General features: G+C 42.3%; 1 protein-coding gene and 1 long non-coding RNA gene across 2 annotated transcripts; one reads left to right on the top strand and one right to left on the bottom strand.

The window, feature by feature from the left end:
- Nucleotides 1-39904: 39904 nt before the first annotated feature.
- LOC309528666 lies at nt 39905-44604 on the bottom strand. Its single transcript, XR_014217873.1, has 2 exons — nt 43390-44604; nt 39905-42593 (listed from the first exon to the last, which is right to left on the bottom strand). It is a non-coding gene; the product is annotated as an uncharacterized lncRNA (long non-coding RNA).
- A 2618-nt stretch (nt 44605-47222) lies between these two features.
- Nucleotides 47223-58759, top strand: ZC3H15 (zinc finger CCCH-type containing 15). Its single transcript, XM_082201117.1, has 10 exons — nt 47223-47652; nt 50152-50253; nt 51217-51328; nt 51431-51583; nt 52676-52767; nt 54602-54784; nt 55466-55612; nt 55750-55851; nt 56088-56214; nt 58013-58759. The coding sequence occupies exons 1-10, from the start codon at nt 47569-47571 to the stop codon at nt 58204-58206; spliced, it is 1296 nt and encodes a 431-aa protein (XP_082057243.1). The 5' UTR covers nt 47223-47568; the 3' UTR covers nt 58207-58759.
- Nucleotides 58760-72089: the final 13330 nt, after the last annotated feature.

Below are 72089 nucleotides of genomic sequence, written 5' to 3'. Positions count from 1 at the left end.
CATCATCCAATAATAAAAAGGTAACCCAAGAAGACTGCCCTCAGCTTTCAAGGGAGCATTCCCTTGCAGAGCAAAAGCTGGGGAGAGCCTTCTTGACTGTAGTCAGAAAAGTGTTAGGACACTTCCCATGGCACCTGCTGCATAATTGGTGGTTTTAATGACTCTCACCTGGTTTCTTTTAAAAAAATTAATCAGTGCCTTGATTGATTTTTGTATATATCTTATTTGGGAACTTCCTTTGCACAAGGTGCTATGAACAAATTCTTTTGACCTGCCTCCAACACAATATATTAGATTGAATTCTGACCCTGCCCACCTTTAGCAAACATACTAAACTATTAATTAACTACTAAATGTGATTTGTCTCCCTTTGGGTTTCAAGTCGCTTGGCAGATTGGAGAACCTTTTTGTTGACTGTGGATTGTGGAACTAACTGTGGGTTAATTGCATGCCTGTCTTTCTGAATTAAATGCAACGAAACACAGGGATAGCACTCTGATCACAGAAAATGCTTGATGGTGGCCTCCCCACCGCACACATACCTTTAAGCTAAAAGATTTAAAGCAGGGTTCAGAAGCACATGCAATACTATGAATCAAGTTTGTCAACAGTAATTATTCCTCTGAGAGGGCTGTTGTAAAGCAGCCTGTTGGATTATCATGCAACCCGTAAGAGAACCACTGCTCAATCTTCTCCCAAGTGAGAATTCATTGAACAATTTAGCAGCAATGCTACATGATGCAGGCAGCTGTTTCCCAGGCAATATCACCATCTCTCTGATACCAATTGCCTGATCAATCTGACCCCCAGCTCAACAGGTTAGTTGTCATCTTGATTTATTTTTGTTGTGCTTTTGTTGCAAGCTGCTCTATGTCTACTTTGGGTGGAAAGTGGTATAGAAATGGCTAAATACAGTAATTAAAATATTGTGCCTAGTTTCACTGAATTATATTTCTGTGCTCCCTTACGGATATCAAGTAAAGTAAACTGCTGTTGCATCTCTCCCATCCATCCAATCTTTTCTGCTCAAGGTGTTTTTCTTCCACTTTTCTTCAGCTGTGCAGTTGATTAGCTGCTTGGCCAAGAGGCCACGAGCAACATACAATTACAGCCTTACAGGTACAAAAAGAAAAACAACTCACAGTCCTACAGCTCCATAAACCAGGAGTAAAACAAGGAAGGAAGGAACCTCCATGAACTTGGCAAGAGCCTTTGGATCAAACTATTTACTATATCTAAGATCAGGAATTGACTTTTTTTTTCTCCCAGTGAGATTTGGGCTGCAATCCTGGGTGGCTTGTTTTGCTTTTGGCCTTCTGAAACAGAATGTGACTTAGAACAATTGCTTACAGGACTCTCTGTTCTGTGTGTGGCAAACATAAGATTCTAACTATACACTTTTGTGTTGTGTTGTTGCACATTTTAATTCTGGATGTTTATTTTACTGTTTTGATGGAACACTTTTATTGTGTATTTTGATGAAATGTGTGTGGGTTTTCTGTTCGTTTTAAAGGTTTTATCCTTGTATACTGCTTGGAAGCCGCCTTGGCAATTAAGCTGTATATCAATTTAATGATGATGATGATGATGATGATGATGTGACAAGTAAGCAGGATCCAAGGTTAAGAATTCCGAAGGCTTCCTGCTGACAGGCAAAGAAAGTAAGAGTAAAGACAGACATGGCACCTAAAAGGAGCCCCTGCAGAACAGCTATCTCTTGCTGCTTCTCTTCTTTGCTTCCTCTGTTCGTCCTTCACCCAAGTGCTGGGCAGTGATGGGAAATGTGTGGCATTTGAACCAGCTCCCATTGGCCCCAGCCAGCATGGCTAATGATTAGGGATGGTGGAAGTTGGAGCCCAGCAACAGCTGGAATGCCACATGTTCCCCATCCTTGTGGTAGGGAAAATTAGCAGCAGAGAGAATAACAGGGAGGAAAAGAAGGAAAGGACACAGCCAGCATCCCAATCGATTTCAATCTCCTCCACCTTCAATCATCTTTGCTGTTGGCATGGAGACTTCAGAATCTTATCAAGTCCAGGCTCCTTTTCACGAGGTAAGCATTATTTAATCACTCCTCCACCCACCTCTTGTATTAAGTTGTGAGTTGACATAGCAGCCGGCACAGCGATTTCTTCAAGTAGCTCTTTTATTCTGGTAAGCTGGAAATAAACTGACTGCGAACAGCTCAGCCGGCCTGTATTTATAGTCAGCCGGCTGTCAACATTGTAACCATAACAGCTCAGAGTTCCCGCCTAAAATAACGGACGCGGACCTGAGTGAAAACTATCTACAGACCTGAGTGAAAACTATATACAATATCCCCCGTTGGCCCAGGGTGAACTACACTACATAACACCAGACCTGAGTGAAAACTATATACAATATCCCCCTGTTGGCCCAGGGTGAACTACACTACATAACACCCCTCCCCACCGAGATAAGGCGTTAGTTACAATCGTAATGGTTTCCTTATATACAGCACTACGCGTAATGGTTCAATTAGGCACAAAAGCATATCGGTTACATTTCCCCTACTTAGACCAACAGTGATACCTGTCCAACAACATAGTCCTTTAAATAAGTTGGGCGCTTGGAAACTCTGCCAGACCGCCGGGGACTGGTAGCCAAGTCCGGAGGGCCACACAGTTCTCGCTGAGGCTGTGGTGCGACCCTAGGTGGCGTTGGAACCAACTCCCCTGGATCCGCTGCTGTGGGTGGAGCCTCCGCAAGTGGAGTGGTCTGAGTCTGTTCTGAAACGGCTTGGTTCGGCTCCACGCTGGCAGTTTGCGAGGGAGGTGTAGGTGGGGCCTCGCCATCTGTACGTGTCTCTTCTGGAGCCGCAAGCGCAGTTGGGGGCACCTCGGTAGTGTCCACGTCCCCAACCCTGCGCCTAAGCTGGTCTATGTGCCGTCGCCACAAGCGTCCGTCTTCGAGTGCCACCTGGTATGAGCGAGGTCCAGTGACTCCCACTACTGTGGCTGGCACCCAAGGAATGTCCCCCACATAGTTCCGGGCAAAGACCTGGTTTCCTGGGACAAATGACCGTGGTGCGTTGGCACAGCCTGGGGGTTCAGCCACGGCAAAGTCTGGGTGTAGCCGGTCGAGCGGTGACCTGAGGCGGCGGCCCATAAGCAGTTCAGCAGGGCTCCTCCCTGTGGCCGCATGAGGGGTGATGTGTTGCATGAACAAGTATTCGGCGACCCGCTCATGCCAGTCTCCCCGGTCCAGGCGCGCCAGTGCCTCTTTTGTCGAGCGCACCATTCTTTCTGCTTGCCCGTTGCTGGATGGATGAAAAGGTGCCGTTAGGGCATGGCGGATGCCCAGTCCCAAAAGATACCGCTCAAACGTGCCTGACGTGAACTGTGGTCCGTTGTCAGAGACCAGGACATCAGGACACCCATGCGTTGCAAACAGGCCTCGCAGCACCCGGATGACAGCTTCGGTAGTGGTGGAGGGCATCAGGGCGACCTCCAGCCATTTGGAATAGGCGTCCACCACTACCATAAAGGTCCGGCCGTGAAAGGGGCCAGCCAGATCGATGTGCACCCTCGACCAGGGTGTCTTTGGCGTCTCCCAGGTGTGACCCTTAGCTGCCGGTGGTGCAGGCCTCGACTCTTGGCACGCTTGGCAGGCGGACACCCAGGCAGTGATGGCATCGTCCATATTAGGCCACCAGACGTAACACCGAGCCAACGCCTTCATTTTGACAATTCCCGGGTGGCCAACGTGCAGAGCCTCCAGGACGCGCTGACGGAGTCCCTGGGGAATCACGACGCGGTCTCCCCACAGCAGACAGCCGCGATGAGCTGAGAGTTCATGTTGTCTGGTTGCGAAGGGCTGGAACTCCGATGCAAAAGGCCCTTGTGGCCACCCCCTCCACACCCAGTTGAGCACCCGGCTGATGGTGCGATCCTGGGCAGACGCGGAGGCCACAGTGGCAGCCGATACAGGCGCTGTCGGAAGATCCTCAATCAGAAGGAGCGATGAAGCTGGAGCCGGGTCTTCCACAAATGCTGGAAGAGGGCAACGGCTGAGGGCGTCGGCATGGCCCATCGATTTCCCCGGGCGATGGATGAGCTGGTAGTGGTAGGCAGCCAGGAAAACAGTCCATCGCAGCATGCGTGGTGAGAGGACCGGTGGAGTTGGTCGATCACCGGCGAGGAGGCCCAGGAGTGGCTTGTGGTCAGTGATGAGGTCAAAAGTCCTGCCATAGAGGTATTCATGGAACCTCTTCACTCCAGCCACAAGTGCCAATGCCTCCTTGTCGAGCTGGCTGTAATTCCGTTCCGTCGGAGATAGTGTCCTGGAAAAGTAGGCGAGCGGTGCTTCTCTTCCATCTGGAAAACGGTGACTAAGGACAGCACCGATGCCAAAAGGTGAGGCGTCGCAGGCAAGGACCAGCGGCCTGGATTCACTGTACTGTACCAGCACACTGTCTGAAGAAAGGAGAGCCTTGACCGCGTTGAAGGCCGCCGTCTCCCGATGACCCCAGGACCAAGGCGTCTTAGTGCTAAGGAGTCGGTGAAGAGGCTCAGCCACTGTGGCTTTGTGGGGCAGGAACATGTTATAAAAGTTCAGCAGCCCCAGGAATGCCTGCAACTCCGTTTTGTTTTTTGGGGTGGGGGCCTGCTGGATAGCGCGGATCTTGGATGTGGTTGGATGAAGGCCGGAGGCATCGATAAGATAGCCCAGGAACTCCACCTGTGGAACGGCGATCTGGCACTTCTCCCTCTTTACCTTGAGCCCGGCCTCCTGGAACCTGGTCAGCACGGCACGGAGGCGCTCGAACAGCTGCTGGTGTGAGTCTGCAGACACCAAGACGTCATCAAAATATGGTACCACGCCCGGAAGCCCTTGCAGGAGACGCTCCATAAGGCTTTGGAAGATGCCAGGAGCCACACTCACCCCGAACTGCAACCGGCGGCAACGGAATGCCCCCCGGTGGGTGACGATCGTCTGGGCCTCAGCAGTGGCATCATCGACAGGCAGTTGTTGATAGGCTTGGGCAAGGTCCAGCTTAGCGAAGATCTTACCCTCACCCAGGGAATGCAGCAGGTGGTGGACAACAGGAACCGGATAAGCGTGCTGCTGAAGTGCCTTGTTAATCGTGCACTTGTAGTCAGCGCAGATTCTCACCGACCCATCTGGCTTGACAGGCGTGACGATGGGGGTTTCCCACTTTGCGTGGTCAACCGGCTCCAAAACTCCTTGGGCGATCAGTTTGTCCAGTTGTTCGTCCACCTTAGCCTTGAGAGCAAAGGGAACCCGGCGTGGTTTTAGCTTGATGGGGGCGACTTGTGGATCAAGGCTAAAGGAGATGGGCGTACCTGTATATTGCCCCAAGGTGCCGTCAAAAACCTCGGCAAAGTCTTTGACCAGACCCTCAGTCTCTGTGTTAGAGATGCAGTTGATGCCGGTGATTTCCAGGCCGAGGGCATCAAACCAGTCTAGCCCTAGGAGGCTTGGCCGCTGACCTTCGACCACCACCAACCGGAGCAGGCCCGAAAAATCCTTGAAGGCGATCCGGAACCGGCCAACGCCTACCACGGGAATGTCGTTTCCCTGGTAGTCTCTCAGGTGTACGCGGTGAGAGTCGAGTTGCCTTTTGGACACTCTGGGTACCAGTCTTTTGAGGGTGCTCCATGACACGATGGACAGGGCAGACCCGGTGTCGATCTCCATGTCACATGGAGCTCCTTCAATGAGCACCGTGACGTTCAGCTTGCGTCGCGTCGACGAGTCGGTTTGGCCAATCGTGGTTCCAGACGGGCAGCGGCAGTTGGTGAGAGCGAAACAACTTCCCTTGGCAGACGGGCGTGAAGACTTGGACTTGTGAGTCGATGAAGGGGGGGTGTCAGACGGAGCCGATCGGCAGACCTTAGCGATGTGGCCCCTTCTGGAACACTTCCTACAGATGGCGTCTCTGAATCGACACTTGGCACGGGAATGGTTGCCTCCGCAGCCAGCACATTCCGGTTGGCCCTTGGAGTTCTGTTGGAACTTCCTGCGCTCCCGCTTTGTCTGGTGCACATCATCGTCTTCACTGGAGGATGCCTCATCACTGCTGGCCTCTTCATGATGCACCGGAACTGGCTCCCTAGCAAGACGCGGGGTGCTGGACTTGCGGATCTCCTGAGCGGAGCGTTCAGCAGCTTCTGAGGCCACAGCCTCCTCAATGGCTTTCTGTAGCGTGAGGTCTGGCTTGGCTAGGAGACGCCGTTGCAGATGGATGTCCCGGACCCCGCAGACGATTCGATCCATCAGGGCATCGTCTAAGTCTCGGAACTCACAGTGCATTGCAGCCTGTCGCAGGGCGGTGGTGTAGTTGTTGATTGACTCCCCCTCTGCCTGGTTCCGGTGGTAGAACGCATGGCGGGCAGCAATCTTGGACGGCTTTGGTGCGTAGTGGCTGTGGAGCTTCTCTTGGATCGTGTCCCATGGTGTTTCCTGGACTGCTTCAGGCGCAACCAATGCTCGGGCCGTCTCAAACACCTCAGGCCCACAGAGGCTGAGGAATAGGCCCCGCTTCCGATCCTTTGATACTGCTGTCAGCTCGTTGGCTTGGAGGTAGCAGTCGAACCGAGCGAGGTAGGAGTCCCATGATTCAGATGCTGGCGCAAACGGCGGTAGAGGCACAAGTGAAGCCATGATTCCGATGCCGGCGTGAAAGGCGGTGGATGGAACACAGTGCTCCAGCCAGAACAGTCAGCTCTGAATTGGTTCTGCCCAGTGATTTCGCTCAGTGATTTCGCTCAGTGATTTCGCTCTGTGATTCAGCTCAGTTCAGAGGCTGGCCGCATCTGGCTGTGCTCTGATGTCCATCCATCCCATCCTCGTCGCCAGTATTAAGTTGTGAGTTGACATAGCAGCCGGCACAGCGATTTCTTCAAGTAGCTCTTTTATTCTGGTAAGCTGGAAATAAACTGACTGCGAACAGCTCAGCCGGCCTGTATTTATAGTCAGCCGGCTGTCAACATTGTAACCATAACAGCTCAGAGTTCCCGCCTAAAATAACGGACGCGGACCTGAGTGAAAACTATCTACAGACCTGAGTGAAAACTATATACAATATCCCCCTGTTGGCCCAGGGTGAACTACACTACATAACACCAGACCTGAGTGAAAACTATATACAATATCCCCCTGTTGGCCCAGGGTGAACTACACTACATAACATCTTGGTACAAAAGAATTTGGTTTGAATTGATCCCACAATTCTAATGAGTTGGGTAAAAAAAACCCAGCCCACCCATTTCTCAGAAGGCTGGTCAATTCTAAATTGTTCTTACAGGGCTTGGACTCAACAGGCTAGTCACAGATTCTCAGCCTCAGTTCTTCACCCATAAAAGGAGTGAACTTTTATCACAGTGGCAAATATGACAAAAGTATATGAGCTATGAGTTGCATAACACAGTTCATTACCTCTAATGGAATGCTTCTGCAAATATATTGATATATTCAGGGTTTACACAATATTTGAATTCTCTAAACCAGGGGCAGGGAACCTGTAGCCTTCCAGATGTTCCTGAACAACAACTCCTATCACCCCGGAAATGGCCATGTTGGCTGGGGCTGATGGGAATTGGAGTCCAACAACATGGAGGGCCGCAGGATCCCCCATCTGCCCACTCTAAATCTTATTAAAGATAAATCTCCAAATTAAGCCTCCAAATCTTGTGATGTATATAGCCCGCCTGCCTGCCCCATGTACACACATAAGCACACTGTGGGGATGATAAGTATATGGTTTTGTTGCCTGCCTGGGACTGCAAAAACAAGAGTGGGTGTTGCTGCAAACAAGAGTGGGTGTTGGTGCAAAAACAGGCTGGTGGGTTGAATGTGGCTTGGTGATTCACAAGTGCTACAGGCAAGCACTAAAGCAAAGGTGGGCATCCTATGGTCCTCAAGATGTCATCAGCCTCCAACTACCATCAGTCTCAGCTAGCATAGCCAATTGTCAGGAATAATTGGAGCTCAACCCAACATCAAGTGCACCACCTCTGCTCTAAATAAAGCTTGACTCACAGCCTTGCGAGTTAGTCCATATACATTTAGTTTTAAAGCACCCACTATATTTGCAGAGTAGCCGGTGTCACTGCAAACCCTTCCCGACATTTATTACAACTGCAACTTCTGCAATAGCATTTTATATGGACTTTGTTATATATATATAAGATATTTATTAAGATTTTCAAAATATTACATAATAAAAATAGAAAAAAGAAAAATACAAAATAAAAATAATTAAAAACAACTCAGTCTTTCCATTACTTATTTTTCATTAGCTTGTTTCCCGGACCTCCTCACGCCTCCCTTTTTTGTATTCCAATTCAGTTTGTTGGTTCAGCAAATCCTTCCCCTCTTTGTTTATCCTAATCTTTAATCTTAAAATATTGTAACATTAAATCTTTACCTATTAGTAATCCATTTTTCATATTCCCTTATAGTATTGCAGCTAAAAACCACTTAGTTTCTATCCAACATCATTCTAACATTCATTAATTTTACAATATTTCTGTAAATAGTCTTTAAATTTCTTCCAATCTTCTTCCACCAACTCTTCTCCCTCGTCTCAGATTCTGCCAGTCATTTCCACCAGTTCCATATAGTCAATCACCTTCATCTGCCATTCTTCCAGAGTGGGTAAATCTTGTGTCTTTCAATACTTTGCAATGAGTATTCTTGCTGCTGTTGTAGCATACATAAAAAAAGTTCTATCCTTCTTTGGCACCAATTGGCCGACTATGCCCAGGAGAAAGGCCTCTGGTTTCTTCAAGAAGGTATATTTAAATACTTTTTTCAATTCGTTATAGATCATCTCCCAGAAAGCCTTAATCCTTGGGCACGTCCACCAAAGGTGAAAGAATGTACCTTCAGTTACTTTACATTTCCAACATTTGTTATCGGGCAAATGATAGATTTTTGCAAGCTTGACTGGGGTCATGTACCACCTGTATACCATTTTCATAATATTCTCTCTTAAAGCATTACATGCCGTAAACTTCATACCTGTGGTCCATAACTGTTCCCAGTCAGCCATCATTATGTTATGTCCAACATCTTGTGCCCATTTAATCATAGCAGATTTCAACGTTTCATCCTGAGTATTCCATTTCAACAGCAAGTTATACAACTTTGACAAAATCTTAGTTTTGGGTTCTAACAGTTCTGTTTCTAATTTTGATTTTTCCACCTGGAAACCAATTTTCTTGTCCGAATTATATGCCTCCATTATCTGATAATAATGAAGCCAATCTCGCACTTAGTTTCTCAAAACTCTGCAATTTCAGTCTATCTCCCTCTTGTTCCAGAATTTCCCAATATTTCGGCCATTTGGCCTCCATATTGAGCTTTTTCTGTGCTTTAGCTTCCATCGGTGACAGCCACCTTGGGGTTTTATTTTCCAATAAATCCTTATATCTTATCCAAACATTAAACAATGCTTTCCTGACAATATGATTCTTAAATGCTTTATGTGCTTTAACCTTATTATACCACAGATATGCATGCCACCCAAATACGTTGTTAAAACCTTCTAAATCCAAAATGTCTGTGTTTTCAAGAAGCAGCCATTCTTTCAACCAGCAGAAAGTTGCTGATTAATAGTTTAAAGTCCGGCAGGGCAAATCCATCTCTTTCCTTTGCATCTGTTAGTATTTTAAATTTTATTCTAGGCTTCTTGCCCTGCCAGACAAATCTAGAAATATCTCTCTGCCACTTCTTGAAACAGTCCATTTTATCCACAATTTGTAATGTTTGAAACAAGAACAACATTCTAGGCAATACATTCATTTTTATCGCAGCAATATGACCCAGCAGTGAAAGCTTCAAATTTGACCAAATTTCTAAATATTTTTTCACTTCAGCCCAGCATTTTTCATAGTTATCTTTAAATAAATTCCCATTTTTTGCTGTCATGTTAATCCCCAGGTATTTCACTTTCTTAACCACTGTTAAGCCTGTCTCGTTCTGAAACCTCTCTCTCTCAATCGGTGTTAAATTTTTCTCTAAAACCTTGGTTTTTAACTTATTCAGTTTAAATCCTGCAACCTGACCAAATTCTTGAATCAGTTCTAAAACCCTTTTGGTACTAGATTCTGGCTCCTGTAATGTCAATACTAAGTCATCTGCAAATGCTCTCAATTTGTACTGTTTAGCTCCGACTTGTATACCTTTAACCAACTGGTAGCATTTTATATGGACTTAACCGACATCGCCGACAACTCATTAGCCTTTCATCTTCTGCGTGCACACACTCTCTCGTGCTCCTGTAACAGATGCATCTATTTTCCTTCTGTAATGACAGCATGCACCAATGTTCATAGGATGCTCCTCGATATCATGGGCATCGTTCATTGACATTTTCCTGCTCACCCTTTGACAAATGATGCAGTCCCCGGGATGCTAGAACAGGGTAATCTAGACAGATTGCAGCCAGTCGTGCTGAAAGATATGCATAGACATGCAATTGCATGAGCAAGCAAAGAGAGGCCTTGTTGAATAAGTGGGAAGAAAGCTTTAGCTGGATAGGCACTTCATCCTTAGCTCAAGGAGATTAAGCAAGGGATTTAGATGAAGGATGCAGGTAAGGCTGGCAGCAGATGATGGGACCACACATTGGTCCAATCCATATGTAACACTTGAATCCCAGGAACAGTGCAGAAATGACACTGCACATCCATACTGCAGAAATATTGCAATGAAATGGGATAATGCATTTCCCCTGCGAAATTGAGAGGCTTCTTCTTATGGTAAACTAGGAGTCTACAGTTTCCCATCAGGTATACACAGTTTTGACAACACACACTTGGATGGATATTAATGCCTACTTAAGGGCCAGCTCATACTAGCTGGCAGATTCTGACAACATATTATTTTTAAAATAATTCATGTGTAGCTGAACACACAACTCTCTTTTACTACTTAGTAAATTAATTGTTCAGTTCAGGTACTAGAAATGTTTATGCACAAACTATCACTCTTTGGGTCATTATCATTAAGTATATTATAAGTACATGGAAGTAAATATTAAGTTAATTAACAAATAATTCACTTAATTTTGAATATAATCATATTCAGTAATTCTAATAAAATTGCCTATGAGTTCTTTCCCTCTTTTTTCACAGCGCTCCATTTGGTAGTAACATGTATATTAACAAGTAGCAGAAGGCAAAGCTGACAACAGAATTAGCAGGAATTTCAGTCATACTATTCATACCATGCTGATCACTACAGCATTTTTTTCTTAACATGTTGAAGTCCACCCTCCACTTTTTTAAAACAACGGCGATTAAATAGTCTACAAATTGACTGGCTTTGCTGGCTGAAAACTGCAGTCAACAGCCTCCCACCTGGCAAGCCCCCACCCCACTCAGCCATCTCTGAACCAGAGAAGTAAACTACCTTGCACGCTGCTGCTTAAAGACACCCCAAGTGCTTTTGCATGGTAGCACCCAAGAGAGTCGAGATGCCCTTGTTTCAATTACTGTGTCACTGCTAAGATGAATCCCGCCTTCCTTTGCAGCTCCAGATGTGATAGAAAGGCTTGGCACTCATCACACTTGCCAGAGGGAGGCACCACACTTGCCATGGCAAGTGGAGTTGTTGAAGGCCACATATAACATCTGCCCCCTCTACCCTATCCATCTTTTGATTCCTTTGTACGCTAATGCTACCCTAGGCTCCTTTGAGGAGAAGTATGGCATATACATTTGATAAATAATAATATAGACAGTATGTAGTTGTCAAACACTAAAAAGCCAGGTGATGAGTTACATGGGCCCAAAGTACTCACACACTCTCTACACAAATATTTGAAAGAGAAAGCTAGAGTGAAATGCCTATAGATCAGGGATTGGCAGCATGGGGGCTGTGGGCTCCAGTGTGCCTGCCAATATGTCCTATGGCAACTGCAAAAAGATGGTGCAGGTGAAAGGTCTCAGTAAATATCCCTTCAATGCATGAGATACTGTTTTCTCTTCCTGCTCGATTCCTGCTTGCATTGGAACATAGGAAACTGCCTTCTACTGAGTTGCATCATTGATCCATTTAGCTCAGGATTTTCTACACTGACTGGCAGCAGCTTTCCAGGATTTCTGACAGGATTTACTTCCAGTCCTATCTAGAGATGCCAGGGATTGGATCCTCTTCTGCCTGCAAAGATGCTCTACCTCTAAGCTAAAGCCCTTCCCCAAGGCTCAGCCTTTTCTACACATGCCCTTTAACATGCCCACATTTCATAATTTATTATATAACATTTAGGATACATCTGAAGGCAGCCCTGTATAGGGAAGGTTTTTAACGTTTAATGTTTTACTATGTTTTTATATATGCTGGAAGCCGCCCAGAGTGGCTGGGGCAACAGAGTCAGATGGGTGGAGTACAAATAATAAATTATTTTATTATTATTACTGGCTGCCAAGGCTAGATACTCAGCCACTGAGCTTGTAAAACAGGTAAGTGGCCAGCAGGAGCTCACCATCACCATGATAATCACTGAGTGTCCAAAGATATATAGGAGACAAGGAAGCAGATCTATCTTGTTCAAGTTCCTACAAAATCTGGTGCCAGGAAATGTCTGCACCTCCAACTAAAAGAGCTGATGCCAGGAAATGTCTCTACATCCAACAATAAAAAGCAACTCAGTCAAACAAGATATTGCCATTACCTTACAATGGCTTGTGCTTCCAATTGGATCCTGTCTCCCACTGACTCAGCATTTACAGAATTGCAGCAGGAAATCATTAAACTTATTTACAGCCTAAGATGCACAACTCCTATCTGCATGTCATTTCAAGAGAGATATGCACCGAGAGACCATAATAGGTTTTTATATTTGCTTCCATTCTACCATACAAAAAAGGGAGGTGTCGCCCCTTACTATATGCAACTTCTTCACTTTTCCTAACAGCACAATCAAAATATTTTTATTTACCCAAAATTTGCTGCAGGGCCTAGTACATCTAAACTTTACATTTTAGATACATGTGTGTGAGCATACCTGTATAACATCTTTATTAACCCTGTGCTTAAATAATATCCATTCTAGCAGATATTTATAATAATGTGAGAGATTTATATCACTTTCACAGCTAAGGAAATCTGTACATATCAATATTTTTTCCCACTGAAGGACTCCAGCGCCTCTTCCTATTTAGAAAGAATAGCAAGAGCGCCCCCTGCTGAATCAATGTATTCATTTTCTCTGATACCAGCTTGTAAGGTACACCCCAAAACTTAAGAATAAAAGGACCTTCCCTTCCAAGAAAGGGGGGGAAATGGCTAAGTTCACGTGATCTGTTTAGCACAAGACTAGGCAATGCAAGGCCAAGGCTGTAACCATTCCATCAATGCTTTTCCTTTAGCCCAGTGTTAGCAAACATGATGCTCACAGAAGTTGTTGGGCTCCAATTCCCATCATCCCTTAACATTGGCTCTGCTGGCTGTGACTGATGGGATTTGGAGTTCAACATCATCTGGAAGGCACTATGTTGGGTACCCATAACTTAGTCCATGGGAAAGCACATAACTGCTATTTTGATACTGTTTGAGGGAAGACTCCCTTATCAAAACTGAACTCAGATCAGAGCTTCATAAACCAAACTTTTTGATCCCCTCCTCCCCCTCAATTAAAATTTGGAATGTTCAGATCACAGATTTTTCTAGAAGCAAAGAAGATTCAGAATGGAACACCAGGGGGGAACCAAAGCTAACCAACACCTGGGGCAGGGCAAACCGCCGGCTGTGCACGCATTGTGCCGCTACGTACGACGCATGTGTGGCATCACTACAGGGGGTGCATGTGCGGTGTCGCTACGTACAGCGCCTGCATGCGACACCGCGCATGCATTGTACATAGCGGTTTGCCGCTGGCACTGCTTGAACGCCATACGGATGGTGGCAGGATCCTCTGCTCGTGGTTGCAGCCGCAAACGGAGGATCCTCCACAAGCTTCAGTGGCATGATGGCTGCTTGCACCCAGGGTGGCAGAGCGAGCACCCGGCGGGGTGCCTTCTTGGCACACACACCCCCGACATGGCACCAGGGTTAACCCGCCCCCCCCCCTGCAATGCCACTGTGGAACACAAATACGTGTGCCAACTTCTCACAGTACACAAATCAATTCCACTGCAAGTTGGATCTGGTCCCTGTGAATTCTACTGTTCACACAAAAATAACTCCCAACTTATGTTAACCAAACTGCTAAAGAATATCATCAGTGAAAAGAACTGATGAATGTGAAGAATAAAAAGTAAAATGGAGTTTTCCCAATTGTTTTGAGATTACAGTGGATTAAATACACTGGTATTATATAGCCTTTTCACTGCTGAATAACACCACTACACATCATGGGTGTGCAGCCCAACTATTTCAAGTAGCATGCTAGGCAACACTCTGCTTGTATACAAGAGCTTCATGACCAATCATTCCTGGTCTGTCCTCTCCCCATTTTTCTCACCCAGGATGGCTGCACACAAAATACACTGTCCGCAAATGAGACTCATTGTGGTTTGGCCAAAGCAGAGGAAAAAATTAAAGTTCATGCCATCTTACTGGTAGCACCATGTGTCTCAGCCATTTCTCTGCTTGATTAAGAAACGATATGTCACTTTTTCAAAAACATGTCTTCAGAGAGCTCAAAAAACAAGGAGAAAGATTGTGCCTCCCATAATTAGCTAATATTCCCTTTGACATCAAAGACTTATTGCAAATATAGTTCATTGTGTCACAAAGTCAAAAGAAAGAAATGTGTCTGCCCCCAAGGGCACAGGAGCAGAGGGCATGATCAACAGAGTTCTAACTAAGGTTAAAAGTTCTTGCCATAAACTACTTGCATGGCAACGTATTCACATCTACAAGTTAAAAACAACTATGTAAGTAGCTTTTGAAATTTCCTAAATTACTTTTCCCATCCCCATCCGCAAGAGCCTGGCTTTTGCTTCATGCACCAACAAAACACTATTTTTCCTTAAGTAAGGAGATTGAGACAGACAAGCTCCACACATACCTCTGAACAGCCTATTGCATCCAGGTATGACAGCTTGCAATTACAATGCAGCAGTTGTCAGGGGGAAATTGTAATGCAACGAAATGCTTCCATGTAGCAATTACAGAGGCTCAAAAGGAAGCATAATTAACAGTCCTCTTACAAGTTTAATTTGCTACATCAGATACTGTTGTTGTTTCACCAACCTGAACATGAAATAGAGCTAATAGGCATCCTGCTCAATTGCCCTTTTGTTAGGACCCCATTTTCTTTAATGGTGAACATCTCTTCTGAAGTGTTGAAAAGTGTTGAGTCCCCAGCTCATTTTGAATGCATCAGTGCTGCGATTCTGACACTTAAATTCTGCATATTAGCTCTAAAGGTTTCCCATAATGCTACACAGAAACCTCCACTTATACCTTGCAAGTTACTCCAGAACACAACATATACTGTTTATATACAAGGCAGAAGTGGAGACAGATACCTGGTTATAGGACTCATAAAATGTGTCTGCTTGAAATAAGCATACATGTATGTGCACAGGGAATATATTCAAGGATGGTATTCAGTACTGACTTATCTGCTGACGGACTGATGCATAGAGAGAAACTATACACATATAAGACTACTGAATATGCAGGCAATAACCCTTTCACATTTGGATAGATGGTATGCATATACTACAATTTAGTCTCCAATCAGATGCACTTACCTCAGAGTAAGTCCCATTAAACTGGATGGGACTTGCCTTTGAGTGGATATACTTAAGGTTGGGTTGAAGAGCAACTCTAAAAAAAATGTTGTAATAATAGTTCTATAGTTGCCTAAATCATATCATGGCTGTAAGTGAGAAAACAGGTGCAGAAGTGAAGGTTCCTTGAACACACAGAACAAGTATTTGGTTTGCAGTAACTAGAAACTTCCACCTGAGTTAAAATTGCAGAATACAAGCACTTCTCCTAAACACACATGATCATATGGAAAATCACTGAAATCAGTTGAATGCATGTAATATGTAGACTCTCCAGAACTAGGACTCAAGGTATCCTCTTAGCTCCTTTACCAAATGACCTAGAGTTGGGTGAAGAGAAAATATTCATCCTGGATGGTGAGAATCTTTTGTAAATGATAACTGCAACTTTTAAATTAAAAAATCTGATAAACAAAATGGTAATTTTTGTTAACTGATGTTTGAAGAATGAATTTTAAATCAGGCAAGTTCCACATAAGTTTCATAAGAACTGGTGCATGCATAACTGGGGATAATAATAATAAAAATAACCCTTTATAGTAAAACTCCTCTCATGCAGCAGGGCTTTCCTACCTCCTTCTTCCTGCCTCAGCTCATTAAACTCATCACCCCAAAAGTTACTCATGGGGGTTGGGGTAATGGTTCCATCAGTTATTATCCGGATACAATCTGAAGCCTCTAGTGAATTGTTTGTTTTAAACTTTTGTATAGCTAAATATGTTCTTGACAGACAGGAAAATGTGGAGAAGTGGTGACATTTTCAAACAAATTGGATAACATTACAGAATCTGATTCTACTTTGTTACTTGTGAAGAGAACATAGCGCTGGAGCAATTGATTTCATACAATGAAAAAAGTGCTTTGAAGAAAACCAAACACAGCTTTTTATGGCTAGTAAATAGAAATAGATTCCTAGAGCTGACAACAGCCTTGACAAACTCCATCCACAAACTCCACAAGCTAAATATCAAGCAGGTCAAATAACTGAAATTCCCAAAACATGTAGCAAAATGACTCTTAATTTACCTGTGTTTGTATTCAAAGGAACTACGGTATTATTTTAGAGGATTCAAGCTCCTGGACTTTAATTCAATAGTTTCGTCAAGCCTATGCTTACACTGAAGACCCAACCAGTGTGGCTCCTGCTGCCATCATTGCCTTTCCAAATATCATTACTGCACTACCACCTCCAGAATATAGAAACAACCACCTCCTTGACAGTACATTGAAGTTTAGCAGTTCTTTGCAAGGTCTAGGCAGCTGACAGAAATTCATATTAAACAGGAAGATTAAAGAACTTGGACTCAAAATGTAATTTAATTCTGATTCCAGACCAGGTGGCTTTTGAAATCTTCCCATTACTGAATGGGGCAATGCCAAGTTGGTGGGAGGGGGAAAATAAATGGCATATAATTTGAATGAATTGTTGAATTCATCCACTAAATTGTAAAACTGTCCATACTCTCCCATCTTCTCCACATATAAAGAGATGTACTGTAACATTTGATTCACCAGCCTTGCAGCTAGATCCCAACTGGAATAACAAAATTTGGATCAGAAGGGTTTTAGAATATCATTCTTCTTTTTAAACATTAAGCTACTGAGAAGTCTATAAACTAACACCATCCAGCACTGAAATTGTCACACAATGTTCATGAATATTCTATTAAATGTTTACTCATTTTACTTCTCAAGACCTCAGGACTTCCAAACCCTCAATTCAAACCCCAAATACAAATTCCAGGATTTTGACTTAGCAAGAGATGAATCAAAAGACACCAAAAGAAGTCACAATCCTCCAAGCATGACCACTTTGTAGATCCTTCTGTCCCTTGTACAATTGATACTTTGATTAACTTTGGAGTTTGGAAAGTTTTCAGTCAAAATCACTGAAAAATCAAAGGACTGTGACTGTGGAAATTAACCCTGTTATAGCTCCACTAATTGAAACCTGCCAAGCCAATATTCCTTTTCAAGGACCAGTTCAAAGAGATGTTCTCCACTTAAATGGTGCAGTGTGTCTAGACTCTTCATTAGATCCAATCACCTTAGCTACCCAAAGTTTTGATAAGGAATTTGGATTGTGCACGATAAAATGGGTAATAAGCTAAGTCTTTTTGCTAAACATCAAGGGCCTGGGATATGTCATTAAGCACTCATGTATTGAACTGCTGATTTGTAAAGAGCACCCAGATGTCCTCCTTTTGCAGAAATCCCAACTGATTAATTGACTTAAATGCAAATGGATTAAGCATTATTCTTGTTATCCTGGATCTCAAAATCAAGGGGCCCTGCTGTTATCCTCACACAGAGATGCCCTTTCCGAACAATTGATAGATTAACAGTCTGTTGAGGTTGATACTAAAGGCACATTGGACCCAAATCACCTTACTATTGGCTCTATATATGCTCCAAATGTGGGACAACTGCAGTTTCTAACAATGGTGTTGAAAGTGAAGTGATTATGGGTGGCAACCTAAACATCATACCTGATACCCAATGGCATGTCTCTGGGTCCCATGCATCAAGGTATCCCCTTCCTCCAAGTTGTCCAACCATACTGCTAGTCACACATTCTGTTATATGTGGTAGGCTCTGCATTCTCACAACTGATGCTATCTGTTGTTGTTTTCAATATGCAAAAAGATTTAGTCTTGTATAGATCTAGTCCTCCCCTTCTCTTCACTGAAGAGCTGCTTTGAAACAGCAGAAACAGGGTGTATCACAACGTTAGCTCACATACCATTGTCTATGCCCTTGTCAATGATTGATCATGATAGAAGTGTTTTTTTCCTTTCACTTACACCCTGTGCTTTTGACTGATTGGCTAGTAAGGAACAACTAGAAAAGGGCCTAGATGAATTCTTTCAATTTAACCATCTTCCTGAGACATCGATTGAACTGTTGTGGGACTGTGATAAAGGGAGCTTGTATTAAAGAGTCTTCCAGACTGAAAAGATTGAGTAGCAGCCTGAGACTAGCCTTTGTTAGAAATTGCCATTTTAGAAGCTGAACATAAACACACTGGCAGCGTTAAAATTTACCAAAAACTATTGAGCAAGAGAAGTGAATTGGTTGCTGCAAACACTGGCGGAGGAAGAGGAGTGGGAGCGCACTGCCCCCAGCAGTGCGATCCCGGTGGGGTGCCATCACGGCAGCCCCCCCGCCCACTCTGGGTGGCACGCCCCCACAGGTGGCACGGCACGCCCACAGGACGCGTGCCATGCCCCCGGGATGCGCCTCAGCCCCGCCTGCTCTCCGCCCCCCCGGTGCCAGAGCTTGAAACTCCGCCATGGCTGCAGAGATTCATACAGTACACAAATCCATAGGCTAAGAAGTACTGTGAATTTGGCAATAAAAGCTCTAAGCTTTTAGCCAGAACATTATGTAAAAGCAAAATCACTAGAACCCATGTCACCAAGGTTCAGAATGCTAAAAGTGAGATGTGTTATAGAAATAAGGATATTTGACAAATGTTTGCAGGATATTATACAAACCTTGGTAAAGGGCCATATAAGCAAATAAGAAAGCTCCTGGCATTGATGGGCTTGGGGGAGAGTTTCCGAAGGTGTTTAGAACCAAGTTGATACCATTTTTGTTACACCTTTGGCATTTTTGAGGAAGTGGTGGTCCCAGAGACATTGTATCACTCTAGGCTGTTATCCAAGCTGCTATCACTCACTGGGCAGATAAGAGCACAGACAGCTTTCAGAATACACTTCGTTTTGGAACCATTTCATGCTGAGGTCGCCACAATCACAACCATGCAGAGAGTAGAACAAATATATCACAGCCGATGTGCATTCTGCTCAGCAAAGTGTTTAGACAAATGAAAGAGAAGGAGATACAGCAGCTACGTTCTATGTACTAAATTGTGCCAAGTCTTTGCTTTTCATCTATAATGATAAAAATCTCTCCAGGTGCAATCTGATATCTTTTTTTAATAAAAAAACACCATTAATTGAGTGTATCTAATTTCCAAATCACCAGAAATAAATAATCAATCTCCACAGAGGCTACCTCCCTTCTTCTATCATCAGAATAGAAACAGCTGCAAGTTGGCGTCGGTGTTGTGGGCCCAGAACCCATTGTGGAGTCAGAGTGGGCAAATTCTGAAGCTGTTTTGCCATCAGCTGAAGTGCTGTGCCACACTCCTGACAGTGAGCCTGAACTCACCAAAATGAAGAACGTCACAAGCACCTTCCCTTGAGACAGGAATAAAGTGTTTCTGGCACTGCCATCTGTGCCCAACAGACCAGAAAATGCATGCGGTACAAACAACTAAGCTCCAAAACATCTGAAAGACCACCTCCTGCCCTACAGACACCCTTGGGTGCGAATAGCAGCAGTGGGAGCCTTCTTAATGGTTCCATCTCCCCCAGAAGTTCAAGGGAGTGGCTTGGGAGACAGCTCTCTCTACGGCAGCCCCAAGTTGTGAAATTCCCTTCCCCACAAAGGCACAGCTGGCTTCTTCACATATAGCTTTGGGTGAATACTAAAAATGCACCTCTTTATCCTAGCCTTTTGACACTTGAGATGTGTATTATTAGGACCCACCCTATTCCTATGACTGTAACCTGTTGTTGTTTTTTTAATTGTTGCAACCTGCTTTGAGATCCGGTGGTGAAGCAGAAGTAATACTAACAACAACGTACCTGTCTTGAGGCCAAGCATTCTGCCCCTTATGAGCTTCCATTCTTTGATCAAGCGGATGGAGTTTGAGAAGGGCAGGCTGGCGACAGAGGCTCATAAAGCCCTTGCCAGAACAAGTTGCTCACTTTGAGCTATCCGTGGTACATTAATCAAACATGCATATAAAAATGTGTTTATCAGGGAAAACGCACACTAAAAGGCTGAAGGGTTTTCATGAGGCTTTTAAAAAAAACGTGAACGGCTGCAGAAAAGTGAAGAAACAGAACCTAAGCTTGACAGATCCTTCCTTTCCTACCGTGAAATAAACCCCACTGAACTCACTGAGGCTTACTTCTGAAGACCCTTCCAGATGGCTTGTTTACTGAGCATTCATCCTTTTTTTGCAGGGAGATTAAATGTCATTGGGTCAAAGGAAGCGTTGTCCCACACTTTCCAGTGTGTTTTCCTGCCACTTTTCTTTTTGCAAAAAGTTCTATCTCGTAGCAAAGGGGTTTGTTGCTCAAGAGCTCCCAGTCAACTATAATTATGTTACCTGAATTAGCCAGTATGTGAGTAAATCCCACCCAAAATTGTGACAGTCTGGAATTGCCCTGAGGAGAGAGGCATAAGACTGCACTGTGGGAAATCTGCATTAGCCGAATCGAAGGCCCATTCCAGACTGGCATTTTATCATGGGTGAATTTTGCAACATGTCATTGACACAGTAATAGCACATTAATAGCAGATTTATTCTGCTTTAGTTTGTTCTGCAATGGTTCCCCAACACTACCACATTTTTGCTGGCTGGAGGGGCTACAGAGCAACAAAAGTGGAACAAAAATAAACCAGAGTTGCGAGATTTTAGCAGGAAATTATGGGATATGCCCTGATTGGAAATGAAGCAGTGGGGCAACCCCAAAACCTTTGAAAATGGTATTGAAAGCAGCCCGTGACTGCCTCAATAGCATCTTGAGCACAACCCATCATGAATGTGCAATAAAAAAGATGTCTGGAGGGGTCCAAAGGTGAGTGTTGCCTATAGATGGCACAAACAACCATTTCCCCCATATAACTGCTGTGCAAACGCTCTCTTAAACTTGTAAATGATTGCAGGCTGAAGATAATACCATTCATACTAGAACTGACAGTTGAGCATAAGTTTTTCCTCTCCTTCCGAATTCTTGCGAGTTCAAATCATCTGATATTTTGTTCACAAAGAAATTCTATTGCCGAGTGCTCACATTTTTATCTTGACATTTGTCCCTTCAAGCTGCCGAGCATTTCCATTAAAATGGGATTGCTAGATTGCTAGGTAAACACATTTTTATGAAGCCACATTCTGTTGAAAATCAAATATGGCCTCAACAAGAGCACCGTTCTACATTGGATCAAACTGTTTCACAGGGAAATAGCTCAGGGGATGGGATGGAGAGAGAGACAGAAAGAAGAGTGGCCTTTCTATAAATAGATGTAACATTCTGGTGTATTTCCCAGTAGGAAACTTAATGTAATCCAGCCAGGATCAATTTGTTTAAAATGCCTTTAAAGTTAAGAGAGTAACATTTAAATCAGAAGCCTTATGCCAGAGGTAGACATCTGAAACAGCTTTAGCACATGAATATATCCTGGCTTTTTTTGTTGCTGAACCTTTTGGAGCGTAGTCCTTTGTGGAGGGAGCACATGCAGAATTCACTGAGCTCAAGTGCACTTATGCCTAGTGGTTTCAGTGAGACTACTTCACAAAATATGCTTCCTAAGACCCAAACCGCACAGGGTGCTAAACACATCATATGCAACTGTCAAGTTATTTGTTTATTTAATGGCATAAAGGGCAACGCTCATTGGGGCTGCAGCATGTAAGCAGGGGAGATTTAACCCTTTCCTCCCTGGTCTCAATCCATTACAATTCCACACAGAAATCAGATAGCGGTTCCCCGCCCCCGCCCCCCATTCTTTTTAGTGAATCCCATCAGGGGACAGAAGGAGCAATCAATCATGTCATTGCCACATCAGAGAAATAGAGACAAAAAATATAGTAAGGACTAGATAATGTATTTTTATTTCTCCTTAGCACTGCCTACTTTAATAATTACCTGAAAGAAAGCAAAATAGCTGGTGCTGGAACAAGCATATCTGGCTATGGAGTTCTTGCCTGTTGCTGAGTGGTACATCACCAGATTTGGTTAAATTATCCAAAATGGAGAGCAGCTACTACTCAGAATCATACCACTACCGATCATGGAGGCAGAGCCTAGCTGTCGTGACAAGTACTGTAGTAACAATTGGTAGCCTTATCCTCCAAGTGGAATGATGCCTGAAACAAGACAACAGAATTCTGCAGAGGCCAGTGTTGTGTAGTGGTTGGAGAGTAGGGCAAGGACTGAGAAAATCAAGGCTTAAATCTTCACTTGACTTTGAAGTTTACTGGGTGATCTTAGATCAGTCATCATCATGGGAAAGAGTGGTATTGCCTCTGTTTTGCATACAGAAGATAAATCCAATCCACAGCACCTCAAGGTAGAGATGGGAAAGATTCCCTGTAGACAGTACTGAGAAGACGGGCCAATGGCATGATTCAGTATAAAGCCGCTACCTAGATTCTACTCACAGGTTTGTTGCAAGGATCATATACACCAGGCATGTCCAACAGGTCAATCGCGATCTACCAGTCGATCGCAGGATCAAAGAGATCTCCATGGTGCTCCTGATCGATCCCTAAACAAAGCTCAACATCTCTGAGCAACCCTCCCCCAAAAAAGCTCACCAACTCTTGGCAATGACAATGGGTAGATCAGTGCCAGTATTTTTATAGTGGGAGTAGATCGCAGCCTCTTGGGAGTTGGATGTGCCTGATATACACCATCATGAACTCTCGGGATGCATACGCACCATACATTTTAAACCCATTCTCCAAAGAATCCTGGGAACTGTAATTTAACCCTCACAGAGCTACAATTCCCAGTAATCTTCACAAACTACAGTTCCAATTATTCTTTGAGGAGTGTTTTAAATGTATAATGTGTACATAGCCCTTAAGGGAAAGGTTGGGCATGAACATTAATAAACAAACATATGTAAAATGCTCAGGATGCTGCATTTCCCCAGTAAACATTAACAATTTTGAGGAGTGGAGACAAAATTCCAGACACAGGGTTTTATTTAGCACTGCCAGATAAAATGAAGCCAAGATATACCTTAGTCTTCTCCACTAATAAATGTACTTATGCAAACATTTATTCTGTGTTGTAACCTTACTAATGGGAGCTTTTACACTTAGATAAGACAGTCCTTAAGGAGGGGGGAAAGGCTCCGGTAATTTCCCACAACTCTAATCCAACATCTTAATTATGGTAGCCAAAGGGATGAGTTATATCAGAGAAAAATTGTTGTGTCTGTTGTCACGCCTGTCCTTATTCAGTCAACGTTCCCATTCCATCCATTATTTAACTGGACCATGATTGAGTTTCTATCATCATCATCATTATTAACAACACTGTATTATTTATTATTATTATTATTATTATTATTATTATTATTATTATTATACTGCACCGCCACCACCATGACTGAATTTTGAAGTTGCTCTTATAGTGACAAAAGACAGACATTGGTTAAAAGCCTCCATGTAATGAGATGTATGATCTGAGAAGTATGGAGGACCAGAGGGAGGATAATCCTGAACAGCAGTTTCTAGAATTGGAGACAGCATTAACTTAAGGCTGCCACCCTCCAGATACAAGATAATACAGTTGCCAAGTTGCATATACACATAAAACTATTGATTACTATTACAGCTCAGAAACTTTTCAGAGCAGTTTACAGTTTAAAAGCTTCTGGAGAACTTTTTAGCTTTCAAGTAGAGAAAGAGTACCTATTCACAACATAAAGACTAATGAGCATGCTTCTTACCTAAAATAAAGTTTGGCCAGATGCTGTAACACCTGCCAAGATTTCCAGTTTCCCACACACATGTGAGCGGGAGGAAATCCAAAGCTGTGTAATAGCTTCTGATTTTTGATTACCTAATTGCAGGGTTGTTAGCTTAAGGAGAAAGCCCATAAAAAGAGTGTCTAGGTGTTTTTAGCTGCACATCATTGCTAACAATCATTGGCGCCTTCCCAAATCACTGTTTCCATGTTGAGTGACAACCACTGTGCCACCCAGAAAATAACCTCTACTACTATTCAAACATCCACTTATTCTCAAGCTGCAAATAATAAATAAAATAAAATAATAATAACCAAAACTCTCCAATACTTTCCTCATTCAAACTCTTCACCCTGAACTCAGAGCAACCTCAAAGTTCCCTCTGAGACATGTTGACATAGTTCAAGCTTGAGCCAAGTTCAGAGGACTGAAATAGAGAAACAAAACTATGCAGTAAACATACCTCACACCTTCTCCCTTTTCTCTGTATATATATACCTCTTGCTTTGGAGTACAGACTTACATACTAGTCAGTGCATCTGACTTTTCCAAGCTTCTCAACATTCAGTATTATTTCACTAGCATGTTATAAGAGAAAGCTGGTTGGGTATTTCATGAATAGCCCCTCCTAAATAGTTATTTAAAGAAATCATGAGAAATTAAACTTTACTGAAATATATAGTCTTGAAAACTGTATAGTATTCCAGTTGGAATACGAATAATATGCTTGGGCCAAACATAGCTAACTATGAATTGATAGCTTGGGATGTCACCTATTTTATATTATTCAACATGCAATTGGATTTAATAAAGAAAGCTGCCAGACTTGTGCCTTCACTTCTAAGCGCACATCCACACGCACATCCATCACTCACATGAGAGCACAGTGCCAAAAATGTGTGTCTTTCGAGGTAACAATCTCACAGGAGCCAGGTGACTTGCACGAGACCACAGGCCCCCAAAACAGGGTGTTCTGCTTAAATCAGGACAGTTGAGAGGTATGTCATTAACCACAAAACATAGGTAGTTGATCTGATTAACTGGAAAATAACATAGCATTCACAAGCTGTTGGTTAAGCAGGTCAGTTAACTTTCTATTCCCTCTAAGAATGTCCCCAAAATTAGAATATTAATTTTCTCCCTCTCATTCACATTATTTTTTATGACATTTAAATATTCAAACTTGCTTTTAAGACCTAGATTAACTCCAGGTAAGGGCTGTCCCCATTAGCCATATTTCAGCGATGGGCAACGTCCACTGCAAATCATAACTCAGACCGGACACCTCAGCTAGGGAAAAAGAATCTCCAGCCAGCAATGCGTAATGAAGAAAGATTTGATTTAAATGCCCAAGAGTAAGAACAGATACAAGGACTTCAAATATCTGCTTCAATCCAAAATCATTCTTCAGAACTATGACTTTTCAAGTGAATCATTATAATACTGTCCCTGCTTTTTACCTGGTTACGTTAAAGCAGAGGGTTCTTGCATAACAAACAAATGTCACCTACTCTTTTATTTTCTTTCTATAGGAAGGAGCAGTTTGCAAATGAGAAAATGCCATTCCTGCACACAACAGTCTACTACTGCATTATTCCTTTCTCTCCCCTTGCAAGATGTCCCAAGGAAAAGATGTCAGACAGGTAATGATTTTTCTCCCTCTAGAGTCTGTGCCTTGTCAGATTCCTAAAGCATTTAAATTGGTGACTTAGAAGGCTCCTTCCACCCCCCCCCCAAAAAAAGAACCAGTCTGTGACATGCTTTTAAACTTCTGATAGCCAATCAAGGTTACTTTGTCAGAGGCAGCTCTTGCCCTTGATGCTAAGTGACTGTGCAATTTTATTCATTTGCAAGCAAGGCCCCACAGAAGAAATTGTTACATCTACCAACAAAATTGTGTAGGCCTGAAAATACGGTACTTGCATGAGTTAGTATTCACTGGAGCCTGAGATGAGAATGCTAAGAGGCCAAGTATGACATTGTGACATAAAGATGTAATGGGTTTATATTGTATATAAAATGTTAGAGCCTCCTTGACTGCAAAATAGCCTTCTTGGCAAAACAAACCTGCACCGGAGTAAAAAAAAAGTGAAGCTTTCCAAATTAAATTGACTTTTGTTCCAGCAATGCACATTGTGAAACAATTAACACTTATTCTATAGTTTCTGTTTTGAACTGAACTCAGTTTTGTTTTGTTTGCCAAGGACTAGCTAATTGTCTTAATCAGCTCTCAGCTGTTCTCTTTCCTTTCCCTCCCCCAACAAAAGCAACGTGAGAACATTTCACAGGGAATTTGGCCATTCTTGACTCAGAAAATTATTTATTTACAATTTTTGCACCCCAACTTTCATAAAATAGTAAGGTGGCTAGCAACAAAGTCAAGAAATGATTTAATCATTTAAAATATCAGTTATATTAAACATTAAAACAATAGTTTAAAAAAAGCCTATCAAATCAGTAGATTAAAGCTAATTTTAAAAGTTGTCTGCAAGCCAAAATCCTTCTTAAAAGGGGAAGGTGGTTTTTTTTGCCAGCTTCTGCAAGGACATCTAAGAGGGGCTGAGGCATGCCTCCTAGTCGAGATGGAAACCCAAAGTCTAGATGCAGCCACAGAAATGACTCTTCGGTTCTAACCATCTTAAGAGATGTTGGAACACAGAGGAGAACATCTTAGGATGATCTCAGTAGGTGGGCAGACTTGCACCAGTGCAAGTGATCTGTACTTTTCCACATGATATTTCAATATAACACTAGACTGAAGTTCTTGTTTCTGTTTAGGTGTGCTTAGCCAAGGTTGGAGTTCCATAATTTACATGCCAGGTTGACCATTTCTATGGACCACAGTAGGCACCTGATTTTGCGTATCTAGAGCATAGCCTATCACATGCAGGAGCCACATCCACTGGACCACACACTATTGCCTCTAGCCTTGCTCACTTTTGCCTCTGGTCATACCCACCATTGTCATGTGCCCCCCCCAAGTGGTTATGCATGACAGAATGTGACCCCCAGGCTATAAAAACCTGGGAAGTAGGCACAGCAGCTCTTTATTTTCTCAGCTCCACAGCTGCTGTGCCTTGCTTTCCTTTGGTCAGTGCTTCTCCTCCATCTATGATGGGACATACCTAAAGTTTTGCATGCTATAGCAGGCAGAAAAGGGGTAAGAAAATCTAGGGAGCATAGAGCTTCATATTCTTTCTTCGTGCCCCAGAACTTTTAAAGAGACATGCACCATCTCCGGGTGAAGACCTGGCAGTCTGAATTTGTGCTAAGATGATTGAAGGTATCCGATACAAATCCATTAACAATAGTTAATGTCTTGCAGTGATTAATTTGAAGCCCTGTGCCCCTTTTTGCCATAATTCTATCTCCCAGCTACATTTGTGCCTCCTTTGTGATTAATGAACACAGAACAGAGAGATGCAGTACATCGTGCAAATTTTGCCGCCTTCTGCCAGTTTCATCTCTACTTAGCCATTCTCATTTATTATCTCTAAATACAGGATGCAACTCAATGTGAGCCAGGACACATGCATGATATAATTAATAGTATTGATCAGCATTTCATTAAATCAAGGCCTCTCATTCTTCCTAGGAAATGAAACACATTTTCTGGAGATCCAAAACCACTAGCGGCAGTACTTTAAGAAAACAGACCAAATGAAACGGGCAAACTAGATTTGTGTCATATTTATGGATGAGCATAACATTAACAGGCAATATTTGTAACTTATCGCAGTCCAGATTACAGTAAACAGAGGATCTAATCATCATAGCCTTAGGGAGAAAGAGAAGAAAATATATGCTAGCTGACGAACATATACTATAACAGATTTGCAAAGCTCCAATAAATTGGATTAGGTTAGGAATAGCAGTGGCCACACTCTAACTTTAGGAAGTCCAAAGACACCTTCCTGAGAAAGAGGCTTATGGCAGCAGAAAGTTGTGCCTATTGGGCCTGTATTTCCTTATTACACCTGCTGCTTCTCGATTTTTACAACAGTCATTCTTCTTGTTGCTTTGCTGATCAGTCACCATTACGCCTTTTGCCCAGGGAAGCAAGGATGTAGTGCAGGATATTTCTGAGAAATCTGAGAAATGTTCCCAGGCAAGGGATAAGAAGGGAATGAGCTGACAGCAATTAATTTAGAGGAGTTACAGAAGGATTGGACCAAGCTTCTCCAACCTAGTGCCCTCCATATGCTTTTGAAGTAAAACTCCCATCAGCCCCAACCACCATTGGTCAATAGCCATGGATGAAGAGTCCAACAATAAATGGAGGGCACCAGCTTGAAAAAGGCTGGGTTAAATAAATTCATGGTGGAATAAATTCACAAATCCCACCCCTTCTTTCTGTCTCCTCCGCCACCTTTGGGAACTTGAGCTTCTCCTATGTCTCTATGCAACCTAATCAAATTATGGCTTTCAGAACCACATATATGCTGATGACACCCAACTGTACCACTCTACGCTCTACCTACCTGATATTTCTGTTTGGGTGCTTCATCATCCTTATCACAAGTACAATACATCCAAGACAATGTCACAGTCCAGCCTGCTGAAGAGTCACAAAGACTGTATTTGTCTCCTCTCTTTCATTTGCTCCCCATATTCAGACTGTTGCCAAGTGAAGACACCCCTTCCCCTGCCCCTTCAGCAAAAACTTTCATTTGCATCCTGGCCATCAGTCTCCTTGATTAGCATGACCTTCTCATTTCACTCCCCTCATCTCTAACCCAAACTGCTACTGAAATCGCCACTCTGACCATGTGACACCCCTCCTTAAATCCCTATACTGGCTTCCAAAACACAATCTCTTCATCCGTACCTTCAAGGACCTCCCTTTATCTCTCTGTGCCCACATTCTGATACACAAACACAGTTGTGTTGTGGTCTTATATCATTCTTTGGAAATTTTATTGAACATTGTATTTTATTTTATTTTATTTTATTTTACTCTTATATAAAATTGCTTAGATACCGTTATTACATTAGGCAGTATTATTTTTGTATTAAAAAATAAATATCTGCTATCAAACATTGCTCCTGCAGCTCAATCAGCCACAACTCTCCACAGCATTCCTGCTTCCTTGAGTTGCAAAATACTGGAAGAAATCAAACATTTCCACTGGCTTGGCAAACCTTGGTTATGATATTTTTTAAAAATATGAAAGATTCTGGGGAAATAAGCTATACTCACAGATAGTTTGAGACCCTTCTTGATAAACTGGAACAAAATTAAACCATAGGCAGTTGTTTGCTGAGATATATTAAATATTGTATAATACTTTTTTCCAATATAATCTTTTTTTCTGGAATAATAATACATATGGAGAAACACTACAAGCTCAAATGCTGAGTTATGAAAGCTACTGAGAAACTACAAAGAGGCTTTGTGGGGACAGGAACTTAATGGGGAAACAACAACACCCCAAAATCCAATGACCATTGAACATACTCAGTGGTCACAGAATGATAATGACAGAAGCAAACCAGCAGTAAATCATACTGTGCATGTTGGAGTTAACTCTTTACTAGCAAGAACAGGATCTTGGCAGTCTTGGCAGAGTGCCCGGCCTACTGAGCACAAGAACTCGTGCCTGGTAGGCCTTTAGTTGCTGAGAGTACACAGCTGTCTATGTCTTCTTCTCTCCGGGGTTTTACCAAGCAATCAGAGATAGCTCTTGCATGCTTGTTTTGCTCCTTCCACTTCATACATCTTCTGGTTCTCGGAGGCCAAGGGGGAGGGGAGCTTATTACAGCAGAAGAGGGAGACACATGTGACTCTTCACCAGCCTGACTCCTCTCTGCCTCTTAGCCCCTCTCCTCCCACCCTCCTGCTTCAAGCTTCTGCTTCTGGACATTTCTCTCCCAGAGTGTCCCAGCTCACTAAGCCCTGTTACCTCTTCAGCTTCCGACACTTCCTCTTCCCAGTTTTCTCCCTCTTCTCCCTGTGATCACTCATCGTTGCCCCACCACCCCAGGTGCTGAGCCTTCTTCCCTTGCTGGTTCCCCAGCTGGTTCCTCTGCATCCAACCAGTCCATGGCAGATATATATCTGTTGAAGGGGCAGTAACAGAAAGCTGGGTGGGGAGCTGGAATGGAGTAAGCTGAAAGACAGGCTGGCTTATTGAAAATAGTCACTCCATGCTGCACCATTTTTTTTGAAGGTCACACACATGCATGTGTATTTCTTTTTTCTACTGGAGAGGTATGACACATGGAGACAAGTGCTTAACTAGGTGGCCCTTGGCCTGATAGAACAAGCCAATTCTTTTTTTAAAAAAATAAATCATGACTAAATGGGTTACTTTGTAACTAGAGGAAGTTTGGTTGAGGTGGCATAGCTAAGGAACTGGTGCATGTCCACATTTGACATCACTGTTGTACAACAGATTAGTGATCTAACACGGCAGATGAAGGTGATCGACTACATGGAATTGGCAGAAATGACTGGCAGAATCCGAGACCAGGGAGAAGAGTTGGTGAAAGAAGACTGGAAGAAATTTAAAGACTATTTACAGAAATATTGTAAAATTAATGAATGTTAGAAGGATGTTGGATAGAAACTAAGGGGTTTCCAGCTGTAATGCTTTAGAAGATACGGGAAAAAAGGTTTATAAATGGGTAAAAGCTTAATGGTAAGGATTTGCTGAACTAACAAATTGAAGTGGAATACAAAGAAGGGAGGTATGAGGAGGTCTGGGGAAATAAGCGTAAGGAAGATATGTTATGGAAAATTATTTGTTTTTTAACTGTTTTTATGTTGTATTTTGTATTTTGTTTCTTTTTATTTTTTATTTTTTTCATTGTTATATTTTAAAAAAACTTTAATAAATATCTTTTTTATAAAAAAAAAAATTAGTGCTCTAACAGTCTTAACGGTTTCCTGTAATGCTACAAATATTTAGAGCTAATGGGATACAAGCCCGCTCTCCTCATTGATGGTAATGGATCAGGACTGCCACCTCATGGTAAGCAGGACAGTTTAAGATGAGGTGAATTGCAGCAGAGCATTACAATGGCTTAAAGTGTTTAAAGAGGGATAAACTGAGTTTTCTTTTAAAGAAAACTTTGCTAAGCGTATGCCCTAAGAAAGTAATCAATGTAAATTTGCACATTTTAATTCCTAAGGAAACAGACAGGTTTGTGATTAATATAAAAGGCAGCATAATATGCAGAGTCTACATGCAAATTTATTGCACAGAGCTTATGGCAGTCCCCGGGCTTCTCCGGCAGTTGTAGATTAACCACTGGCCTGACACACCAAGCAAGCAATTAACAGTAAATGCATTTTCTCCTTTGAAATATTTAGTAAGCTTCTTGCCAGTAGAATTCCCTCATCAGTTTGATAGCCTAAAAGTGCTCACCTGTGAATTTTCCTATCCTATGACAAGCCTTAGTCTACCTCAGTTTCTCTTGGAGTCCTTGGGGCTCTGTTCCCTATGAACTTGGGTCAGAGGGAGGGAGAGATAAAAATCTAGGTACCCCATAGAGGAGAAATTACTTTGCCTATGACAGAGTAATGGAAGACATTTTTTAAAATCAAAAGACAAACAGCTTTTACATTAGGAAGCAGTTTAAGGGCCAGGAAACCTCTTTTGGAATCTGGCAATTAGCTTGTATGCATAATCAGGATTCAAGTTCATTTCTGTGTTAAACGAACAGTGAAATCCATATCCTTGTCAAATACCTTGGCTTGTTCAACAACCAACCCAGGAGCCCTATGACCACAAGTTCTGGAGTGAAGGTAACCACTTAGAGCCAGTTTACTGGCCATGATATTAAATGTGTGAATCCAATTGATGTGCAGAGTTTTTATGATGTAAATAAAAAAAGCAGTCATGTGGAAGCCCGAGCAGCCTTGGGATTATATGGTGGGCAAGAGGGAGAGAGATTAAGTCTTTATTTCCCTGCCACAGTCCTGACAAAAATGGCCTTTCCGAAGGTACTACTTGCATTTCAAGAGAAGTCACCATTGGCAGCTTTCCTTGAAATACAAACAGCAACTTCAGATAGGGGATTTTCGTAGCAAGGTAGTCAGGACTAGGTCAGGGAAATAAAAGTTTCACTACACATCATGGAGAGGCCAATCTCCACAGCTGCTGTGCCTGCTGCCCCTACCTTGCCTCCTTTAATACAAAAGAGCTTGCAGGTACCGAGTGTGTGTTGTGCCCTGGTTTAGTGCTGAAACCCCGCAAGGAAAATAGGACAGCTGGCAGACCACGGACAGCTCCAAGTGAGCAACTTGAAAGCTGACTGAGACTTTGCCTCTGTCTCCAGACTACCTCCTTCAGGCTCCACCCACTTGAGAAATTTCAGAGCCTTAAAGAGCCAACCATCTGGCCTGAAGATGGGCTCCCCTCCTTTGTTCCATAGCCTCCCTCCCAGTGGTGTTGCTAGCCGCTCAGACAGCACAGAGCTTGCAGGCAGTCCACCCGCCACCTCCCCCTCAGCTGTAGGGCAGAAGCCTGAAAGAGAGGCGGGAGGCGGCGGGCAGACACAAGCCACATGCTGCCGTTTGGGCAGTGCAGAGCCTGAAGGCGTCCAAGCCACTATGTCACTCCCAGGAGAGACACATGGCTCAGGTGCGCTACAGGCCCTGCAGCAAGTGCCGCCCCCATGGTGTGTCGCCAGTGCCCCCCACAACCCCTAGCTACGCCTCTGCTCCCTCCTGATGCACTCCTGGAGCTGCTGGACTGGTCATGCGTGGTGGGGGTCATTTGGTTCTTCAGGCTCAGGAGAAGATGTTTGCAAGGGTCCACGCTCTGACCTTATAGGCCCTGGTGGTCTGAGAGGCTCCTCTGGGAGTTCTTGTCCAACTGCCTCAGAAGCAATCAAGTCCCTATTTTCCACAGTCAGTTCCTGGTCTTGACCAAAACCTGGCTCCCCATCTGATGCCTCCAACTCTGTGTCCAGATCACTGCTGTATACAGGGGGTCATTATACTTTGGCTATAAAGAGACTACAGACACACACACCCTGCAATCTGACACACATCATTCACTCAATTATTAAAAGCTTCAGTGCATCCACACTTGGGTAACATGTGGTTTTATGTTGCGTGTTTTCCCTTTTCAGATTATTCACAGATCAGGGAATTCTAATTATTGGGAGGGGGGGAGTACAGGTTGCCTCTTGGATGAAGAAAACAGAATGTGAACATCAGAGCAAAAAAACCCACACAACCATACACACACAGGATGCATTGTATTCACTTTAAACTGCCTTGCATACATGCCCTTAGTGTTGAAGGGCCCATAGCATCACTGGTGTTTAAAAACAAATGGAGGGTGTGGAGTCACTGGAGGGAGAGATGTGGCATAGAACTGGGAGACTGCCCCAGGAACAGAAATTACAACTTTGGGCACTAATGTGAAATGAACAGAAAGAGGTGGGAGTCATGGATTTAAAAGCTGGATGTGTTAGCTGAGAAAGGTGGTATAAAAACAGGATGTATTGCTCATGGTCACACTAATCTTACCTTGTTTGAATCACAAAGTGTATTTGTATTGGGCACAGAAACAAAGTACTGCATGTTGCCATTTGCAAAGAGACAACATTATGGTAATAAATTAGTAAAGCATTTTAAAAAGAGATTAAAAAGAGACCACCGATTTTTTGTTTCAATAAGTCTACTTCTACAACATGAAAATCTATTTCATTTCATGATCAAACAAGATGTGTGCATTCATTATACACATTTCATGACAACCTACTTTGAAAATTAACCCACAGTTTCAAAAGTTCTAAATAACCTTAATTAAGAGACTGAGAAGGGATAGCTCAGAGGAGCCATTACTAACATTTTGATCGAGTAGCTCATTAGTTATCATTATGTAACTGGTCCAAGTTTGGCTCCAAAGGGCATAAATTATTGCATAGCTGCCTCCAAAATGGAACCTAGACTCACTTTTTCAGGCTTATCTATAAAGTATACCAAAACCACAAATCCAAAAAGCCAGAGTGCAGGTATCTCTGTAGCAAGTTAGTATTCTGGACTCAAGACTGGTGGGGATGCACCAGTTAATGTGCCTACAAGCTAGAAACTACCCTGTGAGGTAGGTTAGACTTTGTCAAGGTCACCCTAAAGCTTTCCAGCTTGTAGGGTGACCTTGACAAAGTCTAACCTACCTCCCAGGGTAGCTGTGAAGATAAAAGGGGAATGCTAGCTATATATGCCAGCCTGCATGCCTTGTGGAAAAGGCAGGATAAAAGAACATTCAAGGAGAACATATTTAGGTTTTAAAAACTTACATCCATTATGTTTAGGATCTCATTAATCCAAACCTTATATTCTTTAATAAGAATGTGATTTCAGACTGGGAAAGCTACCAATGTTTATTTCGAAGGATCACTAACATTCTACGTTCTAGTCTTTAATAATCCATATCTTAGAGCACACTTTCCCATTCTGGCAGCCTTCAGATGTTTTGGACTACAAAACCCATCACGCTTGAGCATTGGCTATGATGGTCGGGAGCCTGGGGCCAATGGGAGTTGCAGACCAACAACTTCAAAAGGCCATCAGGTTGGGGAAGGCTGCCTTAGAGTAGGAATGACTGGCCCTCTGGTGGTATAAGAGCTGGTTATCAGCCCCCAAAGAGGTTTTTACCTGATCCCCACTCCGTTTTAAACAGCATGGTCCCCCCAAAACTGCACATTTTTGAAGTTGTATGAAATAAAGAAATCCTATCTACACTTTTAAACTTATAACTCCCTTTTGCATTTTGTATACAATATGTGGGACTTGCAGCAAAAAGTCCCAGCGTGGAATACTCCAGTTAAGGGTTCCAGCTAGCTTGCTAGCTAGCCAGCCAGCCAGCCTTCTTTCAGGATACATTTCCCAGTCCCTCCTGGTTTTCCATTCCTGCCCATGATAGACATCAGTATTCTGTGGCCACTGGGCATGATCAATTCGAACTGGACAGCATGGTTGGTTGTTTTTCCTTCTTCCTCTTAAAATTTTATTTTCCCTTAAAGTTATTTTCCCCCTGACTCCTGCTCATATCTCTCTTCTTTTTTGTGGATACTACTGTTTTGACTTCATAAGGATCCACATTTTGAGAATGAATGTATAGTATATTGTATATTCTCCAGCTAGGACTGAGGATTTGTGCTGTACTCAACAATGGTGTAGTTCCGCCACAAGGTGCCAACTTTATTACGGAACCTGACCAATGATGAAGGTGTTGGTCTTTGCAGAAAATGTTGTAGCATTGGACCCCTCCCTGGAGAACTGATCACTCAGGTTTACTTTATTTATCAGGCAAATTCATATCCTGCTTTTGAAAAATTGTTCTCCAAGCAAGTTAGACTGAAAGAAAATTGCATGTCGACAGAATCATTTCAACAACCAAACATAACAGTGAGCTTAAAAATAGAAGGCAGACATGAAAACATATGCTGCAATCCTATACACAATTATCTATAAATAAATCACACTAAGACAACAGGGATGTACCTCCGAGTAGCCTTGCACAGGGTTGCACTGCAGAGAAAAATATTGACAGCTCATTTAAAAGTCTCCTGGATCTGCCAGAACTTGAAGATCTTGGTTATTCCCAGAAGTTAAGCTGTGACAGGCGGGTGCTCACTACTCAACATCAAAACTACCGTATTTTTTGCACCATAACACTCACTTTTTTCCTCCTAGAAAGTAAGGGGAAATGTCTGTGCGTGTTATGGAGGAAATGCCTACGGGTGGCATGCCTACGGATTTTCCTCCTCTAAAAACTACGTGCGTGTTATGGTCGGGTGCGTGTTATAGAGCGAAAAATACGGTATTCTGTTCCAGAGCATTCAGCACAGCTGTTTCACCTTCTGCATATTTAAAAGTAAAAAGGTGACTGCAAAATACTGGCAGACTCCAGACCATGACTAAGTAAGTCTTTTCTTAAACTCTTACCTGCAGCATGAACTAAGTAATTGGCTTTAGCTAAGCAACTGCCCTGAGCCTTCAAACGCAATCCTGCAATATCAGATTAATACTACTGATCTACCTTATAAGACTGTTGTAATAATCAACTGAAATGATGCATGAAGAGCATTTTGAACATTGTAAATTGCTATGCAAATGTTAAATAGTATAATCTTATTACTAAAAAGCTTCTGAGAAAATTCTTTAAACTACAGAAGAGTGAATCCAAACCAAGGGGGGGGGGAACACTCCCAAATAAAACCGTATGATATAAGGGACCTAAAGGTTATTTCACTAAACAAATCCCCAGCTTTTAGATTAATCTCTTATACACAAAGTAATTTATAAATATCCAGATAGGGGAATGTCTTAAAAACTTTCCTCCTTTTATTCTAGCAGTGTTCATAATGGTAATCATTTGCTTTTCAAACAAGCATTGAGAAGGAAAACACATTAAAAAGATCACAATGAAGCCGCTAGAGTATTATTGCTACCACTGGAATATCAAAGAATTTCGCAAGCACTGAGGATTTATTGTCATACGAAAACATTCAAATGTTAATGATACCAATCTGCAATAGGATATTCTCCCTTTGATTAGATGCCATGCATCAATCTGACACCCTTAATACTTTTCAGTTAGGCTGAAAAATGAAATCAATTTTAAATTACATTACACAGTATGCCTGCTGGTTAATTTAGAAATAAAATTATTTCCTTATAAATCTTGAGACGATCAACTAAGCAAGTGTAAATAGCCCAAAATAAAAGTTTCTCCAGGGGTTGTACTTCTGAGGTTGGTGTAGTCTCTTTAAAATAGTAATAGTAACACTTCTAAGCTCAGAAATTCGGCATTATGGGAGATGTGTGGCTGCCATAAATTTTGCGGTGTGCTTCTCCAACCAAACAACATGCACAGAAATACACTTATTGGGGGAAGAGTTGCATAAGCACCCACATATTAATGAAAACAGCATACAAATATACATTGTATGATGTGGGGGTGTAATTAGCCAAAACTACACAGGAAAATGGGTTTATTAGAAGAAATGCAGGTGAATTTTTAATAATTTTTTTGATTAAAATTGCACAAATTGCTACAGAAATGTGGAGAAGTGAATTTAAGATTAGAAAAATGAGGGAGAAAAAGAAGCCAAAACTTGACAGATTTGTCCATCCCTCTTACTGCCCGAAAGAACAGGTGCTGGTCATTGGGAGGCAGCAGATATATAAGGAAGTTGCAGGTGGGACTGGACAATCTTAACTGAACTGATTAAATTTCACCCTAAGAGGTTGTGCTGTTGATCATTCCCTATTGCTAAGCATGGATAATTTATGTGAATACTTTTTTGGATTCAGATATGAAGCGCTGGCGCTTTGTGCAAAATGACATTTCTGCTGAATTGCAGTTCTGCCTCTGCTTTGATCTATAGGGCTCGGTGTGTGCAATCGCTCTTCAGAGATATACAAATAGACAGTCAAGTTGCAAGAAGATGACACACAGCAAAAGTTATGTCGATTAAATGTAATTACCATGCGCACATTTTACTTTAGTCGTTTGGAAATGACGAAAAGCGGCTGCAAAATTAAAGTGAAATTTCAAAAGAGAGGAGTGGGCAAAGAATCTCAGCCAGCTGGGCTTTGCTGGCTGAACCATGACAAGATATATCCCAAGCCGTTTCCTGAAGATCAACACAACTCACTCATCAAGTCTGCAGGAATGAGGCACTTCATTTCTCCCAATTTGAATCAAGTTGTGGAAAACGATGTGCAAAATCCTGTATGTCCTTAAAGGAGGACAGCTAATGGATAAAGTTGCTTCCTTCCCACAAATGATTCTGGCATCTGCTATTCTGAAGGCTAGAACCGGATATAATGGCATAAGCTTATTGTCCAGCTAAGTTACCATTGTGCTTCCACCAATACAAGCTGATCAGTAGCGTATACCTGGCTAGCACCACCATCAAACCAGCTCTGTTATAAGATTAAAAGAACTCCAAACAAAGCAATAATAACACACCCACTGCAAAAGCCATGGCAATTGCATGCTCCCAGCAGTCATAATGTCATACCCTGATAATTCCCCAAGCAATTGCCAAGGTTACTATATTGTAATGTTACCCTTTTATTATGGGAGCACTTGACCCACGATTGCCCTAAGCTTCTTTTATGATTCTTTAATGCACAGAAGCCCTGTTTAGCTGTTCTAATATCTCACAAAACAAGCACATTAGCTCTGCCTCCCCTCCCTGGCACCCATCATGTGCTGGAGGGGAACCTCCTGAAAGGGGGAACTTTTCTATGCAAGCAGGTTCCCCACCACACAGTTTAGAATCTGAACCTTCCAGGATTCTAACATGTGTGGAAGGAACATAAGAAAAGCCCTCCTTGATCAGCCCAGTTCATATAGTCTAGCCTTTTCATAGAATCATGGAATTGTAGAGTTGGAAGGGATCCAAGGGTCATCTAATCCAACCCCCTGCAATACAGGACTCTCAACTAAAGCATCTATGACAGATGACCATCCATCCTCTGCTTAAAAACCTCAAAGGAAGGAGAGTCTAACCTGCCTCCTGAGACAGTCCATTCCATTGTCCAACAGCTCCTACTGTCAAAAAGTTCTTCCCAATGTTTAGTCAGAATCACCTTTCTTGTAACTTGGTTCAGGTCCTACCCCTCAAAGCAGGAGAAAACAAGCTTGCTCCAAAAGTCCATAAACAGGAGCTGAGGGTAACAGCCCTCTCCCCATTTGTGATCCCAAGCAACTGAAATTTCAGGTCAGTGTGAACATACACCTTCATAATGTAACCAAAGTTCCTTCTATACAGGGCTTTTCCCTTTGAAATAGTCAACCTTTTAAAAAACAAAAATAGAACATCCAAATGACACTGTTATGAGCCTACTGATACTTATTCCAGTCATTTTTGTGTTGTCCTCTATTTTTTTCTCAGACTCCACAGCCAGTGATTTTTTGGTAATAAAATGCAGCTGTGGCACCATTCAATCTAGTATGGACAAGCAAAACTTTTAAGGGTCATTTTCCTTTATTTGCAGGTTCAGTCCATTTTACTGCCAATGAATGCAAGTGGGGTGCTTCTTAGTGATGAGCAACTTCTTAATTTCCCCTTGAATAGCCTCCCTTAATTGCTTCGGTGCCAGTTTCTGTTCCTGTGTACTAGGGATGTTTGTTATTGGTTTCCTCTCATTATTCCTCTCATTTCTATAGTGAAATAGTGCTTTTACACTACCGCTGTACCTCTACTTATGTATCCCTCTGGATACAGAATCTTCGGGTTACAGCCACGGCAAACCCGGAAATGTATACTTCCAGGTTTCGCCGTGCGTGCATGCGCAGAAGCACTCAATCACGCTCCACGCATGCACAAAAGCGCACCTCTATTGACGTAATTTTTGGGGTGCGAATGGACCCCCGGAACGAATTAAGTTCGTATCCGGAGGGTCCACTGTATCACAAAGTTGGAGCAGGAATAAAACTGAGGGGAAGCTCATAATTTCTCCCCTCAAGAACTGAAACTGACATTGGGGTAATTAAGAAAGGCTATTCAAGAAGCTCTTTTAATCAGAAATTTCCCACCTGCACTCAACAGGAAGCAGTAATACAGGCCAAACCTACAAGGAAGTTTTTGAAAAAGAACGAAAGAGAAAGAAAGAAAGAAAGAAAGAAAGAAAGAAAGAAAGAAAGAGAAAGAACTAAATAGAAATTACTTTTCTCAAATAGCGTAAGCAGATCTAGACCAGGAGGGGTCCACAACCCAGCATCCATGGGTACCAATGCTACCACAGAGCACCTGTCAAGCTCTTTAATCCTCACCTGGACACCAGCCACAAATCCAGTATGGTCTTCACTCTCCTGCCCACCTTCTAGTTTAATTGGCTAGCTGATTTGGAAAAGAGGAAAGAAAACTGTTCTCTCTGCTGGTGCCGTCCAGTTAGAAGATAGAGGGCAGTTCTAATTGGATGCCACCAGCTGAGAGGACACAGAGAGAACAATTGTAATTGGAAGCTACCAGCAGAGGGCAACAGCTCCCAGGACAGATAGCAATAATCTAGCAAGCTCTTCTTAATCTCAGTTACAATTCCTCTTCCAGACCATTGTGGGAAAGCAATGCATCAGCTCTAGTGTGAAGCAGCCAGACATCTTTTTGCATGGATCCCAATCAGAATGTTTTAGGAGGAAGAGGGCAGAGCTCAGTTTAGAGGTACTTTAGTGATAACAAACTGACCTTAAATGGCTGCCCAAGGGGAACCTTCATTCTGTCCTTGGTCAGTAGCCATGAAACAAGATTGGTGCTCTATCCCTCTTCATCATGTTGTTATACATTTACTGCAGAGTTAATCAAACACAACGCACAAGTCTGCCTCACGCAGAGGGCTGATATCATCCAAAATCACCACAACGTATCAAGCAGCTATATATCAAGCATTATCTCCAACAACAACAACAACGATTAAGGATTTTGTAAACCTGCGACTGCAGATCTAATTGAAAGGATACCCTGACATCTGCCATTAGCCGGGAGACCAAGGCCTCCTTGCCTGTATATGCGTAGACACATAAAGGCAGGGGGGTCCACCTGCCCAGATCAGACAATAATTCAAGAATTTGTGCCTGAATTTGCTTATTTACCACTTGCCTACATTTCCCCATTTAATCCAGGTTTACCGTTTCCATGGAAAAATCTGGTCAATTAAGCAAAAACAACATGGAAATTGGAAATGGAACAGACCCTTTCTCCCACCCTCACTAAGCAAACTTATATTAAGCTTGGAAACAACAGAAATCACCTCAGTAGCTGAGTGAAGTTCTCAAGTGATTCTTGAGGCACTCTGGTCCCAGATCATTTGGGCTGTTAAAGGATAATGCCATCCATGCACCTTGAACTAAATCTGGAAACAACCTAAGAGCTAGTGACATATGAAAGGTATAATGTGAACCATTCTGCGAGTCTCTGCTATCAATCTGGTTCTGTTTTGAAGCAACTGAAGGTACAGGCATTCTTTTATTTAATTTTTTATAAACTGCATTTTTATGTAAAGTTTTACAAGGCACTATAAAACAACTCCACGAAGATAGCATTACACTAGTCCAACGCTCAGACTGTACATATGTCAAGGTTGGGAGAGAATACTATATTCACACACATACATCATCATAACATATAACCTGCATTAGTCGGCTCTGCTCATATGATCCCTCTGTTTTGTGGCTGATGGATCACATGCATAAAACATGCACAAGGCTCCTCCTGATTCATGCTAAAGCTCCAACACACAATATGAGAAAGAGTTCACAAGCCAAAGTTTGCTGTGAAGTCCTGTCAAACAGACAGCATATTCCAGCCTTTTTCAACCTTTGATCCCCAGATGTTGTTGGACTACAACTCCCATCATACCTAGCTAACAGGACAAGTGGTGAGGAATAATGGGAGTTGTAGTCCAACAACATCTGGGGACCCAAGGCTGAGAAAGGCTGGCCTACACCAAAGGTGAGGAACCTGTGATCCACCAGTTGTTGTTGGACTTTAGTTTCCATCAGTCCCAGCCAGCATGCACAGGACAAGTGGTCAGGGATGATGGGAACTGGAGTCCAGCAACATCTAGAGGGCTGCAGGTTGCCCATTTGTGTCCTTCATGTATATGTGAACAACTTCAGTATATGTATACAATGTGTGAAGCCTGTCAGACTTGGGACCAACAGGGTGGGTGACTCAGCTTCAGCAAAGTGGAGGGGTTTTTTGCCTACTCTCATCACAGGTGTTACATATAACTGCCAATGCATGTGCTGAAGCAAAATGCACACAAGCCTTTTAGTGTATAAAATATTACACTTACGACAAAGTGTTTAAAAAAAACACACACACATCATAGCTGCAATCTGAAACATTTTTTAAAAATGAAAGTGTTAAAAATTTCCTACTACATTTGCTTTCATTCTTAGTAATTACCCTGAAGCCAACCCTCACAAACAAACAGTGCAAAGAAAACACAATAAATTTTGAAGTAAGTTCCTTCCATTCTGCATATTTAAGGGTGCAATTTAGCTATGTGGACATTGCTGAATTCTTGGGTTATTGAAATAAAGCAAATTAAAATTTAACACTTTAGGATACAATTATCCATGTTCTAACAGAATGCTGGTACAGTACTTACAGCAGGTTTGGACTGCCATCTTCTGGGATCCTGGAAAATTGCCCCATCTTCTGCTAGACCTAATGCAGTGTTTTCAAGGGCTGAAAGTGATGATTCTACATGCTGTGCAGAATCCAGTTGTACAATATAGCTGTATAATTATTGACTGTGCTTTAGACTCCAAATAGAAGAGTTGTGTTGTTGAGTGCTCCCACACACACACACTTCTTGTATTATTGTTTTTTAAAATATATTTATTAAAGTTTCACAAATTATATAAACAAACACAACAATACAAACGAACACAAACAAGAAAAAGGAACAAGTATAATTTCAAAACCTTATTTTCTTAAAACTTACTTCACCGACCTCCTCATCCCTCCCCTTTCTGCATTCCAATTTCCAATATATAGTTCAGCAAATCCTCACCCTTAATTTTATCTAATTGTTAACTTTTCTTTTCTTTTAACTTAATCTTTACAGCTGTAATCCACTTACTTTCTAAAGCCGCATCATTTTAACACTCATTAATTTTACAATGTTTCTTAAGATAGTTCTTAAATTTCTTCCAATCTTCTTCCGCCGTCTCTTTTCCCTGGCCTCGGATTCTGCCAGTCATTTCTGCCAATCCCATATAGTCTATCATCTTCATCTGCCATTCTTCCAAAGTGGGTAGATCTTGTGTCTTCCAATACTTTGCGATGAGTATTCTTGCTGCTGTTGTAGCATACATAAAGAATGTTCTGTCTTTCTTTGGCACCAGTTGGCCGACAATGCCCAGGAGAAAGGCCTCTGGTTTCTTAAGGAAGGTATATTTAAATACCTTTTTCATTTCATTATAGATCATCTCCCAGAAAGCCTTAATCTTTGGGCATGTCCACCAAAGGTGAAAAAAAGTACCTTCAGTTTCTTTACATTTCCAGCATTTATTATCAGACAAGTGGTAAATTTTTGCAAGCTTGACTGGAGTCATGTACCACCTATAAATCATTTTCATAATATTTTCCTTTAAGGCACACACACTTCTTGTAAACTAGCACATCTAGAAAGATTTTCTATGCGATGTTTATATGGGGCAGCACTCAACAATAGAACCTCTCCACATAGAGTCTGAAGGGCGGAGTCCAACCTCATTTTGCTACTTCTATACTGGAGGTGGGCCAGCCATCACAATCTGACTTTTTCCATTGCAGAGGTAGCGTTAAAAGTATTGGGGCACAAGTAAGGTGGTGAGGGATGTCAAAGACCAGACATTTATTTGATAGGCTAGTGAAAAGATAAAGAACCATATGACGGGAGAGTCGGTGCAGGCCTTTCTGGAAAATAAATCAGTCTGGGAGAAAGAAGGGAAAGCAATCTGGGGAGAGTGGAGACACCAGCACAGAACAAATTTGGGGGGTAGGGTCACACCACAAATGCAGGCTGTCTGTCTTCCATTGTCTGTCTTTCAAGAAAAAAGATAGCATGGACACTACAGTTAGATATACGTAGTTAGAAAAACATTTAGAGGTATAAGGTGGCTTGCACTTATGCCCTGCAGTTCTCTTCATTGCTTTCACAAGGGATGCAGGGGGTTTTCTTGAGAAAGCCTCACTAGCTTCATACATCCCAATTAAAAAAATAAAAAACCACAGAAATGAAGGAGATGGATGCTATCCCACAACATCATCCAGGCACCTCCACCAGCTTCTGCCTGCCAACTTCATCTGCTAACTTCAGCCTGCCAACTTCCATGGGTTTCATCTATTCATGAATATACACCAGTTTCTTTTCACACATCACATTCATGCACATATGCACACCACTAGCCCCAACCCCTTTCAAAATCTTAGTCATGCACACAAGCATGCACCAGAACACCAATGGACACAACCACTCATCTTCCACTCACCATTTATTCATATTCATTGCCCAACTTCAATCCACAAATAACCACTGGCTTTTGTCAATCAGCTCCCAAAGGTGACGTTGAACCAGTTTACAACCACAAATATCACTATGTTTCAGCCTTGCAACATCCAAATGAGAACTCAATTGGCTTCCACCCACCAACATCTGCCAGCTTCTGCTAGGTCCACCACTAGACATCACATATCACACCCCATGGATATCAGCTGCCTTCAAGCCACAATTCCACACTGCAAATGAACTTACCTTATTATTGCTCCGTAGCATCCTACAGCCAGATGATCATCTCCGTCTATCTGTCTATTCACCTCCTCCAGGTGGAAGAAGACTGAACGTCACAGCTGTTGCTTGCTGTGTATCATTGGGGAAGAGGAAAAGGCCCATCTTCATATCCACTCAGCTGCCATGTACTTTTGTGATGTCACAGGTAGTCTGTAGCCAGTGGCAACAGCTGGAGATGTATCATTATAATCTCTGCAGGCCTCACAATTGTGGGTACATCTCAGCAGTGATTTATTTGTATGCTTGTTTATTGTTAAAAATATTTATAGAAACCAACCTTCATGTGTACTGATACCAGGGGAGGATATACCATAAAATGATTGTAGGAGTCCTTTTCTAGCACAAGGGTCACATTTCCCTCTAGGGACCTCCGCCACACACACACACACCTATGTACAGTAGGCTTCATTCCAGCTATGTAAAGGCCAGAGGCTCCCCCCCCCCTTCAATCCTTCAATCCGCTTAAATAAGAAGCATGATCGAAGTTCAGGAAAATATTCCAACCAGGCAAAAACATTTTGAGGGTGTACAGCTGATGAGGGGAATGACCTAGAGAGAGTCCAGTGGTCTGCTCTTGACTTGTGGACTGGATGTTCCCCACCCCATAATAAAACCCAAGGGTTATAGCCAGCATTATTTGCAATCAGATGAGACCTATTGAATCAATAGGGTTAATAACTTAAATCCATTGATTTCAATGGATGTACTCTGAGTATGATGTATTTGGATATTGTTCCAATTATTAAAAACACCAGCACACAAAAACACTAAAAAAAAAGCTGAACAGAAGGAAAGGGTAAAATACTAGTTTCACAGTTAAGTAGCCACAATAGTTGCCCAAAGCAGACAGGACCAAAACATACAAATGCACACGCAGAACTACATACTATATTCTCTTTCTCAACATACACAAACTGCACATTTGCATGTGCCCACATCCATCCATTGACAAGAGAAGACTCCCTGGAAAAGACCCTGATGTTGGGAAAGATGGAGGGCACAAGGAGAAGGGGACGACAGAGGACAAGATGGTTGGACAGTGTTCTCGAAGCTACCAGCATGAGTTTGACCAAACTGCGGGAGGCAGTGGAAGACAGGAGTGCCTGGCGTGCTTTGGTCCATGGGGTCACAAAGAGTCGGACATGACTAAACGACTAAACAAGAACAACAAACAACATCCATCCATCCATATCTCAATCACACATTCATTACACATGTTCTCACCCATTACCATACTGCACACCTCTCTCAGCTTGACTTCATCATTATGTGCTGTATCACTTGCTTGCTCCATTTTTTTCCCATGTACTGTACTGAGACAGGGGCTCCCTTTTTTGAGCGTGCAGCAAAGAAGCGGAGTTTAGAAAAGGGAAGCACAACAAACTGGTGAAGCGGGAATGCTTTACTCTAGTGATTTAGAGACAGAGTGCTTTTCTTTGCCAGCCCACTCAGTTTCCATACCGTCAAAGGACTTATTCTAAGATGCACGCTCCTGTACTGGATTCAGACCCACAACCTCAGAGGCGCCAGAGAAACGAGAACGTGTAGCCTGAACCCATGTAGCTACGCTTTTTGAAGGGAGCAATATATTGCGCCAAAGAAAGGTGCTTGTCATTTATACAAATGGCCACAAGGTGTCAGCTGTTTGTAACTTTAAAGGGGAAATCTGGATTAACCTATAGCCAGAAAAAGGCAAACACACGCAGCACAATACTATCCATACATGTAGTAAGCACCACTAAACAGAGATCGTGGGCATAGCCCATGCACCTGTTGTGACGTGGGGTTTGTGATTTCAGCTCTCTTGACATAATATGCTGGAGACAGCTCTGTAGTAACACTTCTTCATTTCAGCAAACAAGACTGAAGACTGAGGAGGGAAAAGCTACATTTATAGGGACAGGGAACTAGCTAGAGGCAGTTACTTTACCCTGATGCAAATACAGGCAATAATAATACAGATATAAAATCCTTTGACTCAATACACAACAGCACCTATCTGTCATCATCCTGTCTGGCTCTGTCTAGCAGATTCTAAATTAATTTTCTCAACAACTGTTGTTTTAAATTACTTTCTTTTGACCCCGTGCTGAGAAAAACCTGTCAAAATCTTTCTACAATGTATACTTTTAGTTAAGTAATTTTTTTTATTTATTTACTTGATTTAGTGGGGGGGGGGAACGACACGTGCCTCCCTGCCACACCCATGACTGGGATGACTGCCACCTCGAACGTAGAACAAAGGGGGGGGGTGCGCCGTGTGCGTATTTCACCAAAATATTAATTTTCTGCTTCTGTCACACCATCCTTCAAAACTTTGGTGGCTATTGGATTCCATTAACCTTGTCAAAGATAGGATAGCAGCAGCTCCAGCAGCAGGCGACGCATCCCTTGTGAGGCTGAATCAGCTGCCCCTGCGAGCCCTGCCGCCTGAAGCAGCCGCCTCATCTAACAGCCTCTGAGGAGAAGCACTCCGAACCTTTCCCCCCTCCCCTCTACCCGGCGAAACCGAACCCTCAACGGAAACCTAAGCCCCGCCCCCGTGACGCAATCGCACGCCGCGGGAGGATTCTCTGGCGGGTGGGGCTTAACTAAGCTCCGCCCTTTGCCTTATCCTGTCAGGGTTTCGCAATGCACTGCGGGAGCGAGGCGATGAGCGTCGAGAGCGGCGGCGGGCCGGGGAGGGAAAGGCTCTTGCGCGCGTGCGCGCTCTCCCTCGTCACGTTCGGCTTTTCCTCGTCTCTTCCCGTTCCCATAATGCTCTGCCGCTTCCGTCACTGACGGCTTGTCGCAAACGCGAAGCCCTCGTTCTGCCGGTGGTGGATTCCATCAGTCTCCCCTCACAGCTTGCCCGCCGCCACCACCACCCCCAGCCGAGCCCCCCTCCCCTCCGCTTGGCGGTTAAGCAAAGGCGTGGGGGCCGCTTTTGCTCCTGGGCCTCGGCGGCGTCTTCTTCCCTTCCCCCCCCACCCGTTCTCTTCCCTCCTCTTCCTCCTCCCCCCCCTTTCCGAAATGCCCCCCAAAAAACAGGCACCGGCAGCATCGGGGGCGGGTAACAAAAAGGCAGATCAGAAAAAGAAGGAGAAGATCATCGAGGTGAGACAATTTAGGCCCAATTATCGGGGGGGGGGTCAAGCTCTGTTTTGGGGCTGTACCACTAAGGACTGTAGGGAAAGCTTTTTAACAGCGTGGCCTCCCAACCTACCCAATGTGTACCCTGCATGTAGAAAGCTAACATTTTAGGAAGGGGGGAAGTTTCAGCTCATGTCATTTCTCCCAGACATGTTCTGAGGTGGTGGGTGTTTTCGTCTAGAGAACCAATAAACCAGGAGGGGCCCCCCCCCCAATTTGTGTTCTGATTTTGTGCGATCCAGACAAAGAGGTAGGCAACTTTTAGCAGGGTAGTGAAGATGACACCTCTCTGTAATTACCTGCTTCGCTTCCCTTGGCTGGACTTGGCACCCAGTACAGGTTTCGAAGGCTACACTGATTCTGGTCCTGAGCCGAGTCCAAGATCCTCAGGTGGCGTCATAAATTAGTATTGCCATTCCTGTTTATGTGCTCTCCGCTCCTGTTTAATTATTACAAGGCTTTAAAGCAGGGCTGGGGAACATGTGGCCTTCCAGATGTTGATGTATTCTCACTCCTGTCATCCCTAACCTTTGGCCAGATTGGCTTGGGCTGATGGGAATTGGGAGTCCCCACAGAATCAGGAAGGCCCACAGCTTAGCCACCTGTTTTAAAGAAGCTATAGGTACTGGATATCTCTCCAACTTTGGAGTAATGCACAGGACTATATGCCTCATATTTTTCTATCAGTACTATTTTTAGGGGGTATATTTCAGTATTATTTTGAAAGTGGCATGGTAATAAATAAAAAGGCTGAGCCCAGGCATTTGTTTCCAATGCCTGAACTTAACTTCCTTCCATAGGTAAAGGTACCCTGACCATTAGGTCCAGTCATGGCCGACTCTGGGGTTGCAGCGCTCATCTCGCTTTATTGGCCGAGGGAGCCAGCATGACTAAGCCGCTTCTAGTGAACCATAGCAGCGCACGGAAAGTGTCCATGCACTTCCTTCTATAGTCAGGTCATTTATTCATCTAGTCTGGTATTGTTTACATTGGTTGGCAGCTGCACTTTTAATGAGGCCTTTCCTAGCCCTACATATTTGCCAGGGATTGAACTTGGACCCTTTCTCATGCAAGTCATACAAAACATGTACTCTGTACACTGAACTATGGTGGTAAAATTCCTACACATCATTATTATGGGAAAGGCTTCCAAATTCCTGATCAGAGGGTCATGTTTTCAGGTGGATAAGCCCTCCAGCATCTCTTCAAAAAAGTAAAGTACTGAAAGATACAAAACAATTTGTAATGGTGGGATTAAGAGAGTTGTGTGCATTTCGGAGTAAAACCCACACAACTTAGTCTGGTTTATTACTGAGTGATCATGTTTAAACTAATCTGAGTCATTGAACACCCTCTTGGGTTTCTACTTCTGAGTGAACATGCATTGGTATGGAATTGTAATGCTAATAACCAAATGGTGTTCCCCTTGGTAGGATTCTAAAACAGATAATATTGGAGTGAGACTGCTGGATGGATTTTGAACCAAAACAAAAATATCATATGCTCCTTGATATTATTAATATAATAATATGATAAAATAAGACGCTGTTCTTTAGACTTTAAGCCCAACATTCAAATAATTTAACCAGTATACGTGACATACCATATTAAGTTATGACAGTTTGAGAAGTGAAAGGTGAATTGATATGTTACGTTGCCTAAATATGATCCACATGATGTACATCTTTTAAAACTTTTAGATGAAAAGTGTTGGTTCTTTTAACACTGGAGCAATTTCAGTTGCAAAAAAACTTTTTTTAAAATGAATATGTATTCCTGTTTATTAGTTCTGTATTAGTGAACAGAGATGAATTCAAAGAGAAAATGCCATATATGTTATATGGGGCAAAATTAATGTAGAAAATTTTGAAATTATAAATGTACTGCTATTACAGTAGCAATTGGGACCATGTTACACAATATTGTGCCCAAATCAGTTGTATACTGTTGTCAGTAATGTCTTCTGCATGCAGAATATTTTGCTTCCATTTTAATTGGTCATCTAAACATGGTTATTGTAATTCTAAATTGTAGTTTGTTCTAATCCACGACCTCAGAAACCTTTAAGTTCTTTTAAAAAGAATTATCACAGTCCTGTAGTTACTAAAAAATTCTTGATAACTGGGTAGGCTCACCCTCTATGTGCATGGCTCTATTGAATCATCAGATTTTATCACTGAAGAGAATATTAGATACACATCGCAAGACAGATGCATATGATTTAAACTGAGCTGTAAAGAGCCTTCATAGGAGATTTATACTAGAATTGGTGTTTTTTGTCACTAGATAGCAGTTAAAATGTATTTATTTTCTAACAGAGTTAAAAGTAAAAAGGTTTTATTTAGAGTTTTAAGTGTTTGCCTAAACAGATGTGAACTAAAAGTGAATGAGTGTTAAACTACATTTTCTACACATTGAAAAATCATGCTAGCTAATAACATTCCTACAAACCTTTGAAATTAGGACAAAACCTTTGGCTTAAAGAATAAGAAAGGAGCGAAACAGCAAAAGTTTATCAAGGCTGTGACCCATCAAGTTAAGTTCGGTCAGCAAAACCCACGGCAGGTAAGTAAATGTTTACTTGACTTCACTGTTCTCTCTTTGCACTTGTTATAATGTGATTGTTTTTTCTATTATGTTGCATCATAGGAGTGTGGAGCTGTCAGAAGATGGGACAATTAAGTTAGGTCCTTCTTTGTTGGATAAATTTGTGTTAAGGGGCAGCCGTTATGTTTATGGATGTATAGTCATACCTCGGGTTGAATGCGCTTCAGGTTGAGCGCGTTCGAGTTGCGCTCCGCGGCAACCCGGAAGTAACGGAGTGTGTTACTTCTGGGTTTCGCCGCTTGTGCATGTGCAGACGCTCAAAATGACGTCACGCACATGCGCAAAAGTGGCGAAAAGCGACGCTCACGTGCGCAGACATTCCGTCGCTAGCTATATTTGCTTCTGGATGCGAACGGGGCTCCGGAACAGATCCCGTTTGTATCCAGAGGTACCACTGTATTGTGAGATTAGGCCATACTCACAGCAGAGAAAGAGGTGATGGGCTATAGATAGCCCTTGGGCTACATGGAACAGTTCAAAATACATTAATGTGTCTTTTAAAAAATTTTATTGTATTTATTTATATCTCGTCTTTTTCCCAGACTGGGACTCAATATGGTTTACAGATGAAATAGAAAAAACGGGGGGGAAAGAAAGAATAATAATTGAAAAGTAATTAATTACTTGTACAATATATAATATCTGTATGAATATAGATAATAACAACAATAAAATGCCAAAATATGGTTAGTTAAAAAGGTAAGAAAATGCTTTCAAACTCCTCACAGCTGCACCAGAGAGGAGAAGGAAACACACAAGCCCAGGTTATGCACAGGCTCGTTCCGCTTATAATGTCTGGAAAAAGGCCATTATGAATTATGTTTTATGGATATTGTATCATGCACTTTGTCTTAAGAGTTGTGGTATGCACTTACACACTCCCGCTGGTCTTGTAAATACCTGTTCTGTGTGTTGTTTTAGGCTGGTCAAGCAGAAGGTGACAAGAAACTAAAGAAAGATGATAAGAAGAAAGAATTACAGGAGCTGAATGAGCTTTTCAAACCTGTGGTTGCTGCACAGAAAATCAGTAAAGGCAAGCTTTCTTTGGATGACTTCCATTTTCCTGCCTCAGTGCATCTCAGATTTATGTATTACTTGATCTGGAAAGTTACTAAATAATCAGCATATCTTGCAGGTGCCGATCCAAAATCAGTAGTCTGTGCTTTCTTCAAGCAAGGGCAATGCACAAAAGGGGACAAGTGCAAATTTTCTCATGACTTGACCTTGGAGAGAAAGTGTGAAAAGAGGAGTGTTTACATTGATGCCAGAGATGAAGATCTTGAAAAGGGTAGGTTACTTCTTGAAAATTGCAGACAAATTGTTTTTCTGTTGTAGTTATTAGAACAAATCATGTCTTTGAGGAAGTAGATATAAATGCAAGTCTAAATAGGTGGTTCTTCTTTTCATTGGATTTTCATACATACTTATGTAAAGGACAAATTACCTGCATTTCTACAGATTTACTGTAGTCTGTGGTTTCAATTTTTATAAGCATTTAAACCAGGGTTAAAATTGGTTACAATGAAGAAATGGAGCTCTTTGATCTGGGATGGTGACTCTCCAGCCCATGAGCCAATCTTGTCGTGCCAGGGGGTCCATCTTGGGATATATTTTTTTCCCTTTGCAAAACTATACTGGTTTTGGAAGTCTCAACAGTTGGGAGTTCAAAGTGCAGCATCAGCTGGCATAGTGATGTCATAGCAGCTGCATTCATCTGTCACATATGGCCCACCAGGATGTGAGGAGAGTGATCTGGCCCAGTGGCCAGAAAATGTTCCCTGCCCCTGTCCTAGATAATGGTATCTCTTGGCACTGTCTCGTGCTTTTACTCTGGGAGAATGAATGTAAAATAAGAGAGCTGCAGATTGATCAGTGGCTATATTTACAAACATAGCACTTAGGAAAAGACTCCTGTGAACATGCTTCAGCATAATTCAGATGCAATTCTAAGTTATGGTTTGGTGTTACATGAACAAACGTGTGCAGACTTTGGACTCATGCACCCAACCCCTTCCTCTGGCGTGGCTAAGAGGAGCAGTTTGGAAGTTTTTCTTTTTTTTCCCACTTCACAAGAGTTTGGACTTACTAGTTAGTTGGTTTTGATACCTGAACCTGGTTTTCTAAGGTAATTATTTTGATCTTTCCTTGAATTCATTAATTCCTCTTGTTACTTCATCCAAATATTTCGCTATTTGTCTTCATCTTAGCCCTGCCTCCCTTTGCACTTTTAATTCCTTCTGGCTTACATCTTTTTAATATGCCACTTGCAGTATAAACACAAAGGTAGAATTCAAATATTTATATAGGAGAGCTTTGCTGGTGGTGTTGAACAAGCTTAGTCCTTCCCTTGTATAATGAAATGTTTTGCTGCTATATGTAGACACAATGGATAACTGGGATGAAAAGAAACTGGAGGAGGTAGTGAACAAGAAGCATGGTGAAGCTGAAAAGAAGAAACCCAAAACCCAAATAGTATGTCTGTCTTGTTTTGTATTGGAATACCTAGTTTAAATCTTCTATATTACATACCTCATTTTTAGCAGAAAAAAAGTTTATAAAATGACAGGATATTCTTATTGTGTGACTTGTGCCTGAAAATAAGCTGTGATGCAAATAAGCTGAATTGTTAAAAAAATACTATGTCAACAGCTTGAACTTTTAAGGACAAAATAGCTCAGGGACCACGTGGTGACATTATATGATAATGCCAAGGTACGATAAACAATACTAAATAGAATGAGAAGTAGCTCAGAGATGTAATTACTTTATGTAGTTATTAGTACAACATAGCTAAAATCCAGTCCATAATAATTACAAGTACTCTTGTTTTGAAACTATACTATTTACTAGTGTTGATCAAAACCTTATGTGTGATAATTACAGTGGTGCCCCGCAAGACGAATGCCTCGCAAGACGAAAAACTCGCTAGACGAAAGAGTTTTCCATTTTTTGAGTCGTTACACAAGACGAATTTCCCTATGGGCTTGCTTCGCAAGACGAAACGTATTGCGAGTTCTTGCGAGTTTGTTTCCTTTTTCTTAAAGCCGCTAAGCTGTTAATAGCCGCTAAGCCGCTAATAGCCGTGCTTCGCAAGACGAAGAGACTCGCGGAACGGATTAATTTCGTCTTGCAAGGCACCACTGTAGTTGCTTCAGCAAATGGAGTCTGGAAGTCTAGTTTTATAACCCATTACTATTAAATTTGAGTATTGGGGGCTGGGGGGCTTGTGTTATGTTGTAAATAAAATTCCAATTTAAAAAATTGAGTTATAAGGTGTAATTGCTGTTCACTGTATAGTACAATGACATATAGATGGCAATTCTGTGGTGTCACAAAATTATTTCATAGACTGTAATCTCAAACTTGATTTTATTTAAAAGTAGATATTCACCGTAACCTGCAAATCAAAGAACAATGATTGAAACATGATACTACTTTCCTAGGTAAAAATGGTTGCCTGGAGGTCTTATTCTTCCAAATCAATATACATGTATACTTTTTTGACTAAAGGTAACCATTAAACCAGAGAGCTAGCTCAGATGTACACAAGTTGTTGCATACACTCATTGAGGATTTTACCCTTTGTTGAGATAATGGCCTTCCTATGTCATTTTCACCAACGAGTGGTAAGGAATGCTGCTCTATACATTCTAAGCCCAGCTGGATGTATAGACTCCTTAGTGGGGGGTTTCCTGCATTTGCTGCCAAAGTCAAGAGAACTTAACATTTCTTCATATTGTGCCAGATTCTGCTATGTAACCACTGCATTCAGTCATGATTGATTTATACATGTCATACATTTAGGGGTTCTGGAAGAAATTCAGTGTCACGCTAAGGTAATAGTTCCATCAGGGCAAGCATTTCAATTTGCCAGACAGAATGATCCCCCTCTTCTTCCCTTACATGCTGTTGCGGGGGTTATCTCAGTCCCAATTTGGGGGGATGCAGTAGGGAGGAGGAATGTTTGTGCCCCACTGCAGAAGCTGAAGTTGTTATACAAAATTTCCACTTATAGGACTCATTGATTGAATCTCGCTCACTGCATCTGATAACTTTAAAAATAGGTACAATTGCTGAGTGAATATAGATTTAATTGTCATACTATGATAAGTTCATCCACTGTGTAGTGCAGCGTTTCCCAAACTTGGGTCTCCAGCCATTTCTGGTCTACAGCTCCCATCATCCCAAGCTAGCAGGACCAGTGGTTTGGCATAGACACGTGGTTTGGTGACCAGAGCCTAAGATTCATTCTGCCTATTGTGTCTATAAAATGAAGACCATGTGTGATAATAAATGTTCCATGCAGGTCTGCAAGTATTTCCTCGATGCTATTGAAAACAATAAATATGGATGGTTTTGGGTCTGTCCTGGTGGAGGAGACAACTGTATGTACCGCCATGCGCTCCCTCCTGGCTTCGTACTCAAGAAGGACAAGAAGAAAGAAGAAAAGGAAGAAGAAATTTCTTTAGAAGATCTAATAGAAAAAGAGGTAACATTGTAGTCATTTTCTCTATAAAAATACAGGAGTTTGTTACTTTGATGTTATGAGGTTATTTTAGCAATGAGGAGTCTTTAGTTAACTGGATTTTTGTATACCTGAGCCTTAATATGGACACTTTAATTTTTTTTTAAGGCTTATTTCAGTAAAATTTAGCAATTTCTATCTATAATTGGAGTAGATTTATTGGATTACAGCAGATTTTTTTGTAATACTCTAGTTAGGTTAAAAAAAAAAACAATTTCTGCAACATCAGGAATGAGTACTGATTTCCTGTCTCCAAGGGACAGCTATGTTTACTTTTTAAAAAATGCATTCATATATTCAAACTGAATACAGTGTAGCACTTCATGTTAAATATCTGATTACTAATGAATGTGGCTTGCCATGTACTTGGAAAATGTTTACTCAGAGAAGAACATTTATGGGTATTAGTGCATCATCTTTTTGACATTAGGTAATTCTTTATTCTGGCTGTATTTCATGTTTACTAGTTCCTTGTAGGCTCAGAGGAAACTATGAGAACAATAATGGAGATTTGCTGAGCTTCATAGAACAAAAGCTTCTGCAGAAGGACTGTATTTAATTGCTTTAAGGCTTTTTCTTAATGTACTGGAGAGAAAAAATGAATCTTCTAAAAGCGTGCTCAGTTAATAATGTTTTCTCTTACAGCGTGCAGCCTTAGGAGCAAATGTTACTAAAATTACTTTAGAGTCTTTTCTGGCATGGAAGAAAAGGAAAAGACAAGAAAAAATTAATAAGGCTGAGCAAGATATGGAAAGAAGGAAAGCAGACTTTAAGGCTGGCAAAGCACTGGTGGTAAGTTCTGTGTAGCCTGATCTATAACATTAAAGTCATGTAATGTCACACAGGCAAACATTTTTCAGTGAAGCGAAATGTTCCGAACTCTCAAATGTGTATTACTGTTTCATATTGTGCTCTTTCTCTCTGACTAGATCAGTGGGCGTGAAGTGTTTGAGTTCCGGCCAGAGCTGGTTGATGCAGATGATGAAGAAGCAGATGATACCCGTTATATTCAAGGAACAGGTGAAGATGAGGTAAAGGAGATCCAAGAGTATTGTATGCAATCTCAAGACAACCAAAGAATAACCTTATTTCCATGGTTGAGGAACTTACATAATGAACTGTAGCATTATTAGGGACCACTATGTACCAGGTGCCTTTTGATCACAGCACGATCTGCTGTGGGTCAGTTGCACTGAATGCAGTGGGACTTAAAGCCTACACTGATTCTGCTGTAAGTAAAATTAAAATAACTTTCCCCCCCTTTCAGGTTGATGAGCAGGTGGATGTAAATGATGTGGACTTGAACCTGTATGTTCCAAAAGCCGTAGATGAGACTGGAATTACAGTAGCAAGTCTGGAACGATTTAGCACATACACTTCGGCTGAAAAAGATGGTAAGATTTGTGTGTTCTGTGTTCTGAAGATCTGCAGTAGTATTTAAATTTTGATAGGTTATGGATATATTCAGGATTTTAATTGATATATTCAGGATTGTAGTCAATGAAGCTGTCCTATTTTTGCAAGAACCTGCCCTTGCACATCGGAACTGCCTTTCCATTCCTCCCACACACTCCCTTTGATCCCTTCTAGGGGTTCCCCCAACTCACCAGAGCAGATTTGGGGGCAGAGGGAATTCCATTGTTAAAGTGGAAGTCCTTGGCACAAATGTAATTCCATTATTGGATTCAACCTTTAATGCATGGGTGTAGGCAGGGGAGACAGCTCCCCCCCCTAAATCGAGTAAATCAATAAAAAATACTTATTTAACTGAGGTTTTGCCCTCTCCAGCATAAATCCTGGCTATGCCCATGCTTTAATGTTTCGTGCCACAGTGTGTGATTCCTCCTATGTTTTTAATTTATCCTTGCAGTTTATATATGGAATAGATTGCAAAACATTAACTTGGGTAGGTGGTTATCTCTTTTAAAAAGTTACTTATGTATCTTTCCTGTACACGGACATGTATAATGATATATAACATTGTATCCATTATGACCCATCCAGCTCTCTATATAGTGGAATATGGATTGTGTAATAATAATAATAACAACAATAATGGTGATGATGATGATGATGATATTTTTTTAAAAAAATCTATACACTTCCCATCTGGCTGGTATCCATTACCAGCATGAAAATTAAATTTCATCTTTGTAACGATAATGTCACTCATTTCCCCATTCCCCTCCTGTCCATTTCTCATTCTTTCTGAAATCTTCAGGATAGAGACTATGGGAAAATGCATTGGCATATTTAATATCCATTTTCTAGCTCTTGCTGTGGTTTTCTTTGGAACACATTATTTCTGAAGCTGCTAAAATTGTATAGTCACTATACACATATTAAAAAGAGAACATTACTGGCCTACAAGTTTGGAATCTAAAAGACATGAGAAAAAGGGGTGGGGATGATAGGGAGTGGAAAACAAGCAGGCGTCAACTATTATTATTATTATTTATTATTAATATTTATTCCCCAGCCACTCTGGGCGGCTCCGAACAGAATTAAAAACACAATAAAACATCAAACATTAAAAACTTTCCTAAACCGGGCTGCCTTCAGATGTCTTCTAAAAGTCAGATAGTTGTTTATTTCCTTGACATCTGATGGGAGGGTGTTCCACAGGGTGGGCGCCACTACCGAGAAGGCCCTCTGCCTGGTCACATAGTTCTTAAAATGACAAGCTTGAATGGAAACTGTTCAGAAAGAGGAGAAGCTAAATTACCAACTGATCTTTAAACCGGGTCTATGGAGAGAGGCCTGATATTCCTTTGCTCTCTGCCACCATTAGGAAAAAGCAAAACACAAAAAAAATCACAGAACAAATATAAGGGTGGTTTGCTCACTCTGAGAAGTATCTAACAAAGTAGTTCGATTAGCACACAAACTTCCAGCTATGCAATGGAACTTCTCTTTCCTCTCCCTTCCCCTTCCCCACAGACTCCCGAAATCTGTTTTGGGGTTTCCCCCACTCCTTGAGCACATTTAGGGAGGGCACAAATGTTTGATTGCACAAATGGAATTCCTAGCGCTAATAGAATTCCTTCATTGGAATCCAATATATATTTTTCAGATACATCAGCCTCACTTTCTAGAGTTGTGTAGCCAATTTTCTTAGCCTGCTTAACATCAGCAGGAAAAATAGGTTGCTGTGTTTAAATGGTACATAGTACAAATTCTTTTCACTTTCAGATAACAAGTTGAGTGAAGCTTCTGGAGGTGGACTGGAGAATGGAGAACAAAGTGATTTGGAAGCTGACAGCGACATGGAGGGCACCCAGGAAAATGGAGTAATTGATGCAGTCCCAGTCGATGAAAATCTTTTTACTGGCGAGGATTTGGAAGAACTAGAAGAAGAACTAAACACACTTGATTTAGAGGAATGAACAAGCAGCACATGAATTTAAATCTACTTGACGTTAATACTTTCTCCATTTTTATGTGGAGTACTCTTGGTTCCTCACATGATTCTGGGAAAAAAAACATTAAACAGAAATATCTTTCCCCCCAATTTTTTCCTGATTCAGTCTTAACCAGCTTAATAAACTTCCCAGATAGTACACTGAGAAAGAACTCTCTTAATGTACAATGACGTAATGAAATCCCCGCCAAAAGTAGGAAGTCGATCACAACTTTTCCAGGATGTGTGAAGGGGTGTGTTGCTACCAAGTCCAGGAAGAGGTCAAGAATTCCTTCAGTAGAACTGCATTTGAAATAAGTATTTTGAGTGATTAAGTTTGTGCTACAATACTGTAAGTCGAAGTGATAACAGGTTGAAATGGCTGTGTTCTTAAAAGTGCTGGAATTGCTTTTGATTATTTGACCAAACAGATACCTAAGGTAGAGATTCATAAAATCACACAAGTATGGTCCCTGCTTCTAAATTTTAAAGTTAATCCACCAAGGTGTAAATAAAGATTATCTGGTTAAAAAAACAAACCATGTTGGTTCTACATTAGTGTATATGCATGTTTTGCAAATATGCAGTAGACCTAAACAAAAGCACTTCTGCAAGTATGATTAATTGCAGTTTAAAGTGTAATTTATAGATTGCCTCTGTGTGTGAAAAGGCTGCTTCTTCTGCCTGCTGAAAAATCCCAGTATATGCAAAATGTACTTGCCATGACTTCATCATTCTTTCTGGTTTTCAGGCATATCCATTTGTATGTAGTGTAAATTTTGTGAGATTTGGGAATTAGTAGTACTGGAATTCTGCTTTCAGAAATCAAAGCAGGAGATTCCTGCATTCTTTGGACTACAGAGCCAAATGGATTTAAATTTAGCTGTAATGTTGAAAAGACAAATACCATATCACAGTGGTATTTAAAAAAAATGTGTTAGCCCAGGTAGTTCAACATTAAATACAGCAACTCGCTTTGTATTTTTTGTAGCAAAGTTTAGAAGTCTTTCTGGCAGAGTAGCTTGCAAACCAGTGATGTGGAGAGAGCTTTCAGACAAATGTTACATTTCATGTGGCACAGACCTTTGGCTTAGAATGTGAATATAGCCTCGTTCATTTCAAAAGTGTTTTTAGCCCCATATTTTAGTACGAATGGGATATGTTGCTATATGACCCAAGTACTAAAATCTAGAAATTCTAGATAGATTTTTTTTTTTTAAAATGGAAAATTACTTGGAAGGGATATTGTGAACACTGGAAACTGAAAATGCCGTGACTAATCTGTACAACTGGTGAGAGGTAAAGCTTCATCCAGTACTGGGGGGTGGGAGTTAAAACATAATGCTAAATAAGATAATGCTGAAGATTGATTTGTAGAACTGAATGTTAATGGACTAGCTATCAAAGTTCATAGAACCTTCCCAGCCTGTGGCTGGATTAAAATAGAAAAACTTGGATCAGCCTATACCTAAGTGGGATCTGTAGGGTTGCTTATATATTTTATGTGTACTTTATTTTTCACCGTCTCCTTCATTGCTCACTTTTTTTCATGCAGACCTCTTATTGAGTTGAGATTCATTTGAATCACAATGTCTTGCTTATCTGCCTTAATTTTTCCAGAACCAAGTAGAGTTGTGGGCTTCCGTTTGTCATACATCCTGCTTTTTATTTTTTAAAAAGCACTTGAATTATTATTTTTTTAGCACTGCAGTATGCTTGTTTTCAAGGAAAATGAAGAGTAAATGTTGTTGAGCATCTTGATGTTATTCTCTTTTTCAAAAGTTTGGAAAACTTTCCTCTCTAAAATGTAGACTGAAGATTAAACAGCAGACCCAGCCATTTTCAGTTGTGGCTAATGTGATCTGCTTATTTTTGAAGTAGCATTACTATGCCAAACAAACCTTAATAAGACACATTCTTTGATTCCTCTATCCTGAAAGTGGGTTAGCCTTTTGAATTGTAGTGGATGATTGTGTTTATACTTGTGCTATTATTTTCCAAAAGACATTGAATAACTTTGTATTCAAGTTCAGTTATAGTGAAGGAAAAGACAAGATCATTTTGAAATTGAATCCTCTGTTTAATTGCAGTGTGCAGTGAACCACATGGAGAAAACGCATCTAGATCATATAACATGGGAATTCTTGTAAATCAGTGGCTCTGCAGCTCTTAATTTTCTCATGTACCGTGTGTTATGAAATGTTCTCTTCCAGAACTATAACATGTTTCCTGACTAAATATTAATTTCAGCCATATTCCTGCATTTGGCAGTGTTTTGTAAAATTATAAATAGCCTTGGTTGAAAGATGACTCCCCCCAAATTTCTTACTAAGTAATATGGTACAAGACATATTAAACTGGGGGAAGTCTCACAAAATTTTAGAGTAGTTGAAATTTCTACACGTAGTTTAGCAAAATAGTGGCTTTCAAATTTTCATAGTTTGCTAGATTTTGTGTTCCCCCTACTTCAACTGAGGCTGAGGTGTTCCCACTGTTTCTCTGCAGTTGTAAACTTGATTGCCACCAATGATATTTTCATTAAGGGATCCTTGAGAAGCTTCCCAGGTACTCCAGGATTCCCTGAAATATAGTTAGGAAACCACTGTAATAGTCATCTTTTCATATGCGTCCAAAACTGTAGGGATGGGGGATCCCAAACTTAATCTAGTCAGGTGGTATGGTGTGGAATATCTTTCTAGTCATGTTATAGTCATGACTTTGCTTTGTGGCCCTTATTTTTGTGTTTGGTTATTTTTTAGAGATTAATGAATTTTTAACCTTGCCTAGAAATGTTTTGTCCCAAGTGGATAATTGGGAGCTCTAGTTTGAACAGTTCCCAAATTGTGGGATGGGACCCAGGTTTGAAATGAACGAAGAGTGGGTGTAAAGACCCTTAGACACATATCTTACCCACCACCCAAAGTCCTGGATAGTCTGCAGTGGACACAGCTGTGCTTAAACGATTTTTGTAGGCCTGGGGAGAGGAAACTCCAGCTGTTCCCATTATCATTGACCAAGCAGCCTGAGGCTGCTGGGAGTTGGAATCTGGGGGAATCACAGGTTCCTCACCCTTAGATACTCATGGAGGAGATGATTGACACTTGGGGAGTGGGGGGCAGAAGGTGTAAACTTGGAAAGGGGGCTGAGCTGGAAAAGTTTGAAAATTCTGCCTTCCTTTGTTACAAAGGGGTGAGAGAACCTTACAGATGTTGGTCATCTGTATAAGATCTGTAAAGGAACAGCACTTTGCCTACATTTTTCACTAGAAAAGGTGAGTGAAATATCCTCTATTTTTGTACATAGTGTGTGATGTAGGAATCATCATTTACATCCTGCCTAGCTTATTTACTCTTGAATATGTGTATGTATATTGGGTGGAGCGGTCCATCAGTGATCACGATTGGGGAGGCAGCTACTAAAACAATTCCTATCCTTCAGCACTGAAATCAGTGCATACTTTTGCCTGGGAAGTAAACATGCTTACATGGGTTTAAAAATTGGAAATTGTGATTTTGTAGTCCTCTGTCAATGGAGTTACGGCAAGGTCAATGCAGTGTATGAGGAGATTTCCTGTATGGTCTTGCACGCTCACATACTCGTCATAAGGGAGATGCAAGAAGATTGTTCACTAGTGAGGGTACTACTCAAATACCGAGCACAACTTTAAACACTTGGTGTCCTAGAATAAGTATTGCCTAGCTACTGTGCAGATCTAGTACATCAGCAAATGGATGCCTTTTGTGACGAGAGAACCAGCTGTTACCTTTATTTAAAACCCTGTTTAAGTGCTCCCATAAGGTGTTTTTCCAGTTAACTGATGGGCATTGCTGGCAGGTGGTGATGTATATTAAATTAGTTGACATGGAAATCAGTGAGCCTACAAAACTGCCATTTCACCATCTTCTCAAATTTTCACAGCCCTCTAGTGGCTATGGTGGCTCATTTACCAGAAGTAATGTATTTAACTCTGGAAGTATATACTCAATTCTGACCGAACTAGGCTTTCTTGGTATATTTTGCAACCTACAATAAATTAGGCCAAAGATATTTGGGAAACAAGTTACCCACCCCATGTACCGTATTGGCCCAAATATAAGCTGCACCCGAATATAAGCCACACCTTTAAAAAAAAAATGGGGGGGGGAGAGAGAGACAATACCTGAATATAAGCTGCTCCCTTAAAATTCTGCAGGCACTCACACCCATTCCTTTTTAGTGTATGTCTGTTTCAGCTGCGATATCGTAAAAGCCAATTTTTGTAAGGCCGCGAATTTAAGCCGCACTTTAACTTTTCAGGGTCAGAATTTGGTAAAAAAAAAAGTGAGGCTTATATTCAGGCCAATACGGTATACACTGCATATGCAGAGCCAAGATATGTGCAGGAACACCTTCACCTTATAAGCAGCACACACAGTTCCCAGTTAGAGATGCATCAAAGCTGCAATTCTGTTGTTGGTCTCACTTTAATAACCACCTCACTAGGTTTGCATACCCTGTTCTGTTATAAATGCTTTCTTTAGTTTAATTGCCTGCTGGTCATTGTGCTGGCGTCCAAGAAATGAGCTGTTTCCTGTGTTTGTTGCTTCTGCTGTTAATGCTGTGAACCATTAATGAAATGCAGGAGAGAGTGATGTTGAATGCTCATAGACTTGTAGATTTCCTCCTCTGCTCTCAGTCATGTTATGTTATTATCAGAGTGGAAAGTACCCACAGCACCAATCAGATGCTTCTTTCCCATCTCTGCCCCTTAAAGGGAAACTAACCCTGTGAGCCTATACACTGGTACCTCAGGTTACATACGCTTCAGGTTACAGACTCCGCTAACCCAGAAAAAATACCTCAGGTTAAGAACTTCAAGATGAGAACAGAAATCGTGCTCCGGTGGCACGGCAGCAGCAGGAGGCCCCATTAGCTAAAGTGGTGCTTCAGGTTAAGAACGGACCTCCAGAACGAATTAAGTACGTAACCGGAGGTACCACTGTATAGTTTTACCAAAGAGGAGTTTGAAGCTTTATGTACACATGAGGAGATTTAAGTCTAGATCCTTATGCATTTGTTTTACCCCATGCAGTCAAATGTGCTAGCAGTTTTATTGTTGCACCACCCTTTTCAGGCTCTACCATATTATCAACTATTAAATTGTAACCTGCCCCAGGACTCCTATGATGAAGAGCGAGTAAGCAGTCTTATAAATAAATAACTTTTGTCTGAGCATAATCCAATGCGCCTTTGAATTGTAGGTTGTATGCTTTCTTGAAGTGACACACATGCACATGGCTACCAGCCCCTTTTAGAAGGGACCACTTTTGTGGGTTCATCCCATAGTGCAGGGATGGCATACCTCAGGAGCAGAAACTGAATGCTCCTCTTGTCTGGCCTTTGGAGATCTCAGTCTACACTCTCCCCAGCCCTCCTTCATAACTTCCTTGAGTGTTTTTGTCTGTCTGGAATGTGTCATCGTTGTCTGATCATGCCTCTTGCTCAGAGGTGGCCTGTCTTGTTTCACCACCAGAGGCAAAAATGGAAAGGGCCACCACACCACCACCACTTCCATTGTTCACCGGAGCACTCCTCCTTGCCAAACTTGGCAAGAGTGAGGGGGCGTTCTGCAAAGCCCCTTGACACTCATCTCTGTCCCAGAGGCAGGGAAGACAAGCGGAAACGCCTTGCACCAGAACAACCCCCTCTCACTGACTTTGGCAAGAGGGGGACATTCCGCCACCGGTGGCAGAAGCAGTGGGGCTTCACCCTGCCTCATCATTGAGCCGGCTCTGCTCTCGCTTGGCTGGATAGAAAGGTGTGGGTGTAGAAACAAGCACAGAAATCATGGGTCATGCATGGCTTTTCTTATCTAGTGACCATTGTAGAGCAACCAACCAAACTCAGTAGAAACATTTGAGTTAAAAAAGAAAGAAAAGCTCAAAGCCATTGACAACTTGCCCGGTTGTTGTTATCACAAAAGTGCTGTAACTGGCTGTAGATAACATGGGTTTAGTCTTGCGGTGAGTGAACAAGTACTCCTTGAGGTAGGCATGTATATCCTAGTGTGGCATTACGGTTCTGGAACTGCAAATGTGGAAACAAAGCTAATCCCACTTAAGATGCTGTTTCTATCCTTTAATCTGTTCAAAATTACGATGCTAAACTGCAAGAAAACAGCAGCATTGACTGGTGACAAAATTTTAGAAAACAGAATTACTGGTTAGAGTCAAATGAGTAAAGGCAGATGTAATCCAGAAATGGAAAACAAAAAGCTTTGCCATCTGCATACCAGACTGGTTCAGCCACCAGTTATGTCTCTTCTCCCATGTTAAAGGAAGCATGCCTTGCCTTTAACAAATCAATGTGTGTTTTAAAGCATCTCATGTACATTTCAACTTTGATAACCCTGACCTTTATTTTTTAAATAGGCAAAACTAATTGCCAAAGGCCCGCTGCTATAATGCAATTCGTATCCTCTTAAAAAATAAAGATGCTAGACAATTTCCTCCAGCATCAATTGTATTTTAAAGGCTGATTGGCGCATGGATTCTCTGCTAAGCCGCTAATAGCCGCTAATCCGCTAAGCTGCTAATAGGGTTGCTTCGCAAGACGAAAAAAACGCTAGACGAAGAGACTCGCGGAACGGATTATTTTTGTCTTGTGAGGCACCACTGTAGTTCTACTCCAGGCGTCAGCAACCTGCAGCTCCGGAGCCGCATGTGGCTCTTTTACACCTTTGCCGCGGCTCCCGGGCGGATACTAGCGAGGGGAGGAGGCGCATTGTGTGCCCCGACACTCCCCACTGTTTTAAATATTGCAATGGTTTTCCGGCTCCCAGTTGTTTTTTCTTCGGTCCAAGTGGCTCTTTTTGTCTTAAAGGTTGCAGACCCCTGTTCTAGTCTAAAGCAGCCGAATGTTGTTTTGTATGAACCCTATGTCTGTATGAAATTACCTACATCTGGACAGCAAAGAAATCAATGCATGTACATAACTGTATGTATGTTCCAGAGTGTGCAAGCTGGAAAGAAGGTAAGTATACATGCCATTTCCATGGGTACTGATAGGTGGGAACTTCAAGCTCCACTTGCTTGGGCATGGATTTTCCGTTCTAGTGCAGCTTACCATGCTACAAATGGGTCATTTGATGTCATAAGGGTGTCAGGTGATTGGCCCACCTGTAAAAAGTGCCCATCAAAGGTGGGGAAAACCAGACCAGGTCCAGTTCACCACCCCTCTTCTAGGCAGAGACCTTGGTCCTAGTCTCATCCTTGAACTGTAGAGTGTAATGTATGAACTGATACAAAGTCTTAGCTTTGTCCATTTGTGGCCCATGACAGATCAATGATGATTGAATAAGCAAGTGCCGTGTCTTGCAAACTAACTAGTATTTTTACTGTATCCCATATCTACATCCTGTCCAACCTGAAAGCTCAAGAGGGAAAGGGAAAATGACTGTGAAACGGGATACACCAGCCCTTGCGATTAAGTTCACATACATTTTCACCACTTGAGCATAAAGAGAAAGAAAATGTTAAACCTTCCATGTTTGCCTTTTTGTATTGTTTACCACAGATGCCAGGTAAGTGGTTGTTTATAAGCATGGGATAAGTATTATATGGTGATACAGTGGTACCTCAGGTTACATACGCTTCAGGTTACAGACGCCGCTAACCCAGAAATAGTACCTCGGGTTAAGAACTTTGCTTCAGGATGAGAACGGAAATCGTGCTCCAGCGGCGCGGCAGCAGCGGGAAGCCCCATTAGCTTCAGGTTAAGAACAGTTTCAGGTTAAGAACGGACCTCTGGAACAAATTAAGTACTTAACCCAAGGTACCACTGTAATAGGAAAAGTTTAAGAAAGGGGCTGTAGCTCAGTGGCAATGTCGGATTACCTGATAGGCAGAGTAGACACGAGCCTACGGGGCCCACAACATAGGATCAAAATATTGATTTGATCTAGAAAGAAAATTACAAGAACATATTAGGAGATTAGGAGCCTCCACAGCGTTTAATCTGGCACTGTACAGTGGTAGGGCACCTGCTACCTTTTAGGACTGGGAATATCCTGTCTGAAACCCAGTCAACGTTAACAATACTGGACCAGTGGTCTAGAATCATAGAATCATAGAATCATAGAGTTGGAAGAGACCACAAGGGCCATCGAGTCCAACCCCCTGCCAAGCAGGAAACACCATCAGAGCACTCCTGACATATGGTTGTCAAGCCTCTGCTTAAAGACCTCCAAAGTAGGAGGTCTAACTTGATATGAGAAAGTTCCTCCAATATGCCACTGTGAATCCTCTCCCACTATATTCCCTCGCACTTTAAATAAAAGAGAGGAAAGAAATATATGCGTTTTTGCTGTCTTTAAGATGTAATCAATGGTGTGTGCATGAATGTAATAGGCTGTGCTATGCATTTGGGGGGTGTTCTTAATTCTGGCTTGCTAGAATTACTTAACCCAAGGTACCACTGTAATAGGAAAAGTTTAAGAAAGGGGCTGTAGCTCAGTGGCAATGTCGGATTACCTGATAGGCAGAGTAGACACGAGCCTACGGGGCCCACAACATAGGATCAAAATATTGATCGGAAAAAGGGATAAATGTGGGAACAGTTAACATGGCTCTCAGTTGCCATGTATTCACTAACTTCAATTCACTAACCAAGAAACAGGCCGCAAAACATTTCTCACTCATTAAAATTATGCGTTTTGATTTGGATCTCCTCTCTGCTTCTCACATTCATCACATTTCAAGATAATCCAGAAGCAGGAAAGAATATATCCCACGTTCTAATAAATAACTTGTGAAATATACAAGGTTACTAGAAGCAGGCCGTTTTCTGTCGGCGACCGAGAACTTTGTACAGCAAAAAGAACTTGGACATCCGCAAATATTTTTACTCTTGGAATGGATGCTGGCTGTTCATGTATCATTCCGTTGCTATTTTTATACACATATAGGAAAATGCCTAAATGTTTCTTAATGCATTTTTAGACATCTGCAGAATAGTTCCTCAGGGGGGAAATGTTTGTTAAGGGGCAGGTCTTCTGAGCATCATTGTTCCATTTTAGAAGATGGTGGGTTTCCATGTGAGTCTGACTGTGCCTGGCCCTAGTTGGTGGCAAAGTTCTGGTGAGTCATTTATTCATTAGAACGAAGAGGAAGGAGGAAGGGCGAGACACCATTGATTCTTATCAATATAGAGATTGAGCAGAAACTGAAATGAGCTTTCAGCTCAAGCAACTAACCCTTTAGGTCTGCTTCTTGAACTATATATTGCTTTTCCATAGACCAACCTGATGTCCTACAGTTTTTAGACTACAGCTCCTGTAATCACCCACCATTGGTTATGCTGATGGGAGCTGTAGCCCAAGACATCAGGGCTGGCATAGACCATTAACACTTTGGCAGCCAGGCAGTTCTATTTACCTTCCATGTGTGGCAACTATAAATATTTGGGGAGGGAGGGCTGTCAAAAAATCAACATGTGTTGAAATCGATAAACAACTACCTGACATTCAGGAGACATCTTAAGGCTGCCCTGTTCAGGGAAGTTTTTAACGTGTGATATTTTATTGTATTTCTGGTTTTTATGGAAGCCGCCCAGAGTGGCTGGGGAGGCCCAGCCAGATGGGCGGGGTATAAATAATAAATTATTATTATTATTATTATTATTGTTGTTGTTGTTGTTGTTGTTGTTGTTGTTGTAGGAGACCCTTGAGCTTATAGTCTAAGCTGCTCTTCCAGTCAGCTTTGCTGAGTGCCCATCTCTCCCACTACCATTCACTGTCTCCCCAGGTTGGTAGAGGTGGCAGGCCCTCCCCAAATCTCAGTAGAGCACATTCCCACACAAGCCATCAGAATCATTTCAGTGCTGGGGGATTCTGGAACGAGTCACTCCATTCCCACCACCAATGAGAGAATATGCTTTGCCATGGCCCCCAGAGGCACCTGCCACCACTGCTAAGTCCCACATCCTTTCCTTGCCCTCTCTAGGTCTGGAGAACAGGGTGGCAGCAAGTCCAGGATCAAGGTGTGAGTAGGTCCCCGTTTGCTTCCTTGTTGCTTGCAAGTATTCAAAAGGGGGCCCCTGGTTTTATAAGGGCTTGTGGCTTCACTCGTTACAACTGTCATAAATGAATAACTACGAAGAATGAGCTGCATCAGTTTGGGCATCAATTAGGAAACCCCCTAAAACCCTTTGGCCTCTGCTTTTAATCCATGAGCTCAATTGTGCCTTCATGCCCGTGCCATCTATGAATCAGACTGCTGGCCTCAAAGAAACCCTGAGTTACCAGAAACCATGCCGTCTCCAGAGTAAACACTGCCAGGGCTTTGGCTTTCATTTTAATCACCCTCCCATAGAGGCTGCTTAATCAGATTAATGCTGAAGCCTCGCTTTTGCTGAGTTCCGGGCCTGCCCACTCAACCACCTACCACTCAGGGTCTTTTCCTTTCCTTTAGCAATCTGAAGGGGAGAAATGCTTTCGGTGGATTTGCTCAGAGAAGCTGACTGAACCCACCACAAGCCAGTGTTCAAGTATCGGGAGCCTGAACTGTCTTTTAGCACTGCAAAAGCACCTCTGGTTTTCTAATAAGTTTTCCCTTATTTAACGAATTTATTGCAAGCTGCTTTTTGAGAACATGCTGCACAAAAGCAGCTTTAAAACAAACATATAAAACTACCTTCCCACCATCTCTTTAGGATGCATCTATCAATGTCTATTAGTCCTGACAGCTGTATATGACCGCCATAATATTAGGAAGTTGCCAGAGACAGAGAGCACTGATGCACCATATTCTACACTGACTTGGAGGCAGGTGTCCAGGGTTTCAGACAGACTTTTCAAGCCCTTCCTCACAGGCGTGAAACCTTTATCAACCTTCCAATGGCCACATGCCAGAGGTGGGTGAGGTCGGGGCAAAGGGGAGCTGAGGGAAGAGGATGCAAATGTTACCTTTGTGCTGTAGGTTAGTGTGATGTTAACATGAGAGTGCTGGAGGTGAAATAGTTAAACAGGTTACCCAATCAGGATCCAGGGGGTGGAGTCAGAGGGACTATAAAACCAACTCTGGGAGGAGCAAAGGGAGGAGTTCGTTGGGAGGTTGGTTGGAGTGGGAGTGAACTGGGCTAGAGTTTGTGGGTAGGTTGAGTTAGTGTAGCGAAATAAGCTGAGTCTGTAATAGTTAGGGGCTAGGAAGACAAGTAAATATCTGAGAGGTGGTTTAGTGAGTGATAGCAGGTAGCAGAAGTTATAGGTCTGGATAGGCACCCCATGATTGTAATTGACCAATACCGTTTATGAAACCACACACTTGTTAAACTGCAATAAATAAACAAAAGTTTATGTTCCAATTGAACCCTAGCTGGACTCAGTATTGTACCAGGTAGGGCCCGGGTGGTGGCAGCGAGAAATAAAGTAGTGGCACAGGGATCAATAGATGGTGAAATGTCCAGGGACCCTGTGTGTTTCTACACACACCCCTCTCTACGCTCCCTCCATGCAAGAGGAATTCTCACAGTCCCATGCGAGTCAGGCAATTACAACAGCACGGACCACTCAGTCAGTAATCTAAGGCATTGATTCTGTTCTTTGGCTAGCAGCAGACTGGTGGCCTGTAGGTTCTGAAAGTTCTAGTCAATTCGGAGGTAGTTTTCAGTGAAGAAGACTGGGGAGAATTGAGTTTAGCCCTGTATCGGCAAGTTTTCAATGAATGACATTTTATGATGTTTTTATATGTGCTGGAAGCCACCTAGAGTGGCTGCGGAAACCCAGCCAGATGAGTGGGGTATAAAAAATAAAATTATTATTATTACTATTAAGAAAAGTGGTTCTGAAGGAGTTTCTCTCCCACGCCCTTACCCTCCCTGTGTAGGCCTGACTTAAGACAGACAAGGCTATGTGTTTTTTTCTCCTGTTCCTGTTCAATTGACTTCATTAACATGTTTACAGTTTATTCTCTCTCTGGACTTTTGTATGCTCTATTCCTGTCACTCTGCACACAGGGCTGATGAAAGGTAGACTTTTTAGGACCTGACAGAGAAACTTGGGGGAGCTGCATATGCCCTGCCCCTAGGCCTGAGGCTTCCCAACCCTGTCTGGATAGGCACTTAAGAGATTTAACCTGGGACCTGCAGAAGCAGCATCACAACATTTGCTGGGGGATCCCGAGTAGTGATGTGCTATTGCTCTCACTTCCTGCTTGCAGGTATCCCAGAAATATCTGGTTGGCTACTGCGGGAATACATTACTGGACTAGATATGGCACTCAGAACCAGTAATATAGTCACTGATCTTGCTTCTTTTTTTGAATAGCTAGAACAACATTACAACATACCAAATAAAAGCCTCCTCTCCTTAAGTCTCCCCTTAATTGCCACTTTCGGCTGGGTATCTGAGCCTAACGCCAAAAAACAAGAGCATGCCGGCCCATTTTTGTTTACCATCTGGAATCTGATTCTAAAGTTGTTCATTTTGCAGCTGTACCCAAACACTGAGCAAGCAGAATCAGAAATACTGTGTTTTCGACTTCTAGGCAAGATAAGGGTTTTGTTCACCAGAACTCCACAAGTCATTCTCGTCTATTCAACCTAAAATTAGTGTTTGTAATCCTTTGTTAGCCGTAGATCAACCAGATTTAGTAATTCATTCCAAAAGGCAGGAATTGTTTTGCAGCTGAATGTAATACATTATCTTGTTGGTCTATGACCATTCCTCTTTAGTCATATTACAAACTAGTTAGGGTACACTCACATCCTTACCTTTCCTAGTTCTGGTGCCCTAGGGGATTTATTTTTTTTAATTGTAGGGGGAGGCACATTTCCATATAAGGATGTGTAGCTACACCCTGAATATGTCTAGACAGCTGGAGGGTTGGGTTGCTGGGGTATTTTTGCAAGGCCTGTAGGGCCTGAAGTCCATACAGTAAATGACTCTGTGACTTCCTTTTCTTTGAGATGACTCAGCGTGGTAGGAGGCAGTTTGCTGACTTGGCAAAACAACTGCCTTAATTAACTCAGTTGCTGCCCTTCTGACACACATCAAAACACAAGGAGGAAACAAATATTACGGAAGGATTCTTTTTTTTTAATCCAACAATGGTGGGAGTATGAGGAAGAGGAATAATTAACCCAGTAATAATTAACCAACTACGTTTTCTTCAGTTCTAGGGTTTTTTTCTGCTCAGTTCATTTTTCAATAAACAGGATGCTAAACAACTACTTGATGGGAGAAACTATTTAAATCAGGAAGAAAATTCTTTTTGATTCAGCCTTTAGACTGTGGAACCAGTGGCGTAGCGTGGGGGGTGCCAGGGGTGCCGGCCGCACCGGGCGCAACATCTGGGGGGGCGCGCTCGCTGCCTCCGGAGTTGCCGAAGAGCCTCGGGCGCAGGCTGTAGCGGAGCCGCATGTCTCGCGGAACCGCCGAGCTGTGCGCGCGTCCGGGCTGAAGGCGCCCGGCAGGCAGCGGCTCTCAGCGCTCGCCGCGGAGGACGCGCCAGGCAGCCCCTCCTCACAGCCCCGCCTCCGCCAGTGCTGCTGCAGCTGCTGGGCCGTTGCATTTTCCTCGCCTCTCTGCCCCCCTCCTCCTCCGGGCAAGCGGCGTCGTTTGGGCGGCAGCGCCAGCGGCAACTCGCGGGTATGGGGGGGGCGCAAATTACTTGCCTTGCCCCGGGTTAGGGGGCGCAAATTACTTGCGTTGCCCCGGGTGCTGAGAACTCACGCTACGCCGCTGTGTGGAACTGAATATGTCCCGGTTCAGAAGTAGCAATCCTGGTCCAGCAAATTCAGAGTAGCCAAGATGAAGAAGAACACAGGGTTCCTACAACTTTCATTAGTTGAGTAAGTAAAGGAAACATGGATTCCTGGTTTGTTTTCCCCAGA

This window comes from Podarcis vaucheri (assembly GCF_965113315.1).
Source record: "Podarcis vaucheri genome assembly, chromosome: 1".
NCBI classification, from domain to species: domain Eukaryota; kingdom Metazoa; phylum Chordata; class Lepidosauria; order Squamata; family Lacertidae; genus Podarcis; species Podarcis vaucheri.
This window is presented reverse-complemented; position numbering and strand designations above follow the sequence as displayed.

Excerpts from the sequence above, each read along its gene's own strand:
- ZC3H15 (XM_082201117.1), top strand. The coding sequence starts at position 47,569 with ATGCCCCCCAAAAAACAGGCACCGGCAGCATCGGGGGCGGGTAACAAA. Across the intron at positions 52,768-54,601 it reads AGAAACCCAAAACCCAAATA|GTCTGCAAGTATTTCCTCGA; the intron begins GTATGTCTGTCT and ends TGTTCCATGCAG. Across the intron at positions 54,785-55,465 it reads AAGATCTAATAGAAAAAGAG|CGTGCAGCCTTAGGAGCAAA; the intron begins GTAACATTGTAG and ends TTTCTCTTACAG.